The 72089-nt window shown below is 37.2% G+C and overlaps 1 long non-coding RNA gene across 1 annotated transcript; it reads right to left on the bottom strand.

The window, feature by feature from the left end:
- Window positions 1-23261: 23261 nt before the first annotated feature.
- On the bottom strand, window positions 23262-55052 carry LOC103884624. Its single transcript, XR_002522197.2, has 5 exons — window positions 53482-55052; window positions 45186-45220; window positions 43445-43529; window positions 24868-24999; window positions 23262-24758 (listed from the first exon to the last, which is right to left on the bottom strand). It is a non-coding gene; the product is annotated as an uncharacterized LOC103884624 (long non-coding RNA).
- Between the last annotated feature and the right edge of the window lie 17037 nt (window positions 55053-72089).

Here is a 72089-nt window from a genome sequence, read left to right as displayed (position 1 = left end):
GCTGGGATTACAGGTATATGCCACCAAACCCAGCTCACTAATTATCTTGACTCAGGATTTTTAGAGGATGGCAGCTGGCTATTGCTTTGAAGGCGACTGAAATTTTACCTCTCCTTGTAGTAACAAATAAAGGTATCTTTTTCTCCCAAAGTGAAGGCCCTATATTATCATGTAGGAACTAAATATCATGGGAGAGCACATGTACACCTGTATCAGAAGGATTTATGTACAACCTCTGATAAATCCAGTTTCCAGGAACTTGCTACTTGCTCAGTTCAGTTTCTTGTATATCAGTAAGTTCCCTTACCAAAAATGAACAGAATTAATTTTGTAATTCTTTTTAAATTTCTTTTTTTTTCTTTTCTTTTTTTTGGAGAAGGAGTCTCACTCTGTCACCTAGCACGTGTATTCTGTTTGAGAGACATTTCTTTGGAAGGAATAAAGAAAAAAAATAGCTTTATTGAGGTATAACTAACATGTAATACACAGTAAATATCTAATGTGTACAATTTGATAAGGATTTTGTTTTTGTTTTTGTTTTGAGACAGAGTCTCACTCTGTTGCCCAGGCTGGAATGCAGAGGCATGATACTGGCTCACTGCAACCTCCACCTCCTGGTTTCAGCCTCTCAAGTAACTAGGATTACAGGTGTGTGCCACCATGCCCAGCTAATTTTTGTATTTTTAGTGATCCCACTCCCTGAGATCACACCACTCTCAGCCTTAAATTTCAACTTATATTTTAGATATAGCAAGTACATTGGCAGGTTTGTTACATGAGAATATTTTGTGATGCTGAGAAGTATGAATCCCACCACCCAGGCATGAGCCTCGTACCCAATAGGTAGTTTGTTTGTTTGTTTCTTGTTTTTTTGAGAAAAAGTCTCACTCTGGTAACCCAGGCTGGAGTGCAGTGGCAAGATTTCAGCTCACTGCAACCTTCACCTCCCAGGTTCAAGTGATTCTCATGCCTCAGCCTCCCGAGTAGCTAGGATTATAGGTACCCACCACCACACTCGGCTAATTTTTGTATTTTTAGTAGAGACAGGGTTTCACCATGTTGGCCAGGCTGGTCTCAAACTCCTGACCTCAGGTGATCCACCTGCCTCGGCCTCCCAAAGTGCTGGGATTACAGGCATGAGGCAACGCACCCAGCCCCAAGAGTTAGTTTTCAACCCACACCTCTGTCTGTTTCTCGCCACTGTAGTAGTTCATAGTAACTGTTATTCCCATATTTAAAGTTACTCTTTTTAACAGACACTTATCACATATCTTTCACATGATATAACAATATTCAAGGAATTAGAACATAATGAAATGACGTAACTCTCATAATAAAATGACTTAATTCTCATACCCCTCTCATAACAATTCAATCATTGTTCATTATTATGAAGCCATTTGGAGATGTTATATTGGCTCCAGTCATCACTGTGATCATCAACTATCAAGGTGTTGGCAAAGTATAGGAGTTGCAACTAATAGTGACTTACAGCAACTGAATGCTGGATGTCAGAAGTTTTTATGAGTAAGCTTTTCCCTTTTTATTTCAAGAGAACACAGCGAGAAACCCTGTAACATATATTCCTTCAAAATGAAGCTGATGTCTTCCCCAGGAACAAAAAATATTCTCAAACAATATGGCCCACTGGGGTCCAATGCCACAGGGAAAAGGGCAAAACATAGCAGATTTGTTCCCATGCAGTTATTTGCTACTAGGTAAGTACAAAATCAGTATCACTTTTCTAGTTCCCTATCATTACTAAAAGAACATTTATCTTTTGTATCTTTGAGTTTGCTATAACCTTCCTGTGTGACTACTTTCCAGTTCTCTTAATACTTTTAATTCACATAGTTGAATTATATATTCTCCTGTAAAATTTTACCTGGAATTCAGGTAATTACTTTCCATGATTCATTCATCACCAATTTTTCATTATTTTACTTAACCTATTCTTCAAAACTGAATGTTAAAATTACTTTTTAGTTTCAATCTATTTGAAACACTACATTATCCTTTCATTTTTTCCTGTCTTAAAGAGAACAGGCAGTTGGTCATGTTGGGTCATGCCTGTAATTCCAGCACTTTAGGAGGCCGAAATGGGAGGATTGCTTGAATCCAGGAGTTCTAGACCAGCCTGGGTGACACAGTGAGACCTAGTCTCTACAAAACAATTTAAAAAATAGCTGGGTGTTGTAGTGCACACCTATAGTCCCAGTTACTTGGGAATGCTGAGGTGTAAGAATTGTTTGAACCCAGGAGGATAAGGCTGCAGTGAGCCATAATTGCACAACTGCACTCCAGCTTGGGTGACAGAATGAAACTCCCATCTCAAAAAAAAAAAAAAGTCCTTTCCGAACTGGGATAAATCTTAATCTTTCTGCATGGCAGCTTCTGTACACCAGTCATCCATATCTAATAATCATTTTAATCAAAAACCATTGGTGATATTCTCCCAGCCAAGCCTCATGATCTCCAGAGTCCCTTAGATCTACTTCCTATGGCTATTCCCCAGCAAGAAGGCCCATCACTTGGCTGGTAATCTCTCTGTCCCAAATCAATCACAATTCTCATCTCGGGATAAACTGACAGACCCCCAAGAAGACAAATTGGCCGTCAGAAGTAGAATCTAGAGCTCCCATCAAGACAATGACACTGATAAATTCCTGCAGGGGTAGTTTTAAATGTCTGTCATTTAAATTAATACAAATATTGCAGTAAAGATTTGCATTGGGAGAGGCTATCAAAGGCAAAATAAGAATAATTGGTTTGAAAGGAGGAGTTGGGTGTGTTTGTCTGTTTGAGCACCCAAAACCCCCTTGTGTAGCCCTTGCAGAAAGTCCATCATATCACTCATGTAAAGCAGTCAACCAACACATCTGTTTTTGTTGTTGTTGTTGTTGTTTTTGAGACAGAGTCTCGCTCTGTCGCCCAGGCTGGAGTGCAGTGGCGCGATCTCCGCTCACCACAACCTCCGCCTCCCTAGTAGCTGGGATTACAGATGCATGCCACCACACCCGGCTAAGTTTTGTATTTTGAGTAGAGGCTGTTTGGCCAGGGTGGTCTTGAATTCCTGACCTCGTGATCCACCCGCTTCGGCCTCCCAAGGTGCTGGGATTACAAGCATGAGCCACCGTGCCTGGCTGCTTCCATCTTAAGACAAACATTCATAGGAGAGAATTTCTTGACTCTTATTTAAAACTCAGACTAAAAGTGTCACTGTTACCTTTCTTGTATTTTTTTTCTTCAAATAAAACACATCTCTGTTTAAAAGTAAGAGCTTTCTTCCTACTAAAGGTATTAGGAATATCCAGAAGTAAGTTAGAGGAATAAAGCGATTATGTGTTGCTTATCTCAATCTTGAATGCAGGCATGGAGGGCCTAACACAATCTCCTTGGCTCCCTTGATTTGGTGTCTTGGACAGAGTGTCTCAAAGTCTGACAATGTTTGGTTTCCATCCCAACCATGGGAGAAGCACCCTAAAATGGATGTGCTTTTCTTCTTGCCTTAGATCTACAGGGCTTCTCTGGTTCCTATGCTTTTTAATGTCCTTCAGTTCTGAGTCCACAGGTGGCCAATAAATTTTGCTTTTTACTATTTGCCAGAGACTGTTCTTATTGCAACTAAAGAGGTTAAACTTACAAAAGAAGGAAATTTGAATGCAGAATAGTCCTTACTAGTTGCCTAAAATCACTCTAATATAAGAGTTAAGAAAAAATTATTTAGGCATAGTGAGGGCAAGGAAGTCTTCAGTAAGGTTTTCCTTTTAATGAAAAGCAGCTCCAAAACCATTTTATTTTCTAACAAAAAGCAGCTGTAAAATTGAGCTGCAAACATAGACAAGCAAGCTAGAAGCCCACACGGATGAATGCCGGCACCTGTGCCAATAGGAAAAGGCTATCTGAGACTAGACATGTTCAAAATAGCGGCTCCATATTCCCTTCTCTTTGCCAAATCACGTGTACTGTAAGGAGAAGAGGACATGGCACTAGCCAGGCAAAGACCCCATTGTATAATCAGATTAGGGTGGGACAACCAGCTTCCTCCAGTGCTACATAAACATCACAACTTGTCCAACCAATCTGTGGGCCCTGTGTAAATCAGACACCACCTCTTCGAGCCTGTCTATAAAATCCAGTGCACTCCACTGTGGGCCAGAAGTCCCATTCTGGCATCTGCCCTCTCTCTCAAAACAAAGCTGTTCTCCTTTCTCTTTCTTTTGCCTATTAAATCTCTGCGCCTAAATCCACTTACTGTGTCTTCATCCTTGATTCCTTTGGTGTGAGATGATGAACCCTGCGTATTTACCCCAGACAACAATACCACTTCAAGTCCATGTTGGCAAGTGCCTGTGTCATCTTTGCAGCAGGCAACTTCAAATTTTGGAGAAAGAACAAGCATGGATCATGTATTTCATTTCCAGTTCAAAATTCTCTCCCTTGCTCATAGCCTGAATTCTCCTTGGTGTTAATTTATTTCTAGCCTATGACCCTACCAACATGGACACTGAACTACATGAAGTTAATTAGAATTTTTTTTCATTTTAATTGGATTGAGAATTAGTTCATCAGAAAAATCACTGCCTCTTCATGGTTATATCCCAAATGTCCTACAGTAATATTAATAAAATATTTTAAGAAGAACAGTGACCAGAAGTCAAACAGGAATCACAACTATCATGTGAAAAAGCTGAAGGAAATTTGTTTGTTTATATGTTTGATTGTTTTAAGCAAAAGAAAATTTAAGAATCCATAATGGTTATCTTCAAATATGTAAAATGTTATCAGCTAGAAGGGTCAAAATTAGAGTAAAAGGTAAATATTGTAAGGTGCCATATTTAGTTCAGTGTGAGAAATGCTCTTCAACTACAATTTTCTTGAAAGAGAACTAGCCACAGAGCAAGGCAAAAAGTTTTCTATCCCTGGAAACATTTAAGAAGAGGCATAAGAGACATTTGTAAGGAAAGCTAGAGAATTCCGCTATTTCTATGTGCCTCAAACTAAAATTTCAGTTGCTCTGTTTCACATTCACAAAATAATGCTATCTAATAGCTATTAAAACTAAAATATATTTCATGCAGGATAATCATGTATAAAAAGCAACAAAGGAACTCCTGAAAATTACCCCCAAATGTTGTGTACTTTAGCTTTTGATTTCCCTTCGAGAACTGTACTGCTTGGATTCATGCCTTGCATGTTAAATGTAATTTATTTTTTCACATATGATTTCACATTGCCATTTTTGAACAGGAAAATAAAAAAGTCATCTAGGACAAACCCATAGCAGATGCATTTACTTATACTTTGGGTTGGCAAATCCAAATGGCCTCATCTCAGACAAAGAGGAACAGTTTATTGGCTGAAGTTTTCATATTAATCTGAACCAAATTTCTCTACCATCATGTCCATTATAGAAGATTTTGGTTCTTCATTTACAGTACTTAAGAAGGGTGGTAAACGATTATTTATGCAGTGGTTGATAAAGTAATAATATGATTTTCTGCATTCCATGGGCAGTAAAAGAACAGTTTAAAATTGTTTTATAACAGCAGTTTAATTTGTTACGGTGTTGTAATATTTTTCTAACCATACCTCCAAAGGCGCTGGATGTGATCTATGCATAGCATCGATGCTAACTGTATAGAGCACATAACTACAGCAAAGGAGACATGGATTGGCAGCAGCAAACAGCCACTATTAATGGTATTTTTCAGTCCTAATTTTTCTCTCTCCTTGTCTCTTTCCACCAATTTTGACTTTTTTTTAACATTTACCCATTTATTATAAAGGATTTGACAAAGGATACAGATGAAGAGATGCATATAGTGAGGTATAGGGGGAGGAGCATGGAGTTTACATGCCCTCCCTGGGCACGCCACCCTCCTGGGCACACCACCCTCCTGGGCACACCACCCTCCTGGGCACACCACCCTCCAGGAACCTCCATGTGTTCAGCTATCTGGAATCCCTTGAACTCAGTCCTCTTGGGTTCTTACGGAAGCATTCCTTCCTCCAGAGTGAGAGGTGGGACCCTCTCACCAGAAGGTCTCAAGGCCCACTGGATTAGAGTCTTGCCTTGAGGCAGGTGAAAGGTGGGCAAGAGAGAGATGCTGTTTCCTCAGTCCTGGCCCTGAGGCCTAACACACCTGACACAATAACAGAGGACTGTAACAAAGACTATGGGAGTTATGAGCCAGGAACTGTGGATGAAAACCAATACATTATCAGAACACCATAGGACAGCCCCTTCTTTCCAACCATGGATCCCTTACAGCATAAGAATATGCATAATTATTAACAATTAGTCCAGTCCATCATATTGTATGAATGTCTCCCAGGGTGAGACTACTCAGGTTTGCAGGTTTTCTTTCAATCTTATCAGGTTCCAAAAGCAGGCATGATCTCAGCAAATATATAGCTTTACCCTTTCAGGGATCAAAAATAATTGAGCTTTTCCTCCAAGACTCTTTTGAGTTGTTAACGTAATATTGAAGTTCCCTCAATTCATAACCCACTTATTCATGTCATTACTCTCAGTTACTGTTTCTCCATCTCTCCATTAATGCCCAAACATTTTTACCTTTGGAAGGGACATTAGAATCACCACTGTGTGGGTCTATATTGGAGGTAGCAATACCAGTCCAGCAAGTGGCTCCTCCTCCATCCACCCCATTCAGATAGGGAAAGGTTACATAGTGAGCTCTGTTTACCATGAGACAACATAGCTGTATTCACTGTTAGCCCGCATTCTGCTAGATGGCGTAAAGACACAACCCATCCCCATCGGGCCTTTAGGAATTTCAATATAAGCTTTAAAACAGTTACAGTTTATTGCTTAGAAATTTTTCCTGCTGCCAGCACTTAAAATCCGCAGCCTTGGTCCTAGGACTACTGCATTAGGTAGAGGATAAAGGGGAAAAAATGGGGGAAGAAAGAAAAAATATGTAGTTTTTATACCAGTGCACTGCTCCCTTGGTAAGAATTCCATAATCATACTAGCAACCTCCCCATTTCCTCCCCCCCCAGATCAACCAGAAAACTCAGAAAAATCTAGTGGGACACTAGCCCCACTGATGTTTAGTGTGAGCACACACTTGTGAAGGCGTAAGCCAGATCTTCATGCTTTCATCTCCCCCTCGTTTAGGTGACCAGTGTTTCAATTTCCTGTTCTGTTTCTCTACCAAACTACTACTCTAAGGAGGACCTCTCTCTGCCCCTTGTTGGACATTATGGGCTGTACAATGTGTCCCTTGCTCTGAGGAAAGGATGGTCATCCATCTAAGTTCACGCAGTATCTTCTGTTCTCATTTTGTTGTTTGTTTGTTTGTTTGTTTTTTATGGTTCTTGGCATTTTCATCTTTCACCAAGTAAGCAAAGCCCACTCCAGAATCAGTGCCTATTCATGTCAAGACTCAAGTCGTTCTCCCCGAGGGCTACCAGCATCAGTCTCACTTGCCAACTGTGTTCACGGCCTTCCCAGCAGGAAGCTACCTCACGGCCATGGGTAGCCTCTGTCTCTCTTACTGACAAACAAAACAGTCTTTACTGGCATTTTGTGCCTGAGAGGGTACAAAAGGAACATGTCTGGACTCAGCCCATACCTGTAATGCTGCAGTACCCCCACACCCACCCATTTCATGGACCCAGGTGGACACCTCAAGGAAGCACATCAGCATATCTCCTTGCAATTTTCACATTTTTATAACTAAAAATACTCCCAAAATTGACTCACCATTAAGAAAATACCCTTGACATAATACCTACATGTATCAAATACATCTCTTATTATGCATGGATTGTCAAACTTTACAAAGGAATAAACGGAACTAAACCCATTACAAATATGCCAGAAAAATTTGTGTCCATGTTGCCTCCATGAAGTGTCATATCCACAAATGATTTAGGGAACTTAACTCATTAACTTAAATAATTAGAAATTAATTGACATGGGGCGATGAAAGTAACCAAAGAATGCCATGTCATCCTAAATTACATTAAGGCAATTCAGAATCAATATTCAGTGTTCCAACAGCATGATACCAACCAGTAATTTAACTATTATTTATAAAATTAAACATTGAGACCAACATACAGCTGTCAATCATTTGCCTTTATGCGGACTGCTCACTTAAGTCATCTGCTCACCTGAAAATACACAAAATGTATGTTTAGTAAGAAATCCTTCACTAACTTATCCTTAAGTTTTTAAAAATATATTGTTATAATGTCCATATGCCTTTAAAACAATTATTTTCAAATAACTTGATGAAGAATCAGATGACAAAGTTAGTAATTTAGCCTACTGAGTTCTTCACTACCTTTCAAGATTAACAAATTCTGAATACACAGAAAAGAACAGGAAGAAAAAAGGAATTCTCTATTGCATTGTAAATAAATGACACAGACTTATTCTCTTCTTCCAGATTTAAAACTCAAAGCCCAAACTGTCTTGACAGAGAAAGAACGTAAGAAAGAAATTGAGCAGACCTTGCTAAGACTATTAGAAACCCAAGCAGGCACCCTGCAACCTGTCCTAAACTGAAAATAAATAGGGAGCATTCCCTGTCAGACTGCCTCTGGCATGCTATGTTCAATGTTCTTTTTTTTTTTTTTTTGAGACAGAGTCTCGCTCTATCGCCCAGGCTGGAGTTCAGTGGCGCGATCTCGGCTCACTGCAAACTCCACCCTCTGGGTTCACGCCATTCTCCTGCTTCAGCCTGCCGAGTAGCTGGGACTACAAGTGCCCTCCACCACGCCTGGCTAATTTTTTTTTTTTTTTTTTTTTGTATTTTTTTTTGTATTTTTAGTACAGTCGGGGTTTCACCGTGTTAGCCAAGATGGGCTCTATCTCCTGACCTCGTGATCCGCCCACCTCGGCCTCCCAAAGTGCTGGGATTACAGGCGTGAGCCACTGCGCCCCGGACCCCAGTGTTCAATTCTTAAATGTTGTTCAGCATTTAAGGACATCAACAAAAGAAATATAGGAATATATTCACAGGTAAGTGGTCAGGTGGAAAGTCATGTAAAGCTATGTCAAGAGAACAGTTGAAGGAAGTAAGACTTTAGTTCGGAGTAAGAAGAATCAGCCGAACAGGGAGGAGTCATGGTAAGTGTTTTCAATGCTGGAGGCTTTTCATGGGTAAGAAGGTTTAGAATTTTTAGTATGTTAAGAAGCTACAGGAATACAAATTTATCCCAATAAAATAAAAACATTTTAAAATTCAAAGATGTTTTAAAATTACACTGCCTACCACTGAGACTATTAAACTACTTTCACCGGAACTATTTGTGTAAGCTAGAAAATTACTTGCCACAGATGTTACAGCAGGAATTCAAGCAGCGGTTGATGGATACCTGAGCTGTATGAGTTTCACGGTACTTTTTAAATATTAAGATTCTGAATTCTAAAATAGAAATGCTATACTCTCAATGGTTTCACCATTTTCCTAAAAAGAGATCCTCATTATTCCTTTAGAGTATCTGTTATAAGTATGGTAGAAAATAGGACTCAGAGTCAGAAGTCACAGAAAATTGAAAGATAAAAGGGTGAAGGTGTTTTATAAAGATCAGCACACACAGAGAGAAACCAAAAAACCAAAAAATCACTTCCAGGCCTAAACTAGAATTAACAAAAGCTTTAAATGAAAGCATAAAGAATTAACATACCAAATCTCAAATGTAAATGTTTTGTTTATAAAACACAAATGTGTGGTTGGCTAACTCAAGGATGCGTTAAAGTAGACATAACTAGACAGATAACCAAAGACAGTGTTACGAAAGCAGACCAAGAGTTTTTCCAAATTTCCTATCAAATGAGCCCTGGGAATTTTCTTTATTGTTTGTTTTTCACAATGAAAATAAATATTATAATAAATACAATAGGAACATTTTCATTGAAGAAACACATGGCAGTTTTAAAACATTCCTCCAAATTTCTTGATATTCCTCCCCTTCAAAGGTGTGTTTGATGTTCCCTCCTCTCAAATCTGGACTCTGTGGCTGACTGACCAATAGAATACATCAGAAGTAATAGTGCCAGTTTCCACACCCAGGCTTTAACAAAATTGGCAGTTTCCACTTCCTGACTGTTGGAACACTTTCTCGGAACCCAGCCACCAATTCTGTAAGGAAGCTGAAGTGCTCGACAAAGAGGCCCATATGGAAAGGAACTAAGGTGCTCGGCCTTTGGCCCCAGCTGAGCTCCCTGCCAACAACCAAAGCCAACTTGGAGCCATGGAGTGAGTCATCTTAGAAATGTCCCTCCAGTCCCTTGTCAAGCCACCCAACTGACACTCTGGAGAAAACAAGAGCCTTTCCCACTGCAGGATTAAGAGTTAAATAAATAATAGTTGTTTTTTAAGCAACTAAATTTTGGGATAGGTTATTATGCAACAACAGATAACCAGAATCAAAATGACAACTGGCACTGGCCCATATGCATCTTACTTAGAAATTTTCTCTCCTTAAACATCTACTGCTCTCTGCTACTTAGACCACTGATTTTGCAAGTCTTGTATCTTTGTCTATTGGACCTCTTTTCCTGGATTTTACTGATACAGAGTATAATAAAAGGCATATTTTCAAAAGATATAAATGAATTTGTTATAAGTTTGATTTGAAAATTTTATAGCACTCTGAAATCATTATAGATATTGAAGAATTAATCACAAAATGAATACAGGAATCATCATATCTAGGAGCTAGGGCAGTTGCAGAGAATTTATCTCCTCACACAAAGTCATCCAGAGTTTTCCTTGCTCTATACCAGAAGAATATTTGAACTACAAAAGATTATAGATAGATAGATAGATAGATAGATAGATAGATAGATAGATAGATGATAGATGATAGATGATTGATTGATCATATGGTCCATCCCATGATATTTAAATATATATATCAAACAATAAATGAGCCATAGAGATGGGTCTCAAATTTAGGTATCATGACTGTCCTCTAAGTGTGTTTTCACAACACACAAATGCTTTTAAAAAAACAAACAAAATAAAAATTAATATAAAGGTAAAATCTATAAAAGTTTATTTAGAGCTATAATAATAGTCCCCAAGAATTCATGTATTTCCTATGGTTAATTGCTCTTGGCTAGGCACTATGAATGATTATACAGACTCTGCTCCACCGAAGTTCATATTGTAAAGTACATATACCTTAAACAATTACAGAACTATGATGGGGAAGAGTGAGCCAAAGAAAGAAAAGGGTCAGAATAGTGTCACATGTGTCAAGAAAGTCTTCAAGTGCATGTAGACTACATTAAGGAGATTATGTCATTAAAGCTACAGGACTGCAGTGGGAAGCAGGCAGAATCCATAATGGATATACATTTGCTGGAGCATTAAATAGAATATTCTTGAATGCCTTATTGAAGTATTCAAATTTGCTGCAACAAACAGGGAGTTTCTGTAGTGATTTAAAATTTTGCAGCCTCTTCTATCATAATTGATTTCATGAAAATATCACCCTTTAACAAATCTAAGCTTTTGAGCATGCTGTTCCTTCTGCATGGAATAAGCTGTCTACATTTTTTGCCTTCTTAAACTCCTACTCATCCTTTAAGATTCAGCTCAAAGGACTGTAAAAGCTCCTTAATAAAGTCTTCTGTAACCCTAGGTTCTATATATTTTTCTAGAAACTCTTTTTCCTATACTTTTTTAGGATTCACCAGGTTATATGGTATAATTCATTTACTTACTGCTCCCTTCTTACTCTCTGTGTAAGAGTTCTTTAAGGTAATGTTCCCTTTCTTACTCCTAAAACAATGTCTGACACATGTCAGATGCATAGTAAATGCTTGTAGAATAAATGAATAAATTAAAATGAAATGTGTGATTAATACATGTGAAATTATATTATACATGTGAAATTTCTATTATTCTCAGAATTGATAGCCAAAATGTATGTAACATGTGAGAGGAAAGTAATCCAATGAAACTACCTTCAAGCCACTCAAAATGCTAAATAATTACAATCAAAATGTTAAATAACTATATCCTTCTTCAAGGAAACTTTATTACTCCTTATGATCTTGGCATTTGCCAAAAATGTCATCAAATATGCAGTAAAATTATCACAGTATTATTTCTCCCAAAGTCACAAAATCCCCTGAACCCAAACACTAGAAAAAGTATTGATGTGCTTTGGCTGTGTCCCCACTCAAATCTCATCTTGAATTGTGTTTCCCTTAATCCCCACATGTGATAGGAGGGACCTGGTGGGAGGTAATTTAATCATAGCAGTGGTTACCCCCATGCTGCTGTTCTGGTGATAGTGAGAGAGTTCTCCTGAGATCTGATGATTTTATAAGAGGCTTCTCCCTCTTTGCTTGGCATTTCTCCTTCCTGCCATCATCTGAAGAAGGATGTGTTTGCTTCTCCTTCTGCCATGATCGTAAGTTTCCTGAGGCCTCCCCAGCCATGCAGAACTGTAAGTCAATTAAACCTCTTTCCTTTATAAATTACCCAGTCTCAGGCAGTTCTTTATAGCAGCAATAGAGCAGACTAATACAGGTATAAACTACAATTAAAGTATGGAAATTAGCATTTTAGAATAATACCTAGGTGTATTTAGTGCGAGTTGAATACTTTTCATTATATCTTGCTGTAAAGAGGTAAATTATAGTTATTAGTGTCAGCACCATGCCACATCTTAACAATCTGCTTCCATTCTAATGCCAAATGATAAGGAAGACGGCTCAAGAATCCATGGACCCACAAGCCACATTCAGCTTCAAACATGTCAGACCATAGGGGGCTCATTCAGAAATCATAAGCAACGCTGACTCAAGAAACAAAAGTAAAGAATCACTTTATATGACATTTTACCAGAACAAAGGGAAGAGTCTTGAAGCTACCCACATAAAATATCTGAGACAGAATTTCAACCCATGATGGACTTCTGAAGACTTTTGTAAATTTGTATATGGACCTACAAGGATTTTCTTTGGTCAGTGTGTGTCTTCTATTAAACTCTGTAGATCTCATTACAATAAAAAAAGGAAAAAGTCCAAACCTCACATTGTTAAGAGACAGAAAATTCTCCCAGAACAGTGCTTTTTGGGTTAGAAATCTGTTATAAATAAGCATTCCCTTGAATTTGTATTTTGCAGTAAGTTTCCATAAAATGTGTGAGATAAAAATAATAGTTCTTTCATAAGCTAAATAGCAGGAAAATCTAACAGTATATTAGTTCATCCTCACATTGCTATAAGGAACCACCCAAGACTGGGTAATTTATGAAGAAAAGAGGTTTAATTGACTCACAGTTATATGGGCTGTACAGGAAGCATGACTGAGAGGCCTCAGGAAACTTACAATCATGCTGGAAGGCAAAGTGGAAGCAGGCACATCTTCACATGGTAGAGCAGGCGAGAGAGAGTGAAGGGGAAATTCCACACACTTTTAAACAACCAAACTCACTATCATGAGAATAACAAAGGGGAAGTCACCACCATGATTCAATCACCTCCCATCAGGCCTTTCCTCCAGCACTGAGGATTACAATTCAACATGAGATTTGAGTGGGTACACAGAGCCAAGCCATATCAAATAGTCCATTCATCTATTTACTCAATAGTTAAATATATAAGTATACATTAGGCAATAAATATTGATTCAAATCTAATTTGTGCTTTATCCCTTATGAATGATCAATTATTATTCAATAGGGTAAGTGCTATAACATGATCTTATGATCTCGGTATTTGTCAAAAATTTCAAAATTTGAGTAATGCATGAAAAGGAAATGCATAAAAAGAGCAACTAACCACGCAGAAATAGGAAAGCTCTAATGGAAATAATATTTCATCTTGAAGAATTTGAAGCCACTCAAGATAGCAGAAATAATATGTGCCAAAAAGCTGAAGTGCAAAACAGAGGAATCTATTCAACAAATAATAGTAACTCAATATGGCTAAAGGCTAGGAATGAGGGAGAGGAGTGGCAGAAAAACACTAGAAAGATAAGAAGCAGGGTTAAGCGTTGAGTTTAGGGGTTTACACACTGCAAAGAAATTTAAATTTTATCCTCTGGGCAATAAAAACCCACGAAAATTTGGGGAATTTGGAGGGAGGAATAACATTATAAAATTTATGTTACAGAAAAATAACTCTGAAATTAGGATGAACAGTGGGGTGAAAGGAGTAAGTTTAGAAACAGGAAGGTCAGGTAGGAGACTGTAGACAAAAATGATAAAAATATAACTAGGCATAAGACAAACACTAGGGACCAGATATTAGAGAGAATCCCAAAGTAGAATCAACAGAATTTGGTGATGTGGGGGGTGAGGCAGAGAAGACTCTAAAATAACTCCAGGAATTTCAGCTTAAGGACTATATTAATGATGGTGACATTAATGGGGAATTCAAGAAATTGAGCCGGTTTGGGGGAGAAGAGATAACAGTGGGTTCAGTTTTACTTATGTTAGCTTTGCTGTCAACTCTGGGCATCCAAAAGTAAGGGTCTGAAGCGCAGAATAAATGTATTGACTGTAATTACTGTCCAGATTTGGGAGCCAGCACAGAAATCAGGAAGTGAATGAAATTGTGTGCAGGGTGAGAAAGAAGTCATGGAAAATTGAGAAAGGCAGGCTAGAAAACCATGAGAAAAAAAATGAGCAGTGTACTTGGGGGCAAGGAACAATAAAGTTTCATAATGGAATTGTCTGCTGCAGGGTAATCTGGAAGTCTGAATGGAGAATTTATAGTGTAGGTTGATGAGAAATACACTTATGGGAGGAGTTGAGTGGCCCCCAGAGGGATAGGAATACCACATCATTAAAAGAGATCAGAGTCACAGAGTTTGATTTAAGGATAATGAATTGGTAATTTTCAACAGGGGTGCCAAGACAACTCAGTGAGGAAAGAGCAGTCTTTTCAACACATCTTACATGGGCAACAGGATATATACATGCAAAATAATTAAGTTGAATCCCTCCCTTCCACCATACACAAAAATTAACTCAAAATGTATCACAGACCTAAATGTAAGAGCTAAACTAATAGTCTTTATGACTCCATGTTAGGAAGAGCCTTCTGTTATAACGTCAAAAGCACAAGCAACAAAAGACAAAGTAGATCCGTTGGACTTCATTAAAAATTTAAAATTTTTTGTGCTTAAAGGATTCTATCAAGAAAGTGGAAAGGCAACACATAGATGAGAGAAAATATTTGCAAATCTTCTATCTGATAGGAGATTTATATCTAGATTATATAAAGAACTCTTATAAGTCAATAATAAAAAGATATACTCCCCATCTGAGAATTAAGCAGATTCTGAACACACATTTCTCCAAAGGAGATATAGAAATGACCAATAAACACATGAAAAGTTGCTCAACATCATTAGCCATCAGGGAAATGCACATCAAAACCACAATGAGATACCACTTCACACCCACTCAGATGGCTATAATAAAAATGAGTGACAATAACAAGTGTTGATGAGGTGAGGATGCATAGAAAGTGAAATCCTTATACATTGCTAGTGAAAATGTAAAATCATGCAGCCACTTTGTAAAACAATCTGGCAGTTCTTCATAATGTTAAACCTAGAGTTAACCCAGCAATTCTACTCCTAGGTAAATACCCAAAGAAATTTAAAATATGCATGCACTGTTATCACTTATAAGTGGTAGCTAAATGATGAGAACACATGGACACATCGGGGAAAACACACACTGGGTCCTGTCAGAGGGTGGAGGGTGAGAGGAGGTAGAGGATCAGGAAGAATAGTTAATGGATGCTGGGCTTAATACCTGGGTGAAAAGATGATCTGTGCAGCAAACCACCATGGCACATGTTTACCTATGGAACAAATCTACACATCCTGCACATGTACCCTTGAACTTAAAAGCTGAAATTTTTTAAATGCATGCACACAAAAACCTGTACACAAGTGTTTACAGCAACATTTTTCATAAAAACCAAAAAGTAAAAACAACCAAAACGTTCATCGAATCATGAATGGATAAATGAAACATGGCATATACACACAATGGAATGTTACTCAACAATAAAAAGGAATGACATACCGATACTTGCTACGATACAGATGAAACTTGAAAACATTAAGTGAAAAAAGTCAGTCACAAAGAACACAAACTGTATGATTCCATTTACATGAAATGCCCAAAACAGGAAAATCCACAGAGACAAAAAAACAGATTGGTGGTTGCCTAAGGCTAGGAGTTGAGGAAAAATGGAACGTGATAGCTAATGAGTACAGGCTTTCATTTGGGGGTGCTGAAATGTTCTCAACTTTATTGTAGTGATAGATGAATAACTCTGTGAATATACAAAAAGTCACTGAATGGTATGTTTTAAATGGGTGAAATGTATGGTATCTGAATTATATCTGAATAAACTGTTATTTAAAAAAATAATAATGATTTAGGATCTTTCCCAGATTCAGCTCCAAGGATTCATTCCCAGTTTCATAATTTTTATAAATATTTGTAAACTTAAATAATGAAGCAACACTGATGTTAGTAACTTACACAGGGAACTAAAACAAGCTGCTAACAACAACAGTTACCAGCATCAACAGTTACCCCAATGCCACTGATGTCTGACACTGGGGAACATCAGCAGACTGAAGGAGAGGCCTCTTTGGTAAGCAGCAAGAGTGGTTATATCTTCCTCCAGTGACTGTGACATAAATTCCTGTTTCTGAGCTGTAGCAGGAAAGGAGGAAAATGGCAGAAACCACAGGTAGCCAAGAATTGGTCAATGGAGCACATGGGAAGCACTTCTCCCAGAATGATGGTGATGGAATTATAGATGTTCTTGGATTCCTTAAGAGTGGGTGGAATTACTAATTTGAGACTGTCACTCTAACATTATTTTAACCCTCACATCACTCTTAAGCCAAACTGCGCTGGATCCACACAGCATACAGAGAGGGCAAGTAGGATGAGAATAAGAGACACTTTAGATTCAGAAATTTCACCATTGCCCCCTCCTGCACCTAGGAAGAAATGGGTGTTTAATGTATTTTGCTCATGACTGCAGTATGCGTGTATTTTTTCCTTCTCTGTGTTTTCTAAACTTTCGCTAAAAGGATTCATTAAATCATCTTGTTCAGATGGCTTGGGATTGTATTTCTGTTGCTTACCCTGTGCTGCTAGGTTCTATAGTATTTCTATAATAATGTAACAAGAATAGTGCTGCACTGTGATCTATCATATAGAGCTATATGAATGAAAACTTTTGATCCATTTTTTAAAAAAAATGTATCCTGTTTGCAAAGACACAGTAAAGTTGCATCTTATAGACTATAGGCAGTAAAGCTAACAATAAACCTTATTTAACATATACACTCAAACAAAAGAATTTGATAACTATACCAAGAGCACTTTTAAAAGAGTGATGAGGACAGAGCCACTAATTCTATAGGTTGAATATGGGGTAAGTGAGTAGAGGTAACAATTACAGACTGCTTTTCTCAGCAAGTTTGGCAGTACCCTCCTCACTACTGTTAAGTCCTCCTATCCAATCCTCATTTCCTTACTGACTTTACAGTAAAGAGGTTGCCAAGCGTTTGGAGTTTTGTCCCATTCTTTTTTTTTACTACTATTAAAATCTTTTATTTTTTAGAGTACTTTTAAGTTCACAGCAAAATTGAGAGGAAGGTACAGAGATATCCCATATACTCCCACCCTCACACATGCTTCCCCCATTATCAACATCCCTCACCAGAGTGGTACATTTGTTACAATCAATGGACCTACATTGACACATCATTCTTACACAAAGTTTGTAGTTTACATTGGACTCACTCTCGGTGGTGTAGATTCTATGGAAAAAATGTATAATGGCATGTTATCCACCATTATATTATTATACAGAGTATTTTTGTTGCTCTAAAAACCCTCTGTACTTCACTTATCTGTTACTGAAACACCAGAGTATTGATCTAGGTTCTGCTGCTTACCAAACAGAAGGCCGATGATTGAGACAATCATTATTGCCAAGGAAGAAGGCATTAGTCAGTTGCTGTGGCAGAGGAGATAGGAGATGAGTCTCAAATCTATCTCCCTGACCAACTAAACTAGAAGTTTATATGGCAGGGAAGAAATGTAAAAATGTGTAAGAAAACAGGAACAACGAAGGGCCAATGAAACAACCATGATTAATGAGGGGTCCAGCATCTATCTCATTGTCTGGATGTAGTGATCTGGTGAGGTTTGAGTTCTATAATGAGGGTCCTGGGGGTTCTTTCTTAAAGAAGGAACTCAGATAAAACAGATGTAAGTTTCAAGCTTTAAGACCAGAAGGGTCCATTTCTATGTTTAAAAAAAAAAAAATGTGCCGGGCACAGTGGCTCATGCCTGTAATCCCAGCATTTTGGGAGGCTGAGGCAGGTGGATCACCTGAGGTCAGGAGTTCGAGACCAGCCTGGCCAACATGGCAAAACCCTAAGTTTTGTACTAAAAATACAAAACTTAACCGGGCGTGGTGGCACCTGTAATCCCAGCTATTTGGGAGACTGAGGCAGGAGAATCGGTTGAACCTGGGAGGCAGAGGTTGCAGTGAACTGAGATTGCACCACCAAACTCTAGCCTGGGAGAAAAGAGTGAAACTCTGTCTCAAAAAAAGTAAAAAATAAAAAAATAAAAAAAGCTATCTGTGGGATTTTTGGATTGGTTTCATATCCCTCACTTCCCCTAAACTCTGGCAACCTCTGGCAACCACTGATCTTTCTTAATGTCACCATAGTTTTGCTTTTTCCAGAATGTCATATAATTGGAATTATATAATATGCAGCCTTTTCAGATTGGCTTCTTTCACTTAGTAATATGCATTTAAGTTTCCTTCATGTATTTTCATAACTTTCTAGTTCTTTAACACTGAATAATATTCCATTGTCTGGATGTACAACATTTATTTATCCATTCACCTACTGGAGAACATCCTGGTTGCTTTCAAGTTTTGGCAATTATAAACAATGCTGCTATAAACATCTGTGTTTAGGTTTTTATGTAGACATAAGTTTTCAGTTCATTTGGGTAAATACCAAGAAGCATGATAGCTGGATTATATGATAAGAGTATGTTTAGTTTTGTAAGACATTGCCAAACTGTCTTCCAAAGTGGCTGTACCATTTTGCAGTACCACCAGCAATGAATGAGAATTCCTGTTGCTCCACATCCTTGCCAGCACTTTTCATTGTCAGTTTTCTGAATTTTGGCCATTCTAATATGTTTGTGGTAATATCTCATGGTTGTTCTAATTTGTATTTCCCTGATGACATATGATGTACAGCATCTTTTCACATGCTTGCTTATTTGCCATCTGTGTATCTTCTTTGGTGAGTTTTCAAAATCTTTGACCCACTTTTTAATCATGTTGTTTTCTGTTGAGTTTTTAGAGTTCTTTATATTATTTGGATAACAGTACTTTGTCAGATATGTCTTATGCAAATATTTTTCCTAGTCTGTAATTTGTCTTTCCATTCTCTTGACAATGTCTTTCACACAGCAGAAATATTTACTTTTAATGAAATCCAGTTTATCAGTTCTTTTTTTAATGGACTGTGCCTTTGTTGTCATATCTAAAAAGTCAACATCAAACCCAAGATCATCTGGATTTCCTCCTATGTTATCTTCCAGCAGTTTTATAGTTTTGCATTTTATATTCACATCTATGATCCATTTTTAATTAATTTTTGTAAAGGATATAAGGTCTGTGTCAAGATTCTTTTTGTTTTGTTTTTATTTTTTGCACACCGATGTCCATTTGTTTGTTCTAACACCATTTATTTAAAAGACTATATTTTTCTCCAGATGCCAACTGTTTTCATTTAAAATATGTTCACATTATGACTAGAATTTTCAACTGTCATTCTAATTCCATTCAAAAACTGACACACTGTTACAGTCCTCAAAATTAGTAAGCTAAATAACAAACAGGAATAAAGATAAATATTATTTTTAAGATAGATAAATCCTGCGTATTCAAACATTTTACATCTCTTTTACTCTCTTCAGTCCCATACTTATGTATATGTGTTTAATACTCATGTATGTATCACTTATCTACCTGTTTTGAAGAGTTTTCTACCTTTCTTAGGTCATATTTTTATTCCTTTTCACCATTCCTCTCTTCTATTTTCTACCCCAATGACAGGTATGGAATATAGTTACCTTGACTGACCAAGTTTTATAAATAATCAGGATAGAACTTTGCCTTATTTGGCATTATTCAATCTCTTGCTCTAATGAAAAGGACCCCTTAGCTTGAGAACTCTGCCTCTATCTCTCCAGTCAGGATTAAGTAATATTCATTTTTATCATAACTTCACTATTAGATAATTATTCCTCCCATAGGCATATTGTATCTAATAGTAAAGTTATGATAAAAATAATGTGTACTACGTAGAATGCTGATTTTCAAAATTCCTTTGACACAGTTCTACACCAAAAGATACATTTATATTAATTTTGAGTAAAGGATGGTGAGGACTGATTTGTCATGGATAGGAAACTAAATTACAGACAAGTAACAGGAATACCAAGGGTTACTTTTTGTAGTTGGGATATATACAGAGCTGAAATTCTAAACATGGTCTGCAAGAATAAATCCTGGAATTAGTCTTATGTTATAAATTACCCCAACAGAGTGTACACAAAGGAATCTCTACGATTTCAAATGATACTGAGATACTCTGAAACCTATAGGAATAAGAAGCCAAATCAAAACAATTTTAAAGGATGGCACACCCTAAGGTAAAAGTTTCAGTCCCAGAAAAGAACACAGAAGCAAACCCAATATTTCTCTTTATAAAAAAGGACATCACCAGCATTTTCCTCCAGGGATTGTTTGTGCTTCTCATTGCTTTAACTAACAACAATATTTATAACAAGCTGGAAAAAATATATTTAAGTTAGGGTTCAAATCACTAAAAACAAAGAAGGAATAAATGGGCATCAGAGCCACAAATCAATGTCTTACACATGCATAACCAAAAAATCCACTGAGCAAAACAAACCAAGCCATCCTCAGAAACACTGACTCACTAACCTAAGAAAACACAAACACTGGTAAGAAGGAAGACTGAAAATATGAATTCTCATTTTGTCTTTCCTCTTGCCTCAAAATAATTTGCATGGAAAGAATCAACAAAAGGCCCTGAATCAAAATAAAGTAGACTAAAAAGATGAGTTTTCAAATGGTTAGTTCTATACCAGAGAACTCAATGAGGAATAATAAAAAAAATTAATAATGAATTTGGACACTTTCATGATTTGAAAGTTGGTCTGGGCAAGGGAATGGGAGTCATTATAAAAGCATTTTTGCTAAGAGTTCAACTTTTTGCAGCAAGCTTGGTGGCCAAGTTTGGCGACATGACATTAGTATCATAAAATTGTAGAGTACTTGGAAAGCAGTATATTACACTGGAGATCACTACACTGGTTTGGCAGGTCTGGATACTTTTATTAGGAAACATTTCCATTGCAACAGCAAATACAACATTAAAGAGACCAGATCCAATTTTCAGGATGTTTATGATCAATAATTTCCTGTGACAGGAACTTGGGAGCCATGTCTCTGGGTGCAATGTGTATCCAGATATGTGAAATAAAAGTACATAAACTACTTCTGCAGACTGAGTGCCTATCTGTATGCACAGCACCAGCTCTGTAGAGTTGTAAAACAGCAGTGTGGAAGGACAAAGTCAAAAGCTCACTAGGCCAAATGGTAGTGATGAGCACATCAATTTATCATATTTGCTCACTGAATTTCTTCTAAATGATGGAAAAAAGAAAGGGAGAATAGGCAATAAAATACTGGGTATGTCATGTAATCAATCTATTTTTTCAGAATATCCTTATATACATATACATATACATACACATATTGTGTGTTTGTGTGTGTGTGTATCTAGATAGAGGAAGAGAGAAGGAGAGAGAGAGAAAATGCACGAAATAGACACACCCAACAACTGTACATGAAACATTTTCACATATACCTGTCTGTTATGGCCAAGGAGAGAGAGTGAGACACACAGTATATGTCTGAAGGCCATCACTAAGTATGCTAGATGGCATATTGTGGAATAAAGATGACTTTATAAATCTAATTAATAACAAGTGAAAGTCCTAACATTGATTAATTGATTTATTTGGTATTAGTAATTATAAGAGAAACTTTGGATATTATAATGGTTTATCGTGGAGAAAAGTAATGGTCTAGGCAAATATTTTATGGCTAAGACCTCGAAAGCACAGGCAACAAAAACAAAAATAAACAAATGGGACTAAATTAAACTAAAAGCTTCTGCACAGCAAAGGAAACCATCAACAGAGTGAAGAGCCAACCTGTAGAATGGGAAAAAAAAATGAAAATTATTCATCCAACAAGGACCAATATCCGGAATATTCAAGGAACTCAACTCAACAGCAAATAAATAAATAAATAAAAATAATCCCATTAAAAAGTGAGAAAGGATCTGAATAGATATTTCACAAAAGTGACATGCAAATGACCAACATCACTAATCATCAAATAAATGCAAACCTAAACCACAATGAGATATCGTCTCACCCCAGCTAGAATGGCTATTATCAAAATGACAAAAAACAAAATAGCAAATGCTGGCAAAGATGCAGAGAAAAGAAAACACTTAAACACTGTTGGTGGGAATGTAAATTAATACAATCATTATGGAAAATAGTATGACAGTTTCTCAAAAAATTAAAGAGAACCACTATATGACTCAGGAATCCCACTACTGGGAATATATCCAAAGAAAATTAAATCAGAATATGAAAGGGATAGCTGCACCTGCATGTTTATTGCAGCACTATTTACAATAGCCAAGTATGAAATCAACCTAAGCATCCAACAACAAATGAACAAAATAATTTGTTGTATATATACACAATAGAATGTTACTTGGCCATTAAAAAGAATAAGGCTGGGCGCGGTGCTCATGTCTGTAATCCCAGCACTTTGGGAGGCCAAGGTGGGCAGATCATGAGGTCAGGAGATCGAGACCATCCTGGCTAACACGGTGAAACCCCACCTCTATTAAAATACAAAAAAAATTAGCTGGGCATGGTGGCGGGCACCTGTAGTCCCAGCTACTTGGGAGACTGATGCAGGAGAACGGCATTAACCCCGGAGGCAGAGCTTGCAGTGAGCTGAGATCAAGCCACTGCACTCCAGCCTGGGTGACAGAATGAGAGTCCATCTCAAAAAAAAAAAAGAAAAAGTAAAAGAAAGAATAAAATTTTGAGGTTACTAGGTTAAGTGAACTAAGTCAGCCACACAAAGACAAATGTCACAGTTCTCACTCATATATGGTAACTAAAAATGTTGATCTCATGGAGATACTGTACAGAATGATAGATACTAGGGCCTGGGAGGGATATGATGGGGTGCGAGTGAGGGAGCTATGAAGAGTGGTTGGTTAATAGGTATAAACATACAGTTCAATAGAAGGAATACGTTCTAGTGTTCAACAGCGCGGTAGGATACTGTAGTTAACAATAATTTATTGTATATTTCAAAATAACTAGAAGAGTTGAAATGCTCCCAACACAACTGATAAATGTCTGAGATAACATCCTAAATACCCTAATTTGTTCATTATACATTGCATGCGTGTATCAAAATATCACATGGACCCCATAAACATATATTATTATGTATCAATAAAAAAACTTCTGACAAATAGAATAAAGGAAAGAAATAAAAAGTCTATCTGAGGCATCTACAACTATCCAATTAGCCTTCCTAATTTTAGAGATTACCATGTGAGTTCACGCCTAAACAGAGGTTTAGAGGCTTAGCTTCCCAGCACATATACTTCTACTACTTAGTTAACAGATGGAGTCAGTATGTCAAATCTGTGACTTTAAATTCATTTCTATGTCAATAGAATATATTGCCTGAAATAGAGGGTTGTATTATGTTGAGGCAAAAGCAGAATGGCAAGGAAGAAAGTTCAACCTGGATACAAGTCTTTCAGTAAGACAAGTAGAATAAAGGAAAAAATGAGATTGAACCAGAAAATTGTGTCTCATATGTGGAATGATACTTCTTTGTTTTCCTGAAACTATCTTTATGGTACCCTGACAGAATAAACTGGTTCCAATTTCTATGAACTAATAAAATAAATAAGTGTGGCTCCAGGAAACATAAATGAATGAAGCTACTATATAAAGTGCAAAGTAAAAGGAAGAACTTTTATGGGGAAACATGAATATGCTAAATTTTTCACAATTGCATATGTACAGTTATATCTCTATAGAAAGACACGAGTTATTATATTTAACTTCTTGTTACTTTTCAGTGTAAAGGAAAGAGTTACAGATCAAGGACTCTCCTCTTCAGCAAAAATACAGTAGACCCTGGATTATGGAAAGTGATTTGACAATCTGCATGTCTATGCAGCCTTACAGGCAGAGAATGTATCAGAGTTAGTCAAGATGCTTTGACTCATTACTTCAGATTGCAGTTCAATACGTTGAACCAATAAATACATTTTAAGATATATGTGAGTTTTGGAAATTACATTTTGATTGCTCAAAGAGGCAAGTGAATTTTTCACACTTGTTTACTTTGCCTGAATTAGATTACAGTGTATTAACATCATCGTTACAGATGTTAGTAAGTGGTACTCATACTGCTTGTAGGTTTTTACCAGAACTTCCTCAAATAGTTGTGTTTATGGAATCTGGCAGGTTGGCATATGTTGCTTTCCATCCCTCTTCTAGTCCTAGCATGCTGAAAAGATCTGAAATATAAAAACCAAATACTGTTTGCACACAATTATATTAATTCAGTGTTTGTACTAGATATAAAGCTGGTGAACACTTTTCTCATCATGCAACCAAATATCTGACCTTGTCAGTGTCAGCCCCAGTTTAGGACTAGCATACAGTGGTGTCTTTTCTTCCTACTTCCTCAGTTCTGGTGGTCACACCCTGATGGTCGAACTTCTGAACTACAAAATCCATGCCATGGTCAAAATCAGCCTGAGATAAAACAGACCCACCTTGTTTAATACAGAATACTCTGAAGATCCCATGAAAGGTGGAGGAGAAGGTAGAGGAGAGAGGGTAACATTTGCTTTTTACCACCATCTCTAAGGCTTTCAATGACGTTTTATTTTTAGGTAAATATTACATACAATGAAATGCTCAAAATCAGCCCAAGAAAGTTCCCAGGGAACCATTCCAGGCAATCCCCATATGCCCACAGGCAACCATTGTTCTGATTTCTAATACCATATGTTAGTTAGTTCTCCCTGTTCATAATCTTCATGTAACTGGGATCATACGGTACTAAATCTTTTGTGTTTGACTTCTTTGCTTCAAACAGTGTTTTAAGCCTCATCCCTGTAGTTGCATCCATAGTTTGTTCTTTTTGTCTATCCTAGTTGACATTCCTCATGTACTTAGTATTCTGCAGTTGTTGAGTGTAAAGAAAACACCTCGGGGCGGGGGGTGGGGGGGAGCGGAGCAAGATGGCCGAATAAGAGCAGCTCCAGTATCCAACTCCCAGCGCCAGCAACACAGAAGACCGGTGATTTCGGCATTTTCAACTGAGGTACTGGGTTCATCTCACTGGGGAGTGCCGGACAATCGGTACTGGTCAGCTGCTGCAGCCCAACCAGCAAGAGCTGAAGCAGGGCGAGGCATTGCCTCACCTGGGAAGCGCAAGGGGGAAGGGAATCCCTTTTCCTAGCCAGGGGAACTGAGACACACAACACCTGGAGAATCGGGTAACTCCCACCCCAATATTGCGCTTTGAGCAAACAGGCACACCAGGAGATCATATCCCACACCTGGCCGGGAGGGTCCCACACCCACGGAGCCTCCCTCATTGCTATCACAGCAGTCTGTGATCTACCGGCAAGGAAGCAGCGAGGCTGGGGGAGGGGCGCCCGCCATTGCTGAGGCTTAAGTAGGTAAACAAAGCTGCTGGGAAGCTCCAACTGGGTGGAGCTCACAGCAGCTCAAGGAAACCTGCCTGTCTCTGTAGACTCCACCTCTGGGGGCAGGGCACAGTAAACAATAACAAAGCAGCAGACACCTCTGCAGACGCAAACGACTCTGTCTGACAGCTTTGAAGAGAGCAGTGGATCTCCCAACACGGAGGTTGAGATCTGAGAAGGGACAGACTCCCTGCTCAAGCGGGTCCCTGACCCCTGAGTAGCCTAACTGGGAGACATCCCCCACTAGGGGCAGACCAACACCCCACACCTCACAGAGTGGACTACACCCCTGAGAGGAAGCTTCCAAAGCAAGAATCAGACAGGTACACTCGCTGTTCAGAAATATTCTATCTTCTGCAGCCTCTGCTGCTGATACCCAGGCAAACAGGGTCTGGAGTGGACCTCAAGCAATCTCCAACAGACCTACAGCTGAGGGTCCTGACTGTTAGAAGGAAAACTATCAAACAGGAAGGACACCTACACCAAAACCCCATCAGTACATCACCATCATCAAAGACCAGAGGCAGATAAAACCACAAAGATGGGGAAAAAGCAGGGCAGAAAAGTTGGAAATTCAAAAAGTAAGAGCGCATCTCCCCCGGCAAAGGAGCGCAGCTCATCGCCAGCAACGGATCAAAGCTGGACGGAGAATGACTTTGACGAGATGAGAGAAGAAGGCTTCAGTCCATCAAATTTCTCAGAGCTAAAGGAGGAATTATGTACCCAGCGCAAAGAAACTAAAAATCTTGAAAAAAAAGTGGAAGAATTGATGGCTAGAGTAATTAATGCAGAGAAGGTCCTAAACGAAATGAAAGAGATGAAAACCATGACACGAGAAATACGTGACAAATGCACAAGCTTCAGTAACCGACTCGATCAACTGGAAGAAAGAGTATCAGCAATTGAGGATCAAATGAATGAAATGAAGCGAGAAGAGAAACCAAAAGGAAAAAGAAGAAAAAGAAATGAACAAAGCCTGCAAGAAGTATGGGATTATGTAAAAAGACCAAATCTACGTCTGATTGGGGTGCCTGAAAGCGAGGGGGAAAATGGAACCAAGTTGGAAAACACTCTTCAGGATATCATCCAGGAGAACTTCCCCAACCTAGTAGGGCAGGCCAACATTCAAATCCAGGAAATACAGAGAACGCCACAAAGATACTCCTCGAGAAGAGCAACTCCAAGACACATAATTGCCAGATTCACCAAAGTTGAAATGAAGGAAAAAATCTTAAGGGCAGCCAGAGAGAAAGGTCGGGTTACCCACAAAGGGAAGCCCATCAGACTCACAGCAGATCTCTCGGCAGAAACTCTCCAAGCCAGAAGAGAGTGGGGGCCAATATTCAACATTCTTAAAGAAAAGAATTTTAAACCCAGAATTTCATATCCAGCCAAACTAAGTTTCATAAGTGAAGGAGAAATAAAATCCTTTACAGATAAGCAAATGCTTAGAGATTTTGTCACCACTAGGCCTGCCTTACAAGAGACCCTGAAGGAAGCACTCAACATGGAAAGGAACAACCGGTACCAGCCATTGCAAAAACATGCCAAAATGTAAAGACCATCGAGGCTAGGAAGAAACTGCATCAACTAACGAGCAAAATAACCAGTTAATATCATAATGGCAGGATCAAGTTCACACATACCAATATTAACCTTAAATGTAAATGGACTAAATGCTCCAATTAAAAGACACAGACTGGCAAACTGGATAAAGAGTCAAGACCCATCAGTCTGCTGTATTCAGGAGACCCATCTCACACGCAGAGACATACATAGGCTCAAAATAAAGGGATGGAGGAAGATTTACCAAGCAAATGGAGAACAAAAAAAAGCAGGGGTTGCAATCCTAGTCTCTGATAAAACAGACTTTAAACCATCAAAGATCAAAAGAGACAAAGAAGGCCATTACATAATGGTAAAGGGATCAATTCAACAGGAAGAGCTAACTATCCTAAATATATATGCACCCAATACAGGAGCACCCAGATTCATAAAGCAAGTCCTTAGAGACTTACAAAGAGACTTAGACTCCCATACAATAATAATGGGAGACTTCAACACTCCACTGTCAACATTAGACAGATCAACAAGACAGAAAGTTAACAAGGATATCCAGGAATTGAACTCATCTCTGCAGCAAGCAGACCTAATAGACATCTATAGAACTCTCCACCCCAAATCAACAGAATATACATTCTTCTCAGCACCACATCGTATTTACTCCAAAATTGACCACGTAATTGGAAGTAAAGCACTCCTCAGCAAATGTACAAGAACAGAAATTATAACAAACGGTCTCTCAGACCACAGTGCAATCAAACTAGAACTCAGGACTAAGAAACTCAATCAAAACCGCTCAACTACATGGAAACTGAACAACCTGCTCCTGAATGACTACTGGGTACATCACGAAATGAAGGCAGAAATAAAGATGTTCTTTGAAACCAGTGAGAACAAAGATACAACATACCAGAATCTCTGGGACACATTTAAAGCAGTGTGTAGAGGGAAATTTATAGCACTAAATGCCCACAAGAGAAAGCAGGAAAGATCTAAAATTGACACTCTAACATCGCAATTAAAAGAACTAGAGGAGCAAGAGCAAACACATTCGAAAGCTAGCAGAAGGCAAGAAATAACTAAGATCAGAGCAGAACTGAAGGAGATAGAGACACAAAAAACCCTCCAAAAAATCAATGAATCCAGGAGTTGGTTTTTTGAAAAGATCAACAAAATTGATAGACCACTAGCAAGACTAATACAGAAGAAAAGAGAGAAGAATCAAATCGACGCAATTAAAAATGATAAAGGGGATATCACCACCGACCCCACAGAAATACAAACTACCATCAGAGAATACTATAAACACCTCTACGCAAATAAACTGGAAAACCTAGAAGAAATGGATAATTTCCTGGACACTTACACTCTTCCAAGACTAAACCAGGAAGAAGTTGAATCCCTGAATAGACCAATAGTAGGCTCTGAAATTGAGGCAATAATTAATAGCCTACCAACCAAAAAAAGTCCAGGACCAGATGGATTCACAGCTGAATTCTACCAGAGGTATAAGGAGGAGTTGGTACCATTCCTTCTGAAACTATTCCAATCAATAGAAAAAGAGGGAATCCTCCCTTACTCATTTTATGAGGCCAACATCATCCTGATACCAAAGCCTGGCAGAGATACAACAAAAAAAGAGAATTTTAGACCAATATCCCTGATGAACATCGATGCAAAAATCCTCAATAAAATACTGGCAAACCGGATTCAGCAACACATCAAAAAGCTTATCCACCATGATCAAGTGGGCTTCATCCCTGGGATGCAAGGCTGGTTCAACATTCGCAAATCAATAAACATAATCCAGCATATAAACAGAACCAAAAACAAGAACCACATGATTATCTCAATAGATGCAGAAAAGGCTTTGGACAAAATTCAACAGCCCTTCATGCTAAAAACGCTCAATAAATTCGGTATTAATGGAACGTATCTCAAAATAATAAGAGCTATTTATGACAAACCCACAGCCAATATCATACTGAATGGGCAAAAACTGGAAAAATTCCCTTTGAAAACTGGCACAAGACAGGGATGCCCTCTCTCACCACTCCTATTCAATATAGTGTTGGAAGTTCTGGCTAGGGCAATCAGGCAAGAGAAAGAAATCAAGGGTATTCAGTTAGGAAAAGAAGAAGTCAAATTGTCCCTGTTTGCAGATGACATGATTGTATATTTAGAAAACCCCATTGTCTCGGCCCAAAATCTCCTTAAGCTGATAAGCAACTTTAGCAAAGTCTCAGGATACAAAATTAATGTGCAAAAATCACAAGCATTCTTATACACCAGTAACGGACAAACAGAGAGCCAAATCATGAATGAACTTCCATTCACAATTGCTTCAAAGAGAATAAAATACCTAGGAATCCAACTTACAAGGGATGTAAAGGACCTCTTCAAGGACAACTACAAACCACTGCTCAGTGAAATAAAAGAGGACACAAACAAATGGAAGAACATACCATGCTCATGGATAGGAAGAATCAATATCGTGAAAATGGCCATACTGCCCAAGGTAATTTATAGATTCAATGCCATCCCCATCAAGCTACCAATGAGTTTCTTCACAGAATTGGAAAAAACTGCTTTAAAGTTCATATGGAACCAAAAAAGAGCCCGCATCTCCAAGACAATCCTAAGTCAAAAGAACAAAGCTGGAGGCATCACGCTACCTGACTTCAAACTATACTACAAGGCTACAGTAACCAAAACAACATGGTACTGGTACCAAAACAGAGATATAGACCAATGGAACAGAACAGAGTCCTCCGAAATAATACCACACATCTACAGCCATCTGATCTTTGACAAACCTGAGAGAAACAAGAAATGGGGAAAGGATTCCCTATTTAATAAATGGTGCTGGGAAAATTGGCTAGCCATAAGTAGAAAGCTGAAACTGGATCCTTTCCTTACTCCTTATACGAAAATTAATTCAAGATGGATTAGAGACTTAAATGTTAGACCTAACACCATAAAAATCCTAGAGAAAAACCTAGGTAGTACCATTCAGGACATAGGCATGGGCAAAGACTTCATGTCTAAAACACCAAAAGCAACGGCAGCAAAAGCCAAAATTGACAAATGGGATCTCATTAAACTAAAGAGCTTCTGCACAGCAAAAGAAACTACCATCAGAGTGAACAGGCAACCTACAGAATGGGAGAAAATTTTTGCAATCTACTCATCTGACAAAGGGCTAATATCCAGAACCTACAAAGAACTCAAACAAATTTACAAGAAAAAAACAAACAACCCCATCAAAAAGTGGGCAAAGGATATGAATAGACATTTCTCAAAAGAAGACATTCATACAGCCAACAGACACATGAAAAAATGCTCATCATCACTGGCCATCAGAGAAATGCAAATCAAAACCACAATGAGATACCATCTCACACCAGTTAGAATGGCGATCATTCAAAAGTCAGGAAACAACAGGTGCTGGAGAGGATGTGGAGAAATAGGAACACTTTTACACTGTTGGTGGGATTGTAAACTAGTTCAACCATTATGGAAAACAGTATGGCGATTCCTCAAGGATCTAGAACTAGATGTACCATATGACCCAGCCATCCCATTACTGGGGATATACCCAAAGGATTATAAATTATGCTGCTATAAAGACACATGCACACGTATGTTTATTGCGGCACTATTCACAATAGCAAAGACTTGGAATCAACCCAAATGTCCATCAGTGACAGACTGGATTAAGAAAACGTGGCACATATACACCATGGAATACTATGCAGCCATAAAAAAGGATGAGTTTGTGTCCTTTGTAGGGACATGGATGCAGCTGGAATCCATCATTCTTAGCAAACTATCACAAGAACAGAAAACCAAACACCGCGTGTTCTCACTCACTTAGGTGAGGGAACTGAACAATGAATCACTTGGACTCAGGAAGGGAACACCACCACACACGGGGCCTATCATGGGAGGGGAGGAAGAGTGCGTGGGAGTTAGCACAGTGTAAATAGCCGAGTTGAGGGTGCAGCACACCAGCAAGGCACAAGTATACATATGTAATAAACCTGCACGTTATGCACATGTACCCTACAACTTACAGTATAATAATAATAAATAAATTTAAAAAAAAAAAAAAAAAAGGAAACACCTAGGGAGAAATGAATGGAGAGAAAAGGGACGGGAAGAGAAGGAAGAGAAGAGACTGAAATTCTAATATTAAAGAGGTAGACAGGAGGATGGAGTTTGCAAGGAGCAGTCAGAGACATAGGAATAATATAAGAATTTTAAAGAATAATCGGTGTAGTAGTATGCTATTGATAGATCAATAAAGGTAAGGATTGAAAAGTACCTATGTTATTTGAAGTATCTATGTTATTAAAGTATCTATGTTATTAAAGGTAAGGATTGAAAAGTATGTTATTAAAGTATCTATGTTATTAAAGGTAAGGATTGAAAAGTATCTATGTTATTTGAAGTATCTATGTTATTCTAGATACTAGAAACCTTGATGTGAGCAATTTAAATGGTCAGATAAAGGTGAAAGTCAATCTCTGATCCATGTAATAGCAAATGAGACAATAAGTTTAGATTACCTTCTCAATAAGCTAGAATATTAAAAAGAGGCAATAGCAAAATGGAAAACAGGTTTTAGAGAGAAGTATATTATATAAAAGGGTGAGTGTATAGTAAAGGGGTGGGACCCTAAGCTCTCAGGTTTATGGAACAAGACCACAGAAGAGCTAGGAGCCTCCACTGGAAAGAAGGAGAAAGGAATACAACTGATATTTGTTGATTTTTGGCTGGGTTCTGAGCACTCTGCTTTGTACCTAAATATATTATCTTATGTAATCATTCCCATCAGATAGACAGTATGCTCACTTTTCACATGAGGACACTTACACTATAATAATTCAATGACCATGACCCTCAACTAGTAAGTACCAGGGCCATGATTCAAATTCTGTCTGCATGATGTCAAAATACATGGTCTACACTGCATTACCCCTTCCTCTAAAGCAGGAGAAAAGTATAAAGACAGATGTATGTGAACATGTGATTTTTAGGAAGAAAGGAGGAGTGGTGACATTGGCACTGTGAACCTCTGATAATCACAATGTTCTCTGAGAAACCTATCAAAAGGGGTTGGAGTAGTGGTGGAATGGGGACTCATGAAAGCTGGAATAGTGCCTGTAGTTTTCCAAGTTCAGACCAGAGGACAAAGCAGTTTAGAATGTGGCTAAGAGAAATGGGGAATTTGTATTGACTCTAAACCTCATCATTTCAAAATGTTTTCCTCTAGTATTCAGAAACTCAAATTTGGGGGCTAAAAAGGTGAAATATCATGTACCAAAATACCTCAATAAAATTTGAAAATAAATCACCTGTTGGAGACAGAGATAATGCTTGAAGGCAGGTTGCTGTAGACAAAGGAAGAGCTGGTGACCCAGGCATGAAATATTATTTGAGCAACATTCAGTAAGTAAGTCAGAGGCATGGCTGGTAATTCAGAGCTACTGGAGAGTGAAGAGCTAAATGAGGAACAGAGGGTAATTAGTGTGAGATTCTCCCAGTGGTTTCCCTCTTTTTACCAGCAAAAGAAGGAACTTGCATATTGCCAGGAGAGCTGAGTAACTGACCCATTAGAAAGCGGCCTCCTGACCATTTTGCCAGGGTGAAGGAAGCAGCTAAGAGGGTGAGACTCCTTCAAGGTTGAGGGATCTTGGGATATACCTAGAGGAAAAACAAATGAGTAAAAGGAAGGCGTAGGATTCACGCCCGTAATCCCAGCACTTTGGGAGGCCAAGGCGGGTGGATCACTTGAGTCCAGCCTGGCCAACGTGGCGAAACCCCATCTCTACTAAAAATACAACAATTAGCCAGGTGGTGTGCATCTGTAGTCCCAGCTACTTGGGAGGCTGAGGCATGAGAATCACTTGAACCCAAGAGGCAGAGGTCACAGTGAGCCAAGATCATACCACTGTACTCTTGCCTTGGTGACAGAGTGAGACTCTGTCTCGAATACATACATATATACTGTATGTATGTATATTCAGCAGAAATGAACATGACATTTGCTAGTATTGCAAATAGCATATATGAGCTTTAAGGGAAGATTCATAGTCTTTCATTCTAAGATTCTCCTACAGGCAACTTTCCCCAGTGTCTGGTCTGTTTCAATAGTGACTTTCTGTTTATAAATAAAATTCTAAATTGAATGTCAAAAAAAAAAATTCAAAAATAACTTTTTTAAAAAAGGAAGAAGAAATGTTGGAAAAAATCAGAGTTGGCAATTCAGGCAAATTGGGAAGGAGAGAATACAGACCATAAGGTCGTGAAAAACTGAAGAAGTTTATGAGTGTGGTTCTATATCAAAGTTCCTAAACTTTCCTCAGAGCTTTGTTGATTTTCTTAATACCATATTCCTACTCTTTCAGAGTACCTGGCCTGTGGGGATCTTCAGATCCCTAATATTTAAAGGGTATCCCAGTTTCCCCTTCCATGTCCAGTTTCTTTTCTCAAAATTGCTTAAGACAGAAGTCCAAAGGATAAGTCAGAACTCAATAGAAATAAAATAGACAATAGGAGCATTGCTGGGAGTAGGGAGTATGGTTAGTCTTTGACAAGACAGAATGAAAGATGTTGACAGGCCTATGAGAAGATGTAATTGAAGGTGTATCACACAACAAATTTAAATAGATAAACATGTGCCCCAGGGCCTAGGTTAAATATAAAGAAGAGACCATAATAGCTATATGCAAAAGGGTTGCTAGTAATGGAGTACCTACATAGATCAAAGGAAGATCAATTATGTGGGGAAGATTAAAATATATACTTACCAATCTCTGCAGCTTGAAACTTTGTGCTTAAATATAGCTCTACTTTCACCAAATTACAAACTATATCAAATACTATCATAAGTGCATTAGACTCTATCAAACTTGGTACTAAAATTGTGCACTCTTTCAAATATCAGAGTGGTTATAAAGCAGGAAATCTTGCTTTAAATGGGAAGATCAATAACCAATTTGTGTTGCAAGCAAGATATAGACAGAAAAGGTACTGTAACCACAATCAATTTGACACTCCCCAATAATTACAAATTAGGAAAAAGGGGCCAGATCCCACGCAGATAAATGCAGATGCACCACACATGTCAAAACCCAACAGGCTGAAAAGTCTTCGCTATATTAATTTATAGCTATGTTAATATGAAGAGGAAAGTGATTGGACTGGAACAGTGGCAGCCCTAAGATTTTTATATACAATGGGCTTAAAATAATCCAGAATATTGAAGTGGAGTGTATATAACAAATACTCTGTATTTAGATGATATGTTTATATGAGTTGGCTTGTTGGGCAAGGGCTAATAGAATTCAGAAAAGTTAAAGCCCTTTTCCTAACACCATTTGATACAACCACAAAACTAAAACTAGTATTAACAGAATACTGTTTTCCAATATACGTAATAATTTTTAACTTTTAATCATCAACATTCACTTTCCCTTCTGAATAAAACAAAGATTTCAAGCCTGAAGCCCCAAATACTTACTGGCTACATCACTATGCTGAGATGGGATGTAGAGGATGCTTACATTATTGAGTATTAAATAGTTCATTGCCTCAATGCTTGAAAGGCACATTAAAGCTACAAACAATATGGGCCAATCTACACAACTGGCTAATTATCAAGCCTCCAGGGAAAGAAGTTCCCACTTAGAGCCCCATGATAATGTCTAAGCAACACTATTAGAAATAATACTTTATTTTGTAATCCCCAAGTTTAACAGCAAACACTGTTTTACTGTGATGTTGTCTGAAACCTATTAACTGCCAATGACACCACCAGGATTAATTTCTTAGTAGCACCGCATTAAGAAACAATTGTATCCAGTGTTTCCCTAACATCTTGTTATTCCATATGACTCAAGGAAGAGCAATAGTAACATATGAAACCTTTATAGTATATGAAATTCAAAGGCCCACATCATCAGTGGTAGTTGCCAAGGCCCACATGAGTTAAAGTTCTTGGGACTAGCACTGACTCAAAGACACTAAACAGCCCTGAAGACTGGTGTGAGTGCCAGCCCCCAAGATGCCTCCAATGTACTGACCTCCTGGTAGTCACACCAGTGTGTAGTCCCTACCACATTTACTCATGGCTAGCCTAAGTAACCAATAGAATACCTACAGAAGTACAGGTGTAATACTTCCAAATCCAGGTCATAAAAGATATTAGGATTTCTGCTTTGGCCTCTCTTAGAACACTAACTCTGTGGGAAGCCAGTGTCCATGTCATGGAAACACTCAAGCAGTCCTGTGACAAGACCTTGGTGGGAAGGAATTGAGGTCTCCCACCAACAAACAAAACATACTTAAAAGCTGGGTGAGTGAATCACCTCAACAGCAGATTCTTAAGCTCCAGTCAAATCTTCAAATGGCAACAGCCTGGGCTGGCATCTCAACTGCTACCTCATGAAAGACATCTGAGCTATAACTACCCAGCTAAACATTCCCAAATTCCTGAAGTGGAGAAATGGTGAGAGAAGGGGAAAAATGCTTATTATCATCTTAAGGCATTTTGTTTTATAATAATTTGTGACATAGTAATAGATCACAAGTACAAGTGAGTTCTGTCCTTTTCATTTTGACATCCTAGAGTGTGACATCCTTAGGTAATCCTCTTCTGTGTTTCACCAATATCCCAGGCTTATGTCTGTTTTGTCATTTATCATCCTTTATTGTAAATGTTTCCTTATCTGCCCCCTCTAGATTAAAGGCACTTTGAAGGTAAGCACTGTGTTTCCTCAGAGCATTGCAGGGGTACAATAAATGTTTGGTGAAAGTATTTATTATCTACAACATGCTAGTTTTGTGGGGCTGAGTATGTAAAGGTAGTGAACAACACATGGTAGCACATTAGCTATTAAATGTCAAGGAAGACATAAATGTTGACAAACCAGTGAGACCAAGTAAAACCAAACACTTCAAGCTGATCACAAGTTTCAGGAGCAGTCTCACAACAGCAGTAGCCTTTCCAGAGATCAATTACAGATACTAATCCAAGGACAACTTCAGTTCCAATCCAAGGGAAAGTGCCTATCACTTAAAAAATAGGCTCAAAATAAAGGTTACTATAATGAACACTTATTGGGCAAATGAAATAAGTTGATCTTAGATGGTTTGGGGGGAACCACCTCAGATTGCAGTCACTGTTGAAGCATAGCATTCTAAAATGAAGAACAATATATAAAATGGTTATTATTCACATGGAATAGAAAGTTTATTAAAAACAACAATCACTCAGAAGGGCGGCTGCTTACTTTAGCAGGTATACCAATAGTGTCTGTCTATTGAACCACCATATCCCCAAAACCAAGTAAAGCACTGGTGCAGAGTAGGTGCAGAGTCAGGTTTTGTAGAAGGACTCAAAGAATCTGAAAATGTTTTCAGTTTCCTTCACTAAGCTTTTTGAATGTGATTGGAGAGAAATTATATCCAGGCTTCCAGAACAATTACTAGGTTAATTCCATGAGTAGTGCAGTGTCAGACCTGGACCACAGGATTGTGGCTGACACATTCTGATCACAGTCCTGTCTGAATATTCATTCTAATAACAACCTAATATTACACCTTCTACAATCATACCTTGGTTTGGGAATCTAAGAGATCTCTGATTTCCAAAAGGCAAAAGCAAATTTTACACCTCTCGAAAATGACCCTGTTTCCAAAGGGCTACATGCAATCCTCAGACCAGTAAAGAAAGGGTTAGAGATAGCACTTTAGTGTCTGATTCTAGGCATCCAGGCCTGACATGTGTGACACTGTGAAGCCCAGTGCCACCTCAGGGCTTTCCCCGGTCCTTCTCCCAGAATCAGATATGCCTAAAGCAGGATGTCCATGAAGGGAGACATTTTAAATGAAAATTGCATTTTATTTAACTATCTCTTAATCCTTCATTGGGAATAAAAGCTGTAAAATCACCACATGCTCATCATTGTTTAAGCCATTTTGAAGAATCAAAGATTCTTTTTGGCTTTAATTGCCAGGCCACTGAGGAACCTCCTTCATTTCTCTCTGCAGCACCTATTCTCTACAAAAACGAATGTTTTGCCATCATTCAGAGCTGCTGCAATGGTTGAGAATCATAAAGACTGAACACGCTCACTTAACCCCCAAATCCATGATAATTTTATTGTGCCAAATTCTAGTTCTATGTAATGCTCTCAAAATTTCCCCTGAGGATTGTATAAAATAAGAATCAAGTCTGATACTCTGTCTCAAACACAGAAACTTTCATCTAAGGATTTCAAAGCATTTTATAACTGAGGTTAAGTGAGTTACTGAAGACTATCCAACAAATCAGCAGATTAGGCCCAAATTACCTAACTCTAAATTCTACCTTTTTTAAAAGCATAATACTCTGAGACTTGATATGTCAGTGCTAGAGGAACTGTATGCTGTACTCATAGGTGAGATATTCATTCTTATCCATTCTTATTAATAGAATGACCACATACAATCTAACCTCTCCACCAGAAGTAAACGAATGAAAATATTTTTTTCTTTTAGGAAAAAAAAGGCAACAGGATTAGTCTAAACCTACTGCATAGCAAATACCATCTCAAACAAAATTGACAGGAACATGTTAAAGTAGAAAAATAAATTCTTTATGTGAAACCAGATCTAAGTAGACTTACCTCCTTTCATACTGAGAGTTTCTATATTTGAGTTCATTGATACTCGTAAGTAGGGCTGTCTGGTGCTCTCAGTTTGATATACAGCTGGCTTGATAGCTGCCTTGACATAAAGCTAAACGATTTTATTTTAAATTGCTATCAATAAAACCTGGAGCAAGGTATTAAACATATGAAATTTCACTCATTACATATAATTTTCTCCAAAATAATAACTTTTAGCATGAATTATATTTCCTCTTTGAAAATGCAAAGTTGTCACTAATCCAGATGGGTAACTCTTCCAAATTTTAGATTGCAGTTTTTAAAACTTATTTTCTAACAGAGTAATATACAGCCAGCTGGTTCCAAAGAGCTGGATCATCTGGTGAAACATGTATTTTAAAGAAAAGATTGCAACTCTGAACATCTTGGACAAAAAATAAAAAAGTATTCTGTCCATCCCTGGGATTTGAGCTTTCAAATCAACCTCTCCAAAAGGAATTCAGTACATGCATCAATCAAAATGTCAAGACAAAATTATAACAATAGGCAAGACAACCCTAGAATAAGATGAATGCTCGCAATTTCTAAGCCCTGCAATTTCTTGAATTCACCAACAGTTTCACACTCAGTCAACAACCTATACAATCAATTTTTTAAAAATAGAGAGCAGGCCGGGTGCAGTGGCTCACACCTGTAATCCCAGCACTTTGGGAAGCCGAGACGGGTGGATCATCTAAGGTCAGGAGTTCGAGACCAGCCTGGCCAACATGGCAAAACCCCGACTCTACCAAAAATACAAAAAATAAACTGGGTGTGGTGGCGGGCACCTGTAATCCCAGCAACTTGGCAGGCTGAGGCAGGAGAATCACTTGAACCCGGGAGGCGGAGGTTGCAGTGAGCCGAGATCACACCATTGCATTCTAGCCTGGGCAACAAGAGCAAAACTCTGTCTCAAAAAAAAAAAAAAAAAAAGAGAGAGAGAGAGCATATATTCAAATAATATAAATGGATTTTTGTCATCCAGATACTCCTCAGTAGATAGAACAAACATATGTTCTATACATGCATCTGTGATATAATTCTTATTGACAGTAAATACAGCAAAGTCTCAGATAGTTCTGAGAATTTGGTGCCAATTCCAATGGGAATATAAAAATTGTGTTAGTGCTAATGTTACTTATATCTATGATGTGCCATGTTAAATTAGCAATAGCTAATGTGTTTGGTTCCCAAATGTTCACATAAAAAGTAATGGTTTAAAAACATATAGGCAAAATTGAAATGAAAAGGCTAATAATTTAAAAAGTGATGGTATCTTGACAGATTATTGCAACCAGATCTTACAAAGTTTATGGAGGCACCCAAGAATTCAAGAGAAATGTATAGTTTTCAACTAGAACGACTCAAGTCATTGAATCTTTACAGAACAGGCTACCCATGCTACAATGAGTTCATGAAACTAAAACCAACTTATCCACTGAAGTACCTTTTCGATAATAGAAATAAAAGCAATTAAAACAGAAATTCGGTGAGACAATATTTTTCATCCAAAACAAATATTCCAGTTTTATATTTGTTTCAATTAGCTTTTATTTGTATACCAAATAATCCCAAAACTTAATGACTTAAAATAACAATTATGTTTATCTCCTATAAGTCTGTGAATTGACTGAGCAGATTTTCTGGTCCTCACCAACTTGGCTGGGACTGAATAATCTAGTATGGTCCCATTCACATGTCTGAGGGTTGGCAGGCATGTTGGTCTAGAGAAACCTGAGCTAGGACAGATCATACGTGTTCCATATGTTCTCTCATCCTCTAGTACAGCAGTGTCCAATCTTTGGGCTTCCCAGAGTCACACTGGAAGAAGAATTGTATTGGGTCACACACATAAAATATACTAACGATAGCTGATGAGTTTTTTAAAATCGCAAAAGAATCTCATAATGTATTCAAAAAGTTTACAAATTTGTGTTGGGCCTCATTCAAAGCTGTCCTGGGCTGCATGTGGCCCACAGGCCGTGGGTTGGACAAGCTTGCTCTAGTAGGACATTCAGAGTTTCTTTACACGGAAGTCTCAGGGTTCCAAAGAATAGTAAGATAGGGTAAGCTCCAACATACAAGTGTTCATCACACTGGCCTCTGCCAGTTTCCAATTAACCACAGTAAGTCACATTGTCAAATTCAGTTGCAAGGGTAAACAAAATTGACTCTATCATTGGGAGATGGTTAATGGGTACAAAAAAAAACAGAAAGAATAAGACCTACTATTTGATAGCACAACAGGGTGACTATAGTCAATAATAACTTAATTGTATATTTTAAAATAACTAAAAGAGCATAATTAGATTGTTTGTAAGACAAATAAATTCTTGAGGCGATGAATATCCCATTCTCCATGATGTGATTATTTCACATTGCATGCCCATATCAAAACATCTCATGCACCTCATAAATATATACCTACTATGTACCCCAAAAAATAAAAATAAAATAATGCTTAAGAAATAGACTCCATCATTGATATTTTTTCCAACTAACCATAGTATCATCAACTTTCAGGTAAAGATCAAATAGCCTTGTTTACAGTTTGAGATATAGGGAACTCTTTCTTATGCCAGTGATAATGTTGCTTCTCTACTTCTGAATTGATGCTATAAGTTCTCTTCCTGTTTTATAGTCTTTGTTTATTTTCTTTCTCTCCCAGCCTTTCCTTGAAGGTAGACAAGTAAAGAAAGCAGTTAATCCGGTAACAGAAAATATCAAGATAAATGTGAGAGAAGAGATGACTATTATGTATTCCTTAATATCTCAAGCCAAGAAAAAATATCCAGAAATTTTTAATTTGCTTTATGTCCCATGGATGTGACTTAAGCATGGCTCTAGACTTCAGGAAAAAAAAATGATAGTGGTAGTTAAAATTAATAAGACAGAGGCAATTTGAGATCTAGAGTGGGTGATTTATTTTTATCTCAAGTAATGGAAAAATGAGGTTTTTCTCAATATTGCAAAAAAAAAAAGGTAAGTTATCCTTAGTATGGAAAACTAAGGTAGTTTAATTTCTTATAATACTATTTAGAGGCAATAATTCAAGAGCTAATGCCAAACATAATTCAGCTTGCTTTGCTAACATTATTAAAGCAATGAAAATCTAGTTTTTAGAAACAGCAATAATATAATGGCAGCCATTTTTTCACACAATCTGATCAAGAACACTTCATCAGGTGTAAGTGACAAGAAAGAGTTTCATTACCATCTTAATGGCAATTAAATAACCACTGACATCATTGGTAGGAAATGTCTTTCATCACCATTTCAGATTTCTTGAAATAGCAGGAAACGTGATTTTGTTATTGTAGTGTTATGCAGTTGGGGGGTATAATGGTCCCATAAAAGTAAAAACAGAGCAAGAGTTTTAATGACAATCACCATCACTTTCTTGTTTAAGACAAAGTGAACTATATGCATTTGATTGAAACCCCAACTAGACTTATAAGGCATCTTTTTCTTGTCAGTGAAATCATTTTTACTCCATTATAGAATTGGTTATTCCAACCTAATAATATAGGCAGTGAGCTGTGGGATTTAAAGTAGAGCTATGCATGTGGAAGTCAGAATAATCCAAAGATTTTTCCACTGTATCTTAAGATATCACATTTCTTACTTTTGCCTTTAAACCCACTCCTGACCATTTTTCTTTTATTTGGTCAATACATAATAGAATCTTCACGAAATGTTTTTACCTTAAAAACTCGAAATGCAAAATAACATATAATTTTGTGATATTTCATTTAACTCAGTAATTGTTTCCATATTTTTTGGCTCTCTCTGGCCAGTGTCAAACTGTTTTGATTATTAGCTGATGAAAATGAGAACTTTTCCCTCTGTACACTGCTATTCAGCTTTCATTTAACAGCAGTTATTTCCTCTGATATCACAGCTTGCAAGCACTGCTTAACCATTTAATTCATGTGCTTCAGATTTCTGACTTTACTGCAAAGTAATCCTGTATGGAAGTCTATCTGTACTCCCAGAAGAAATTTTATCCACTGGCAGCGATGGTGTCCTTCAGAATTTAAAGAAAAAGAGACCACCATGATTGCAAAAATATTATGGTGCTCTCATTCTCTTGAAAATATAAAAATTCACAGACAAAAGAGTGGACACCATACTGCAGTTACTCCTCTTAAATTATGGCAGAGTAAAACATTTTTGCCAGGCTTAAAAAAAATCTCCTTACCCAAAGAATCAAGTAAGTTAAATATGACCAGAAATATTTTATACTTTTGTTTGTATATTTATTGATATTTGGTTTTGTTCCAAAGTCTATAGTAATAAGCACATAAAATTTTATGGTATCTCAAGTAGACTTCAGCCTCCTTAGCAAGGTTTAGCAAAGTTAGGAATTTTTCAAACTTCTACAAAAATTAGATTCAGACTACAACTGACAAAGGTTCCTGGTACAAGAAGGATTATGGCCCAGAAGATACCTCAGATCTCATCTGGATCTAAATTTGACTCTCAAGTGGCCTATGGCAGAACCACCACTGGATGTGTTTACTCTTAGCAATTAACCTTCTACTCCCTTTCCTTCTCCCCTCACCTCAAGAGCTAATAGCATTTAAAGTCAATTTTAAATGAGTACTCAAAGGAAATTACTACAACAATCCCACCTTCTTAATTAAGTCTCCTCACTCACACATACACACACACTTGACCGAGAGCTGAGGCCACTGTAGTTTACTCTTAGAAAGCTTCATCCCTGTCATCCAAAACCAACTGCACGCAGGCATGGTTGGCCAGTTTATGCCTGCACTGGCCTTAATCTGTAAGAGACTACTGAGCATCTTGGCTGCTTCCAAAGTGACTTCAGAGTTTTTGCCAGATCAGTATTCCTGGATTTTTCCTCAAAGTAGACCTAGATTTCTGGAGTCAGTCTTGCCACCCACCTGAATTTCAGGGCATCCTTTGACCTAGGAATATCCCCAGACCAAAGCAGTCATCCAAGGCCCATGGCAGTCAAAACTCTGCTACTCACACATATTAATAGCTTGCAAGAAATCACAAATATTAGGAAAAATTCAATGGAGCATCCACCTCAGAGGCACATTCCATGAACAGAGAAAAAGGAAGAGGTTGATAGAAGAAAATTAAAGGTTCTTATTTTTACTCTAATACTAAAACCACCTACTTGTACAGTTTCTAGGTGTCAAGGTACAATGTCAGTTTGATGTACATTGAATGCTTTAATTCTATTTTTACCTCTGTGCTGAATGAATTCCACTGTATCTTCTTACAACGGAGAAATATGGTAGAATGGAATCATAAGAGGTTTATCCCTTTCCATCTATCTTATTTCCAGTAACGGGGGGGATATAAATATCATTATGGAGAAAAAAATGGGAGACAAAAAGGAAAACAATTTTTTATGTAAAGAGTAAAGAAGACACTAAAACATTGAATGACCCCTAAAAAGACTTGTCTGTAAGTAAAATCTACCAAGTCTGAGAAAATCAAGTTTACATTGTCATTTCAAATCCGAAAATTTTTAATGATTTTTAAATGAGGGCATCTTCATTCTTTCCTGATGTTTATGTGTACTCTGAAAGAGAAGTTAAATATTGTGATCTTTCAATGTTGTTTTGCTAGTGTTTTGGTCCAAAGAGTTCAATTTACTGAATTTGCCCTGAAAAGTATGTGTTATCCCCACTTTCCTGAGTATAATTTGGTGTGTGTGAGGAACTGGAAGGGATTATAAGAAAACCACAAGACATAGTTCTCTTCTGGCTATTATTATTATTTGGCAACAGAACTTGCGCCTGAAAGGTTTATTTCCGAAAATTTCAAAATACATCTCATGTGCGCTATGTAATTATCATATTATATGTTATACTTTTTACCTCTTTGAGGGAAATTTGCTCTTCTAGTTTGGTTCCCAGATGACATAATTCCCTATGTCTATTTTACATGTGTGTGTGTGTGTGTGTGTGTGTGTGTGTGTGTTTATAAACACATCTTAAAGCATATACATAATACATGTGACTGTCCTCCAGACAAGTCTTCAGCTGGCTCTCAGTTAGAACAAGTCAAAAATCATATTGCTTGGCCCTCAGCAGGTTTGCTGTTCATGTCCAAACTTCTGTCTTTAATATTCACATAATCTTTAGCCAGTTTCTTGCAGCTTATCTTCTTGGGCCACGTGGCAACACTACCACCTAGTGGAGATTGCCTATCCTTTGGTGCGCATATCATGAAACCTTAGCCAGAGTCCCCACTTGTGATTGGGCTAAGTGGCCTTCTCCAAGAACTTCATTCCCAAAAATATTCCCTCCTATGGCAAATGCCAACCAACAAACTTCCATCTGTTAAGAAACTCCAACATTAGATTCATTTTTTGGAAAATTAGCTGTCAAAGATGATAGCATTGTTTCCCATAGATTGCTATTTTAAATACACCTAACACCCAGGAAGGAAAGGAAAACACTTTCTAAAATTTTCTCAAATTTATAGTTTTTTTCTTGACTTAATTACTAACTGAAAAAGGCATTTAAATGTAAAAGTGTAGTTGTGCTCAGAATAACTCAGCAGAACCAAAATATTACAGTGATTACTCCCGAAGAATATAGATGAAAGTGAAAGGGGAGGGCATGGCATGGTGTTTTTTTTAGTTTTTCAGATTTTCTGTATTGAGCAAGTACTTTTGAAATTAGATAAATAAATACTAATCTTTTTTTATACACTAGCGAAGCAAAATGAATCATAAGAAGCAATTTTTAAGATGGTAAGGTGCAATACCCTTTTATTACAGATGAGGAAGCCAAGGCTCAGAGAATTTAACTGACTAAGGTAACTGTGATAGTTAATTTTATGTGTCAACTTGACTGGGCCACAGGATGCCCAGATAGCTGGTTAAACATTATATTTCTGGATGTGTCTGTATGGGTGTTTCTGAAAGAGATTAGCATTTAAATCAGTAGACTGAGTAAAGCAGATCAGCTCTTACCAGTATTGGCAGGTATCATCCAATACATTGAGGGCCTGAAATAGAACAAAAAGGCAGAGGAACGTTAAACTACTTAAGCTGGAACATCCGTCTTCTTCTGCCCCCTATGCTCCTGGTTCTCAGGCCTTTGAACCCATACTGGAATCTACCCCATTGGCTCTCAGGCTCTCAGACCTTCAAGCTACATCACCAGCTTTCTGAGATCTTCAACTTTCAGACAGCAAATTATGGGATTTATCAAACTTGATAACTGTATGAGTCAAAACGTTATAATAAATAAATACAGTCAGCCCGCACATGTACCTGCAGGTTCTGCATCCATGGATTCAACCAATCACAGACCAAAAGTACTTTTTAAAAACAATTTTTAAAATACAACAATAAAAGATACAAACTTACAAACAATACAGTTTAACAACTATTCACATAGCATTTGCATTGTATTAGGTATTGTAAGTAATCTAGGGATAATTTAAAGTATATGGGAGGATGTGCATAGGTGGTAAATGGCAAACACTTTGCTATTTTATATAAGGGACTTGAGTATTCATGAATTTTGGTATCTGTGGGGGGTCCTGGAACCAATCTCCCCAGGATATCAAGGAACAACTGTATCTTTAACTGGATGGATGCATAGAGATAGATCGATCGATCTATCATATTGGTTCTGCCTCTCTAGGGAACTCTAATACAGTACCACAACTATCCACTGGCATAATTGCAGCTCTGTGGCTTCAGTTCCGTACCTATTCCACTATATCACGATGCCTCTTCTCCATCACCTCTCTTGCTGGATTTCTTATATATCCTCTTTCCAGTGTTTAAACCACTCTTATCGTGATTTTCCTGTGAACAATTTAAGCTCAGGTATTTTTCTATGAAAGTGGAATAATAGTGCTAGGAGCAATGAATGTCTTCTGTGACGACGTGCTACATAAGTGACAAGAACAGAGTATGATCCTATTGTGCATAAAATAGTGTACTGGATTTAATTATCTCAGTTCATGAAAATACCCCAAATAAGCTGATAATACTGGAATACTAAATTTTTCAGTTTCTTATTAAAATATTCCCAAATCATGTAAAATAAGTATGATGTATAAAATAAAATACCCAAAGCTCTAACAGTAGCCCCAAACATCTTCCTGAGATATTGAAAAATTAGCCATTCTACCCTGACACTAATTTGGTAAAGTCCCTAAGAGGTTCTCTTTTGTTTCTTAGACTCCCTCTTGGCCTATTTGCAAATAAGCAGTAAACAACCTTTTAAAACTGTTGACCAAGTAAACATAGTGATCATTTCTATTCATTTTCAGTTCACACACACAGACACACTCCAATCTAGCTTTTCTCAGTATTCCTTGCTAACATTTGTTGAGCACCTGCTACATTCTAGGTGCTCTGTAAACATCTCTAATTCTCACAATAAATGTACAAGATAGCTGTTGTTACCCCTTGCTTTAGAGGTTAAGAGAATGGAGCTCTAAGACCCAGGAGTCCAAGTAACTCACACAGTCACTTACATTTCTGCCCTCAGCAAGGTTAAATATTTATGCCTATAATTGCACTAAAGTGCTTTGTATGCTAAGAGCTAGGTTATATCTAGGATCTTGTTTACGATTATTTAGGTCACCAAACCATTTCTGTGGGCCATGTCGCCCACATTACAGACACCTTCCTCTGCAGACAAAAGTACATAGACATGAAATTAATTAACTACTCCCTCTTTAAGAAGTTGAGTCTACTCAAGGATGCAGCAGGAGGGCTGTATGAAAGACTCCTTGGAAAGAGAAAACACTTAACCTAGTTCTCTCCTAGAATTTCCTAAGGGGGAGGTAAACCACCCAGTCTCCCAGAACATTAAAACTCCAGTTAAAAATGAGCCAATCTTTCAATCAGCTCCACTGGGCTCTCTGGCAGGAGGCAGAGAAAGCTTGGACAGTCACAGTCTGTTGTGAGACAACAGAATTTTCTTCCACAGTGCTATTATTTTGGCACCTTTCACAAGCAATAAATCTTTTAAAACTTAACAAGTAATTGTTGAGAGATTTAAACTAAAGCAGCTATAGTTGCAAAGCTTTTAATGTGTCACTGGAGTAAACCATCATGTTCACTGTTCTGAACAGGAATGTAGAGGGTTATTTTTTTTTTTACCACCTGCTATATATCTGGCACTGTGCTAAAAGCTATAAGGAATACACACACACACACATACATACACACGTATCCAAATTTCTGTCCTCAAGAAATTTAATGTGAGAATTAAGAGGCACGATATTTATAAATAATAAATACAATTTTTAAATGAAGCTTTTCTGGCTTATTAACAAGAACAGATTTAGAACTAGGGCATTCCAAAATTGTCAAATCTTAATGTAAAGTTATAGAAGCTTGTATGGGTTGCAGTTCCACGAAAAAAAAAAAAAACGGAATTCTCCCCCAGATAGTTCAAGTGAAGAAAGGCTTCTAAAGGGACATAGGACAGGGTGTGGGAGGGATTGAGCTAAAAGTGAGAGATGGTAAGACACCCAGAGACCACCCATGGGAAGCATTACCACTCCTAGGGCTGAAAGGGGACAGGGAGGAAAGAGTATTTAAGAAGCCCAGTGACAGCTGGAGCTGCAGAAAGGGCTGCCCACCAGGAGCTGAATCACAGAGGACCACATCTATTGCAAGAGAAACAGCTACACAGAAGCAGGGAAGAAGCAAGGAAAAAAGAATCACGTCTCTTTTGCCTTCTATCCACCATGACCTTCCAGTCCTCGTAGGGCTGAATCCATCTGCAGGTCACCTGAAAAGGGGGCTGAGGTAATGCTGTTCGCAGTCAGCAGCCATCTTCCCGGACACAAGGTGAGAGAGGGAGGAAGAACAAATGCAGAGTACTAGCATCCATGCCAATGAATTTTTATAATTATTATAAATAACAAATAGCACACAAAAAGAATTTACTATGCCAGACACTGGTCTAAGTGTTTTACATACATTAAATCATTTAATCCTCACAATGAGGAGGATGATTATGAGTTAGGACTATTATGCTCAATGCAGAAGAGGAAACTGAGGCACAGAAAGGTTAAGTATTTTGTCCTAAGTTGCACAGGTAGTAAGTAGTAGAATACAGTTGTAATCTTGGTGATCTGGCTCCAAACTTCATGGCCTTAAACATCATGTCCCACAGCCTATCCTAAACCTAAAACCCCCCACTCCGCAAAACGGCTATTCTGCAGCAGCATCTCTGAATAATAAATCAACAAAGTAAAATCAAATTTGCTGCTTCAAGATCTCCCTAAATAACTTTTTTAATGAACACAGCAATGGTATGGACACTCCTCTACATACAAACAAAGAAAATTAGCTATCAATTTGATTGTGCCTTTAATTCTCATAGATTCCAGAATTCTTGGAAGAGTAGTGGGAAAATAATCAGAAAACACTCCATTGCAAAAGAGGAAATCAGTGGTGGAGTGGAAAAAGACATAATTTAAAGCCCAAAGAGACAGGTATTTTCACAAAGAGCAACTACTGCCATTGCTTCGCCTCTGGTTCAAGCTGAATGTGGAGAAATGTTGATGTTCTTGAACTAGTAAAATTGTAAAGCTCCTCAGAGACTTATTTCTTGGAGGCAGGAGAAAACTGATTAGCCATTTAACCTGAAGTAGGTACAGAACACAAGTTTAAAAGGAGCCAGGCATAAAGAAGGACTTATTCAAACAAGCCTGCAATAGTCACCAGATTGTTGTTGCAACTCATCACATCCTTCCTGGAAAATATGGAAGAAAGACTAAGCTTTCCCTGGCCCATCATAAATCACTCAGGAGCTACCACTCCCAGGCTAAATCTTCCGGTCCTCTCTCCTTTTTTCCCCTCATATTTTTTCCTCTCTTATATTTCAGATCTCAGTTAAGGAGCATGAAAAGAGAATGAGAGTAAAAGTAAACCATTTTTGCTCCGATTTTGCCTAAATATATGAAAAAATGTTGCACTATGGATCCCCCTGCTTCTGCTCAAAATTTCTACATCATAAATTTGTATTTGACAAGTGTCCACCAGAAGGGTATATAATTTTGGCTTTGTACTGAAAGAGAGCAGGTGGTCACCCAAAAAGATACAAGTTTTCAGATTGATCAAAAGACTCTTTTGTCCAGAGCATTTCTCCCATTATCCTATACCAAGACCTCAAATTTCTGGAAGATTTATTTCTTTGAACTATCAATTTAAAATATTAGCATAAATGCATATGCTTAACACATCTCAAAGCATGTTTGGAAGCATTGTCTACTTGATCTGCATAACGCATCTATGATTCACGGAACTTGCTTATTTCTATTTATGACACCACCATTGCTTATGAGGCCTTTGTAAATTTGAAAATTAAATGAACGAAAAAGTACACCATAGATGGGGGCAAAATGAATAACTTTACAGTGGAGAAATCTGACAAACCCTACAGATGATCAAGGCCATCAGTAAGAGGATAAGGCATGTTTATAGTCTGCACTCTTAATATGATGTGGTGAAAATGGCACTTTGCCTCTGTGGTCCTCCTCCCAAAAATCATAACCCCAATCTAATCATGAGAAAATCAGGCAAATCACAAATGAGAGACGTTCTACAAAACAGCTGATCACCACTTTTCAAAATGTCAAGGTCATCAAAAACAAAGAAAGTCTGAGAAACTGTCACAGCCAAGAGAAGCCTAAGAAAGCATGGCAACTAAATGTAATGAAGTATCCTGGATGGAATCCTGGAACTGAAAAAAGACAGCAGGTGAGAAATATGAAAATGAGAATAAAGTATGGACTTTAGTTAACAATAGTGCATGAATAGTGCATCTTATAGTGCAACTATAAGATGTCAATAAGGGGGAAAGTGAGTATAGAATATGTAGGAACTCTCTGTAGTATCTTCACAATTTTTCTGTAATTATAAACCTGTTCTAAAAAAATAATTTCATTAAAAATAAAATAAGGTAATATACAAAAGGTATTTTGTAAACCATGGCATATTGTTATGGTGATGATGGTGGTAATAATTAGAGCTGCATTTTGGAGACAATCTGGTGGTAGCTGAAATGAATTGGTGCTATATTCACAAAGAAGTTTTTTTGGCTCTAATGTCTACTGCAATATTCAAGGTCTCAGTTTTTGAAAATTATAAATTTTCAGATATATAACCTCTGAAAGTGTTTCCACTTATAATCTGATGAATTTCAGAAATTATTCAGTAGTTCCTTAATCACTCTGCAAGTTATTTTGCAGTACTCTTCATGTGCCAGGTACTATCTCAAGTAAGGAAACAAAAAGAAACTAGCATTTATTAATGGATCATAGTATAGCAAGAACTTTACCTACATTACTTCATGCCATCCTCACAGAAACCTAGAAAATCTTCTATTGTTGCCTGAGTGTGGGGCATTCACTCCCATAGCATCCACTTCTTACTCCTATCCTGGAACTTATCACACAGGGGAGCACTTGCCTCCTGTGAGATATTACCTGCCAGCCATATCCCTGCTAAACTGTGAAGTCTTTGAGTACAAGGATTTGTTCAGTGTTGTCACTCCAACATAATAAAGCATAATACCTGTCCATAATTGGTGGAGCGAATGAATGAAATTTAGTCAAGACTCTCATTTGCAAGTGATAGAAAATTAAAGCACAAAAGAAAATTTATCAGCTCAGGTACCCAAAAAGAATAAGGAAAACTTCTGGTGCTCTGAATTCATGTGGTATTTCTTCTGCCTGAATAACAGTATAGTCTATTAGTAAACTATGTTTACTAATTCAGCTTTTATTAGCATTACAGCTAATACTTTGATCTCTATCTGCCTAACTCTTATTGGTATCATTCAGTTGGTTCCAAACATGAAGTGGGGAAAAATGAAAGCCGTTCGTCATCCTCTAAAAAATACAGGAGTACTGGGTCACAGGTATGACAGAATTCAGGAGTTCAGATCCTGCCAGAAGAAATCAGATTGTCCATCTCTCCATTCCACTCCTCTGTGCATGACTTCACTCTTCGGTTGTCTTTCTTCAATGTGACAGTGCCTGCTGGTTCCAGGCTTCTCACTCCTCAAGCTTAGCAAGTAGGGAAAGTGAGCTGCTGCTTCTCAATTCTTCAAACAAAAAGATTCCTCATAATGTAGAAACAAAGTTGGAAAGAATGGTTTCAGATGCTGGCAAGGCTCCCTGTGCTTTTCCCAGCATCTGTCTCAGTGACAGTCTCAGCCATGGGGCCAAGTGATCCCAGAGGAGAGGGCCCAATTGCCCCAATCTCTGCCTGGCTGTCCAGGTGCTACAGTTCTTATCTATGGAGCAGCGGAGTAATTGGAGACAGCACAGGGTTATCAGGAAAAGGCCTCCTAGAAAATCTCCATGTGCTCACATGTGGGGTGAAGAGGAGCCAGATCTTTTCCAGTACAGCCGAGAGTGGTACAGATGTGGTATCAAAGATATGTTCATTGCGGCCCTATTCTGTATTTTTCTTGCATATGTGACTGTGGTAAGAGTGACTACCACTCTGCTATCCAATCCTCCAAAATCCATCTTTCCAACAGCATATACCAAAATGCAATGAGGGAAGGAGTAGCAAGTGCTCCCAGGTACCAAATCACAGAGTCCAACTGTCAAAAAGGCTTGTACTCTAGTTAATACTTTGGCTGAGTTGTGGATACCGAAGTGATTAAAAGACAGGAAAAGAAGGAAAGAGGGAAGGAGGGAGGGAGGAAGGTGAGGAGGGAGGGAAGAAGGCTGAGAGAAAGGGAGAGAGGGAAATAAATAAAGGGTCAGGAGAGCAACAAAAATGATCTGTGTTGTATATAACTCTATGGTAAAATCATTTCCTCAACAGGTTATGAGCAAAATGAAAGCTAATGATAGTGACAGATTTTTCAAATAAGTAATGCTTTAAAAACCTCTCTTTAGTATATCACCAGTGAATTAGGAGCAAAGACAAAAGGTTTCTTACTTTTACCTATCCTCATAGCTTGAATCTCTTCTCCAGAAAATCTTGAAGATTCTCTATGAAGAATAAAATCATCTATTTATGAAATCTTATTAAATGCTGCTTTCACAATGAATGAATGAAATAAAAAACAGAGAGAGAGACCAAGGAAGAGAGGAACACAGGAAGGAAGAGGGAGGTGGGGAAGCAGGGAGAAAGGAATAAAGAAAGTATAGAGGGAGAAGAGGAAGAAAAAAAGCATAAAGCAACCTAAAGCCCTTGAACATGAATGTATTAATGACTTTTATCAATGTCTCCATATCTTCATGAGGAGATTCAGCTAAGTTATAAAATCCAGATCCATTTACCAACTGATGTTCTGTGATACTGCTTATAAGTACAAAAGATACACTCCTCAGCAGAGTTGTAACCCATTTTACCAGACTACACTGTAAATGAGCCTTCTTTCCTCCTAGGCTTCCCAGAAAGGGTGTAATGGCAAGTCCAGCCACTATAATTGTTCCACAAATCTCTTCAAGGAGATTTGAGAAGACCCAAAAGCCCACAAAGCTTATTCAGTTATATAAAGAATGCACAAAGGAGTTTTATTTTCAATACCAGTTTCTTAATTTTTTATTATATTCCTCAGGACAAAGCAGTCTTTGTACCTTTGGATATCCCTAAATGTTTATATCCCAAAGTACACAGAGGTGTGAAAAATATGACTCATGTTCTTGATAAATTCATATTATAAGACATAGCCTTGAAAATGAAAAGCTAATGAAATCCTTCTTTCCTCTAAATTTTCTTTCATGTCAAAGGGTTAGTCTTGCTTATTCAACAACTTAGATCTCAGCACTTGAAAAATAATGAGTCTATCCAAGTGGTATCAACAGCTAAGGTTTTAGAAACATGAAAAGAAAGTCTTTAGAAAAATAACTCAAGGTTAGCAGTTAGAGAATAGTTTACAGTTTTACTAGTCCAGAAATAAATTACTGCAAACTAAGTAACTGATATAACATACTCATTTGCTAACTCCCCCATAGCCTACCAGAAAAGTTTTAAAATGAAGACTTTAAATAAAAAAAAAATGAAGATTTTAAAAAGTTCTAAAATGAGGAGTTTAAAATAATATAAACTGCCTTGCTCACTCTTAGAACACACTAAAATCTCAAGTATTTACCCTATGAAACTGTCAAGAATGTAACAATTTTTTTAAAAATTCATCTTTTCTAAGAAAAGTATAAGAATTATACCTATATTTTAGGCCAACAATAAATCCAAGCTACAGATTACTCATTGAATAGAACATAAATTTTTTTAATAAGCTTATTATTTGTTCTTTCTTTCCCACCTTTTTCAGGTTAGTGAAAGCAAACCTCTGATAGGCCACCGAAGAATTTAGCTAGCAAATAACTTTGCATATCAGTCATACCCCATTCCATTCTGGAAAAGATTGAGAATTCTCTTTGTGTTTAGTTTGCACATGGAATGTTACGAGGTTGTGAGTAAAACTAGGAAGGCCACAAAATTTACCTGCCCCAGTGCCCGCCCTTAGGCTCTGTGTCATCACAGACTATCTCTTCTGCTCTATGACATCTTAGTCTGTATTAAGGCAAAAATAATAAGTAACAGGTAGTGAGTGCTTACTCTGTGCCAGACACTGTTTAAAGCACTGACAGGAATTAACTCAAATAATATTCATAACAATTTTTCCTTCCCTTGGAAGAAAAAAAGCAAAACCAACTGAGAATATGGGAAAATGAAAACAGTCTGATTTGTTTGGATGGCTAAATTATGAATTAATGTTTTCTTTCATTTTGATTGTCATTAATGTTATTACTATATTCACATAGTAAATACCTATGTGAAGTTTCTTTGAAACCTCTTCCAAATGCTATTTTTCACCTGGAAAACAAGGATAATAATAATTTTTTTTTTCCTCATAGGGCTTCTGCATTAGTTTTACATACTGCAAAAATCTTTCCAAAATGCCACTTGTGTTCATATAATATTCAACTGCTTATTGGATCTCATCAGACTTCTTAGCTGGTCATGGAAGTCCTCTTTTTTATCTTATTGCTTTACATATAACCCTCCACCCCAATTGAACCCACGGCCACACCTAAGTCATTCCCAGCTCCCTATCTTAACTCACTTTCTCCCTCCAACCTCCTTGCAAATGTCCTCATCACTCCTCTCTGCTAATCATGTCTTCCCCATCCTTCATCATCTCATTCACATTTTCTTCCCTCTTTTTATGTGTTCCCCATACTACATTGCATTAACTAACATGCACTGAGTGTCTATGATGCACTTGGCACCTTTGGGTGTTATTTAATCCTTTCAGCAATCCTAGAGACAGTTAATAGTATCCCTATTAGACACATGAGGATTAGAGAGACTATGATTTATGCAGGGTGGCAGAGCCAGGGCTCACATTCAGTTCTCCTAATCTGTCCTGCACTTAAGAGCTTCCTCCACATAAACGAATGCTTAAATTTTTATTTTCTGGTAATGTTCTCTAATTGTTTAATATGTATGAAGTCTGTCTGATCTCCTATGTTCTTTGAGGTCCAAATCTCATGCATTGCACACCATAAGCTTAGTTAATACTGATAACTTGAATTGGAAAAAGTGATGTGAAGTTCCAACAAAAAGTTACTCTTTAAATATTAAATCATCTCCCAAATCTTAAAAGAACTGTGAACTACCAGATGTCTCAGACAGCCTGGTTGAGGCATCATGAAAGCAACATCATAGAGAAACACTCACTGGATGTTTGAAGATGTTGAAAAAACTCTTTAGGGAATTGGATCTTTGACAGAATGAAGTAGAACTATCAGAGGAAGATCCAAACCCTGCAAAACATAATGCATACAGACATTTAACTTCCAAAGAGTTTATGTCTTAGGAAGAAGTGGTAAAGATAAATAGGGTGTTTCCTTCTATCACTTTCATGTTCCAAAGCATTTCCTTTTTTTTTTTTTTTTTTTTTTTTAACCCTAGAGGTCCATGTCAGCTGAAGCAAAGTTTTAGAAGACAACTAAATTGGGCTGTTTCACTACCACTAAGTAAATTCTGACATAATTCTTTGTCCTCCATCCAGAGACCATTATTCAAATACAAGGAGATGGAACAATGCCTGGTCATATCTCATCAATTATTCACCCAACTCTACTCTGGAACCACAAAGGAATATCTAGTCAGGTACCCTAGACTGCCATCTCTGTCCCTCACACACCAGGCACGGCAACTGTACTACAGAACTTTCAGCCCTACTGGTGCCCAAGGGATGGAGCTATAGTCCAAGAAGCCCATAGTCACAGAGCTATCAGGAGAAAGCAAATCCTTGATACCTATGAGTTTCAATACTAGCCTGCCACTTACTATACAGATGGGCCCCAACTTACGATGTTTCTACTTTACTATGGTGTAAAAGCCATATGCCTTCAGTAGAAAGTGATGCCATACTCTCTCACACTGCTGGGCAGTGGCAGCAAGTCACAGCTCCCAGTCAGCCATCACAAGGGTAAACAACCTCTACAGGGTTCTGTGCTGCCAGATGACTTTGCCCAACTGTAGGCTGTTAGTGTTCTGAGCACATTTAAGGTAGGCTAGGCCAAGTTATCAAGTTCACTGGCTTAGGTATATAAATGAATTTTTGTCTTGCTGTATTTTCAATCTAGGAAGGGTTTATTCAGACATAACCCCATTATAAGTGGAGGAGCATCTTCACCTCCAAAAGAAAACTCCTACCAACACCTTCTCAAGCAGTCTCACTGGCAACCTTTACATAGTAATAATTTCCATCACCATGGCCCTTGCTGCTTCTTAACAATTAGTCCTTTGGAAACAGAACAAACTAGCAGCTAAAAGCTTCTAGCTCCTCAGTGCAGTCCTGCATATGAGTTTCTTTGTGACTTTTATTCAGAGCATGAGGTAGCTGGAGCGCAGCTGAACTCATCCTTCAACAGCCTCGCTCATCTGGTTTCAGGGACCAGAGACAACATCCCAGCTGCCAGTTCCATGCCCAGTGACAGGGTGAAGGATCTTTTCCACAGAAAGGCAAAGTTAATAAACATTCTGGATCACAGGCTTCTTATTCTCTCTTCCCTCCTCCCCTCTGCAGTGCCAAGGGACCTCCCTCAGTTTTTTAATGCCTTCTGTCACCAAACAATTAAGCCCATTGCCAGGCACCCGCACCTAGTGCCCAGTTTGTAGAAAATACATATGTAACTAGACTGGGGCCAGCAGAGCGTGATCTCTTACTGAGATGAAATTTGTCCACTAGCACACTCACATTCTCAAAAATTGGTTTAAATACTTCTAAAAAAATTAATAAAGCATTATTACCTACTCAAGTTTCCAGGCGCATTTACACAAAACACCCGATCAGCCAAGAATGTATTTGCTTTTGGTTTTTCTTTTAAAGAAATTCCTAGGCTATCATATAAAAGCCTCCAAAATATAAGTGTATATAACATACACATATAAAATATTTCTACATTATATATTTATATATTGTTATATATAAATACATAACCTCAAATATTTTTAAATGTATATTTATGTATCTAGCTATGTATTATTTATATTTTCAATTTTATGTATTATTTATATTTATAAATTTATATATGAATAAGTATTAAAAATTATATAATATATACACATGTTTTAGGAATGCAGATATTTTATATAAAATATATTAACATAAACATATGTAACACAAATACTTCAAATAACATATTTATATAAAATGGATTTTATATATAAATATGAATGTTTCCTATAATACAAATTAAAATACAAATACAAATAAATGTATGTGTGTATATATATATGCCCTTACCCCAAATAAGACCCAAGAGTATCTTTCAAGTCCTATACTGAAATTTCTTCCACTCCTTATTTTCTTTTTTGTATTTGTTTATGTTATGAACAGGGAATGTCGTGGCAATTACAGAATCACATCTAATGAAGTCTGGCTCTGCTATTGGTTCAAATGAAAACTTCAACAGTTCCACAACTTTGAGGTGTCCTCACAGTTTACAAACAGCTCTCTCATTTTCAAGAGGAAGATAAGGGGATTATAAGTAAAAGTTTCATTCCAAAATATTGACTAAAATGCCAACTTATTATTATAGATTTCACAGGTCAATATAACTAATCTGAACTAGATACTAAACCTGAAGAGAGAAAGTGTTTCAATGGAGGTAAAACAATGACAGCATTTATTTCCAAATACAGAAATAATTATCATGACATAATGTAGTCTCAAGGCTTGGAAAACAGGAGCTCATCGGTTGCAAAATGTACCTAACTCACAAGGAATGTATGAGGAAGCCTTCAATGCAGAGTCCCTCTTGGTTTATCTTGTATTAATTTACTTTGCAGTCAACTAATTTCATGAAAGCGTTTGAGGCAGAATTCCTTTCTAAACTATAAAAGACTGCTAGTGAGAGGTGGTGAAACAGGATTAATTGGACTGCTGCTTTTCCTGCCTTCCCCAGACCAGGCTTCTACACCACCAGGGCAGGGCTGTCCTCCCACATTCCCCAGATTCAGAAAAATAAATAAATAAACATTTCACTATCTGGCACTATGTCTGACTTTTAAAGACATTCCATCAAACGTTAAAGATAAATAATTGTATGGTTTATGTAGACAACTTGCATTGTTTACAGCAATTACAAAGGAAGAAAGGCAGAGAAAGAGGAAATATTTTCTTCTGGCATTTCAAAGCAGCTTCTGACATAACAAGTTATTGCATTTTAAGAATATAAACTGCCTCAGTAAATTCTATTCCCCTCAGGAACTGCCAAAATTGCATTCTGCAAACACTAAAAAGAACAGTAACACTGCTGCCAGATACAAAGGTATCTATCGGCCAAAGAGTTAAGAGAATGATAGAGCTCTGTAATAAATTTCCTTTTCATTCCAAGTACATTGTAAATGACCTTAGCAGCTCAGATAGATGAATTTAGCACCTTGTTCCTTAAAAACAATTTGTGAATTTACTAAAAATGTTTACTATCAATGCTACAGCACTTTTCTCAAACATTTTGTACCATAGAATTTTTGTTTCATCACATACCTACTAATATTTTGTCAAATACTAACATTCCCAGAGCATTGTTTGGGAATCACTTACACAGCATTTAATAATGTATTATCCAACAATATGGATAATAAAAATATACATACATGCTAACTTTAGAGAGGATAAAAATATGGATAGATACATTAGAACATGTTCCTTAAACACTACACTCAATAGTTCTGGCTCCTACTTTCACAATACCTCTCATCCATTCGGATTCATTTTCTCTACTTTCTATTTCCCTCATTTTAGTTCTCAAAAAAAAATGACTATTTGAACCAATCTGTACTCAATTTGTATTTATAGATAAAAGAAAACCCAAATATAAGAACTATATTGTGACAATCTAAATAATAAAACAAACAATATATTATTAAAACGACAATAAACATATGACTTAAATCAAGATGTTTCTCTTTTCAGAAACATTACAGTTTTAGATAAGTATGATAGAGAAAAGCTACAGTATGTGTAAAATAATTAAAAGGAAACAAAGAAACTGATGCTAGTAGTTGACTAAGGAAAAGTCTAGAGGATGTTTGTTACCACATATGCTTTGTTAACGTTTGAATTTTTTATCATGTGTATATATTGCTTTTTCAGAAAATAAAAATATATACTAAATTAAAATTTTTAAACAATAATCATATCTAGAATCCACATAGCCAACACAAGAATAAGGTGGGCTTATCTTGTGTCATCTACCTCACACACAGATTTCATACTTAATTGTAAGACTAGACATGACAATTATTTGTTAAAGTTTTACGGTTGACCAAAAAAAAAAAAAAATCAGGATCCCTGGAGAAAAAACAAATGAAATAGTTATCCAAAACAAACAAACAAACAAAAAAGCTGATGCTGTGTTGGAGTTGGTTTAAACATCTGACTTTTTATTCAACATCAGTAAATCCTCAGTGGTATGTGGACTGAAATAAATACCTAAGAAATTAAAATTATTGGATCCATAGTGGGTGGCTAAAAAACAAGCATTTCAAACTATAAAAGACTTGGAAGAAGAAACATTAAGCTTTCTGGGCATTTATACAGTGACACAAACAGAAAATCCTCAGAGAAACAGACTTAAAACTTGATTCAGACATAAAACAAAGCTTTAGAGGAAAATTATTATATGAATATTGAAAATATAATCCATAAGAAGAAAAACCTTATGTATTAAGGCATTCATTGCAGTTTTAAGATGGGAAAAAGTGGAAATAGCCTAAATGTGTATTAGTAGAGGAAGTGTCCAAAGTTATAAAACATCCCTTCAATGATTATCATGAATTTTCATCACAAAAACTGTAACAACATGGAAATTATGTTTATCTAATGCTACGTGGTGAAATCAGAATATACAATTACATATATGCCATCATCAGAAATATGTTTGTGCCATATTTGTGGTAATTGACTGCTTCAGCATCAAGAGCTTAGAAAGAAACAAGCTAAAGGCCAGGACTCCTAATGTTTTAACATACAGACACACACATACACACTCACACACATACACACACACACACACCCCTACCACCCCATCAGAGAACCTGTCCTTTCTTGGGGTTTCAGCATAGGAATGGACACATATTTCTGTCGCATGAAAAACCTCCCAAAATACTGTCCCCTTCCTCAACCTTGAAGAAACTCTCCAAAATAATCCATATTTTTCCAGGATTAGAATATTTCTGTCTATCTCATGTCCTCCCTGCCAGTGTGTAAGGAGCGATATTAGGAATCAGATAGTAAGTTGGGAAGGAGAATAAATTTAGTTGAGGAAATTCTTTTCATATGTTCATTCATCCAACAAAAATGACCTTAGTGCCCAATATATTCCAAATATGGAGAATATAGCGGTAAACAAAAGAAACACAGTTGTTCTCATCTGGGGCAATTAATGATGAGTTTCTCTTTTGGACACACTGAATTTGAGTTACTTCCAGGATTACCTAGTAGAGATGCTTGGAGACAGACAGAAATATGGCTTTCAAAAAAAGTTCAGGCAAGACTCTCCACTGGCTTAGCTTTGGACACTAAGCACAGACAAATTGAAGAATGAGGACTTGGAGGGGTTGAGTGAGTGTTTCACTGAAAATACAGTGCAAGCTTGGTGGAATAGGCAATAAACAAGACATCAATTCCACAAATTTTGGAGACTTCAGAGGTGGAAGTTTCCTGGCAATGAATGAGGAGGTCTAGAGTATAACTGAAGTGGATCAGAGCTAAGATGCAGTAGAGATAGGAGTCACAGACCTCAAAGAGAGCCAGGACCATTAAGTTGGAGGAGTGGAAAAAGATCATTTTCATTAAAGTTTTTTCAGTATATGAGCAATTTAAACCAACACAATAGAGCTTAGGATACACTTTAATGATATTTGCACAGATAGTTATTCTGAAGCAAAAGGAAAATTTAAAGGAGGTTGACATACCTCCAGAGACCTAAGGTAGAATAGAATTCTCATGAGTATAAACAATAAAATGGATTGGAGATGAGCTCAAAAAGAAGAAAAATGTTAAATTGTAAAAGCTAAGTATATGACTCATAAAAATATATTTGGGGGAGAAGTGGGGAAAATGATTTAAAAAATACAACTTCAAAGAGCATTGGAAAACTTGGGGAATTGGAGATGAGGAAAACACAAGAGAACAAATAACCATGTTCAACATGGCTCAAGAAACAATGTCAAGAACTTTTATTAAAATGATCAATACAATCAAGATATAAATACTTTGTAGCCACTAGTGACCTAATCCTCCCTTCTCCCATTCATGTTGCAACCGTAAACAATAAACTACAGATCTGGAGCCTATGAAATAATCAAATTAAAAGAACCCTTTTTGGAGGTAACATTGGATAATACTGCTTCATCCACAAAAAAAAAATGCAGCAATAAATGAGCCATTCAAAAGAATAAAGATCTCCAAATTCTCTACATTGATAGAGAAAATGTTCGGTTAATGTTGCTATGGTATTTAGAGTAGCATAATTGGGCAGGAGGTGCTTTTCAGATGTTTTTAATAGTATTTCAACATTTCTTCTCTGACATCAGTTTTTATAATTATGAAACTCCAAAGCCTGTCAGAGCATTTAGTAATTATGTAATTTATTAACTTGGGAGGGCTGAGGAAGGGTAGTTTAGTGTTTCATTTCAAAAACAATTTTCAAGAGCTACAACTGGTTGAATCTGGTGAAGTTTTCCATATTTTCATGAGGATAAAATGCTTCTAAGGCCTACAAACAAAATGTATTTTTATTAAAATTACTAATGTTTAGTGAAAAGTTCAAAGGCTGGGAAAGAAGCACTAAAACTAATTTTTAAAGCAACAGTTCAATTCACTTGGTTACTGGAAAAGTCATTTTCAGAATTAACCTTCAGGGCTATCCAACAGCTGGGAAAGCAGCTTATTTTATTATGTAGTTAATAAATGTCATCCACTCTTCTTAGAAGAGTCAAATTATGTTACCCTTAAAGACTGAAAATGAATCTATAAAAGCAGACAAGATGTACAATAGATTTAACACAAAATATGTATAATATTAAAAGATACTTCTCAACTAAATGCAATGTATGGTCCTCAATTGGCCCATGGGTCCAGAAAAATAATACATAAAAGGCTATAAAAAAACAGTTTTGTTATAATTGATGAAATCTGAATACAGAATCTATATTAAATTAATATTATTGATTTAAAGTTAAGTTTCTTGGGTGTAATAATGTTTTCATATTTAGGTAGAATATTCTTGTCCCTTAAACATTCATGCTGATGTATTAGGGGTGAAATGTCATGATGTGTGCAACTAATTTTCAAACGTTTTTATTAAGTGTGAATGTCCATGTATGTGTGTATGGGTATATACACAGAGATAAAGCAAAAGCTTCAAAGCATTAAAAAATAGGAAATCTAGATACAGTGTATATAAGCATTCACTGCACTATTATTTCAACTTTTCAGTATGTTTTAAATTTTTATAAACAAAAAGCTAGGAAGGTGGTCAAGGTATCTCAACTGGACATTATTAGAAATTAGAATCTCTACAGAAAGCCAAAGCAGAACTAGGTAGCAAAACATCACCACAAAAACAAACTTACTTAACATGTAAATACACATGATACACTGTATCAGATGTTATAACAACATCAAAAATCTAACACAGTCACAGGCTTCCAAGAACATACAATCGAAGGCCAACACTGCCAACAAACATAAAGAGCACTTAAACAGAAAAAAGAACACCTACATAAACTTGAACAACAAAGTAAGCATAAGTTCTAATGATCACCACTTTTCTGACCACAGAAGGAAAAGCTGTACAGATTTGGCAAAGCTCATACCATACTTTAAGGTTCTATGTACATCGGACCACGTCCCTCGGGCTCACAGAGATATAGCAAGTTTAACCAGTGTCACCCTTTCTTCCAAGAAATTAGAGTGGCCATTTAAGAGGGACTTGATTTTATGAGGAAAAGAAGCTTATGTCTGTTCACAAGGCTAGCTTAGAAATTATATCAGAGTATTTTGTGTTAAATTACAAATTTGCCCTAACCCCTGCTTTCTTCCCTGAATCAATTTAAGAATTCTTTCTTAAAAGCATTTTCTGATTGCCCTGCTAAGTTAGATGTCTTTCCGTGTCCTGTCCTCGTATGTATGTCATGGCATTATTATCACTGATTTTTTTTGTTGTTGTTCACACTGACCTAGCACTTGCTAGGTGCTTGAGATACAAGAAGGAATAAAACAATATGCCATCAACAAGTTTATAGCCTGGTAGTAGAGCACCCATGCAAAGAAATAATGACGTATATCATCTACTCTCATGCCATCCACCGAGTTGTTCAGCTCACAAACCTTGAATTCCTCTTTTCTCTCTTTTCTTCGCTGACATCTAGGCCATTGGCAAGTTGATTCTACTACCAAACGTAACCTGAATACACCCATTTCTCGTCATTTCCACTATTACACAGATTCAGATACTGCCTACTCTCACCTGAATAGCTCCCGTGAAACACAATTGGCCTCGCATACGTGGCCTTTCCCTCTTGACTTCCTACAGTTTGTTTTCCACACAGGAACAAGAGTGATCTTTTAAAGTATAAAACAGATCATGTCAATCTCCTGTTTAAAGCCTTCCAATGGTTTCTATTTGGAATAAAATCCAAATTATTTACCATGGCTACCTACTAGGTTCTATATAATCTGGACCTATCTGTTTCTCTGGCCTCATCCTCTAATTTGCTTCTTACATAGTACACTTCAGTCACACTGGCCTTCTTTCTATTCCTCAAATATACCAATGTGTTTCCCCTTACAATTTTGCACTAGTGGTTTCCCTCTGACTGGAATGCTATGGATATTTGCATCACTGGCTCATTATTATTAATATCACGCACATCTTGATTAAAATTTTATTTCTCAGCAAGTTCGTTTCCTACCACCCAATCTAAAATTGCCACCTGACCACTTTCCTCATATCACCCTACTTTAACTTTATTATAACACTGATAACTACTTGATATTTTCTTATTTAAGTTTTTACTGGCTGCCTCCCTCTTCTAAACCAAGCTTTCCCGGGAGGATTTACTACTGACCTTGCAAAAATAAGAAGAGAATACTGTGAGCAACTATATGCCAACAAATTAATAATTTACATGAAATAAACAAATCCCTAAAAAGACAAAAACTTAGTAGTTTTTGTCTTAGTAAAAAATCTTTTGTCTTACTGAAGAAAAAATTTAAAATGGATAAACTGATAACTAGTAAGGAGACTGAATTAATAGTTTTAAACCTTCCCATAAAGAAAAGTCCAGGGCCAGTTGGTTTCACCGATGAAAGTTAAAAAGTTTCTAGCAAACTGTATTTTAAAAATGAATACAAATTTTTTAAACACTCTTTCAAAAAATAATGAGGAGAAAGCAGTTCCAATTCTTTCTATGAGGCCAGCATTACTATGAGAGCAAACCCAATACAATTAAAAGAAAAAAAATTCAATACAAGAAAAAAAAGCTATAGGCTGATATCTCTTACGAATATAGATGCAAAACTTCTCAACAAAGTACAATACTAGCAAACTGGACCATTAACATACAAAAGGCATTTTATACCATGACCAATTTATAAAATAACTGTGTCAATAGGATAATGGACAAAAAACACATGATTATCTCAATCAATGCAGAAAAAAGCATTTGACAAAATTCAATACCCATTCATAATAAAAACAATGAACAAAGTAGAAACTGGGAACGTGCTAAGCCTGATAAAGGGCATCTGGGGAAAAACCCTGTATTAGTCCGTTTTCATGCTGCTGATGAAGACATACCCAAGACTGGGTAATTTATAAAGAAAAGGTGGTTTAATAGACTCACAATTCGACCTGGTTGGGAAGGCCTCACAATCATGGCAGAAGATGAAAGGCACATCTTACTTGCCAGCAGACAAGAGAGAATGAGAGCCACGCAAAAGCGGAAACCCCTTAAAAAATCATCACATCTCGTGAGACTTATTCACTACACTGAGAACAGTATGGGAGAAACCGCCCCCATTATTCAATTATCTCCCACTGGATCCCTCCCACAACACATGGGAATTATGGGGGCTAAAATTCACGATGAGACACGGCCAAACCATTTCACCCACATACTTAATAATGAAAGATTTAATGCTTTTCCCCTAAAATTAGGAACAAGACAAGAATGGCTACTCACACTACTTCTATTTAAAACTGTATTGGAGGCGGGGATCTAGGGACTATGGCAGACAGGGGGCAGGACTAGATTGCAGCTCCAGATAGAGCAGCAGGCAGAGGCTTGTACTGTCAATTTTACCTCCAGCTCGGCTGCAAGGACAAACCAGCAATCCTGAGAGAACCCACAGATGCTCTGAAGGAAGTGGGCTGCTCCTGCAGGACCCAGGAGACACCCCAAATACTGTGAGTGCCCCAACTGCAGAAGTGAGAAAGGGAGATCCTTCTCTCCCGAACACACACCCCTGCTGGAGAAGCTGAAGGCCTGTTTGCAAGAGAAGTTCCCGACTTCACCTGGAGATGAGTCAAGTTAGAGAGCTGAGCTGAGCGAAATACAGGGTTAGATGAAGCAGCAGAAAGGCCCTGGGAGCTTGCTGGATCCCCAAGCAGCCCATTCCTGCCTGGCACCACAGGAATCCACCAGGAGGGAGGCCAGAGGAGCAGGGGAGAAAACTTCACAGGGAGAAGGACTGTGCTAGCTGAACTTTGTAATAATTTGAACAGGGAAAGAAGCCTCCTAGCCAGAACTCAGAGGACGGTGCAAATCCGGCTTGCAGACTTCACAGGTGGGGGAAGATATAAAGCCCTTTTCTTTCACAGCTGGGAGGCAGAAAGCCTCAGGCAAATTTTCAAGCCTGACTCGCCCACCACCTGGAAACAGACTCAGGGCTGCTGGGTGGGGGCACAGTGGGAGTGAGACCAGCCCTTCACTTTGTGTGGGAGCTGGGTGAGGCCTATAACTGCTGGCTTTCCCCCATTTCCCTAACAACCTGCATGACTCAACAGAGGCAGCCATAATCCTCCTAGGTACGCAACTCCAGTGACCTGGGAATCTCACCCCTTCCCCCACAGCAGTCACAGCAATACCCCCCGCCAAGGAGAGTATGAGCTCAGACACACCTAGCTCTGCCCCACCTGATAGTCCTTCCCTACCCATCCTGGTAGCAGAAGACAAAGGGCATATAATCTTGAGAATTTTAGGGCCCCACCCACCACTGGTCCCTCTCCACACTACTACAGCTGATGCTTTCTGGAAAGTGCCACATCCTGGCAGAAGGCCAACCAGCACAAAAAAGAGAGCATTAAACCACCAAAGCTAAGGACCCCCATGGAGTCTACTGCACTGTCTGCCACCTCCACCAGAACAGGTGCTGGTATCCATGGCTGAGAGACCCATAGATGGTTCACATCACAGGACTCTGTGCAGACATAGACACAGAGGGACAGACTCACTGGGTGTCTAGACTAAGAAGAGAGACAACAATCACTGCAGCTTGGCTCAGGAAGTCACATCCACAAGAAAAGGGGGGAGAATACTACATCAAAGGAACACCCCATGGGACAAAAAATCTGAACAGCAGGCTTCAACCCTAGACATTCCCTCTGACAGAGCCTACCCAAATGAGAAGGAATCAGAAAACCAACCCTAGTAATATAACAAAATGAGGCTTGTCAACACCCCCCAAAAATCACACTACTTCACCAGCAATGGATCCAAACCAAGAAAAAATCCCTGATTTACCTGAAAAAGAATTCAGTAGGTTAGTTATTAAGCTAATCAGGGAGGGACCAGAGAAAGGTGAAGCCCAATGCAAGGAAATGAAATCCAGAAAATGATACAAGAAGTGAAGGCAGAAATATTCAAGAAAATAAATAGCTTTAAAAAAAGAAATAAAAAATTCAAGAAACTTTGGACACACTTTTAGAAATGTGAAATGCTCTAGAAAGTATCAGCAATAGAATTGAAGAAGTAGAAGAAAAATCCAGAGCTTAAAGACAAGGTCTTCAAATTAACTCAATCCAACAGAGAAAAAGAAAAATGAATAAGAAAACTTGAACAAGCCTCCAAGAAGTCTGGGATTATGTTAAATGACCAAATCTAAGAATAATCATGTTCCTGAGGAAGAAGACAATTCTAAAATTGGAAAACATATTTGGGGAATAATCGAGGAAAACTTCCCCAGTATTGCTAGAGCCCTAAACATGCAAATACAAGAAGCACAAAGAATGCCTGGGAAATTTATCACAAAAAAAACTTCACCTAGTCACATTGTCATTAGGTCATCCAAAGTTAAGGCAAAGGAAAAAATCTTAAGAGCTGTGAGACAGAAGCACCAGGTAACCTATAAGGAAAACCTATCAGATTAACAGCAGATTTCTCAGCAGAAACCCTACAGGCAAGAAGGGATTGGGGCCCTATCTTCAGCCTCGTCAAACAAAACAATTATCAGCCAAGAATTTTGTATCCAGCAAAACTAAGCATCATATATGAAGGAAAGATACAGTCATTTTCAGACGAACAAATGCTGAGAGAATTCACCATTACCAAGCCACCACTACAAGAACTGCTAAAAGGAGCTCTCAATCTTGAAACTAATCCTAGAAACACATCAAAATAGAACCTGTTTAAGGCATAAATCAACAGGACCTATAAAACAAAAATACAAGTGAAAAAGCAAAACAAAAAATAAAACAAGTACACAGGCAACAAAGAGCATGATGAATGCAACAGTACCTCACGTTTCAATAATAACGTTGAATGTAAATGGCCTAAATGCCCCATTTAAAAGATACAGAACCACAGAATGGATAAGAACTCACCAACCAACTATCTGCTGTCTTCAGGAAACCCACCTAACACATAAGGACTCACATAAACTTAACGTAAAGGGGCGGAAAAAGGCATTTCATGCAAATGGACACCAAAAGTGAGCAGGGGTACCTATTCTTATATCAGACAAAACAAACTTTAAAGCAATAGTAGTTAAAAGGGACGGGGACATTATATAATGGTAAAAGTCCTTGCCCAACAGGAAAATATCACAATCCTAAACATATATGCACCTAACACTAGACATCCCAAATATATAAAATGATTACACAATTACTAATAGACCAAAGAAATGAGATAGACAACACCACAATAATGGTGGGGGACTTCAATACTCCACTGACAGCACTAGACAGGTCATCAAGACAGAAAGTCAACAAAGACACAATGGATTTAAACTATACCTTGGAACAAATGGACTTAACAGATAAATACAGAACATTTCATCCAACAACCACAAAATACACATTCTATTCAACAGCACATGGAACTTTTTCCAAGATAAACCATATGATAGGCCATAAAACAGGCCTCAATAAATCTAAGAAAATTGAAATTATATCAGGTACTCTCTCAGACCACAGTGGAATAAAACTGTAAATCAACTCCAATGAAACCTTCAAAACCATGCAAATACATGGAAATTAAATAACTTGCTTCTGAATGAGCACTGGGTCAAAAATGAAATGAAGATGAAAATTTAAAAATTATTTGAACTGAATGACAATAATGACACAACCTATCAAAACCTCTGGGATACAACTAACGTCGTGCTAAGAGGAAAGTTTATAGTCCCAAACACCTACATCAAAAAGTCTAAAAGTGCATAAACAGACAATCTAAGGTCACATCTCAAGGAACTAGAGAAACAAGAACAAAGCAAACCCAAATCCAACAGAAGAAAGAAAATAACCAAGATCAGAGCAGAATTAAATGAAACTAAAACAAACAAACAAACAAATTCAAAAGGTAAATGAAACAAAAAGCTGGTTCTTTGAAAAGATAAATAAAATTGATAGACCATAGCAAGATTAACCAAGAAAAGATGAGAGAAAATCCAAATAACCTCACTGAGAAACAAAACAGGAGATATTACAACTGACACCACTGAAATACAAAAGATCATTCAAGGCTCCTACGAACACCTTTGCACACATAAGCTAGAAAGCCTAGAAGAGATGGATAAATTCCTGGAAAAATACAACCCTCCTAGCTTAAATTGGGAAGAATTAGATACCCTGAACAGACCAATTACAGGCAGTGAGATTGAAACAATAATTTTAAAATTACCAACAAAAATAAAGTCCAGGACCAAATGGATCCACAGCAGAATTCTACCAGACATTAAAGGAAGAATTGGTACCAATCCTCTTGACACTATTTCACAAGACAGAGAAAGAAGGAACCCTCCCTAATTCATTCTATGAAGCCAGCATCACCCTAATACCAAAACCAGGAAAGGACACAACCAAAAAAGAAAACTACAGACAGATATCCTTGATGAACATAGATGCTAAAATCCTTAACAAAATGCTAGCTAACGGAATCCAACAACCTATCAAAAAGATAATCCACCATGATCAAGTGGGTTTCATACCAGAGATGCAGGGATGGTTTAACATACATAAGTCAATAAATGTGACACACCACATAAACAGAATTAAAAACAAAAGTCACATGATCATCTCAATAAATGCAGAAAAAGCATTAGACAAAATCCAGCATCCCTTTATTCATGTAACCAAATACCACCTGTACCCCAATAACTTATGGAAAAATAAAATAAAATAATAACATTTTGTTAAATAAAAATAGATAGAACTGTATTGGAGGTTCCATACATGGCAATTAGGCAAGAAGATGAAATAAAAGACATCCAGAAAGGAAAGAAAATAGCAAAACTATCTCTATACAATATACCAAGGAATCCACTAATAAGCCTATTGGAATTAAGAAGCAAGTGAAGTGATGTTGCAGGGTATAAGACCAATATACAAAAATCAGTTGTATTTCTATATGCCAGCAATGACCAATCCAAAAAAAATGAAATTAAGAATATCCTATTTACATAGCATTTAAAATGAATAAAATAAATAGGAACAAATTTAATAAAACAAGTGCAAAACAAACTCTGAAAACTACAAAATACTATTGAAAGAATTTAAGAAAATCTAAATAAGTGGAAAGACCTAAGTAAATGTTCATGGATCAGAAGACCTGATATTGTTAAGATGGTTATACTCCCCATGTTGATCTACAGATTAAACATAATCCCTATCAAAATCCCAAATGGCTTTTTGGGAGAAATTGACAAGCTGATTCTAAAGTTCATATGCAATTTCAAAGGATTCAAAACAGCCAAAGCAATCTAGAAAAGAAGAACAGAATAAGAGGACTCACATTTTCCAATTTCATCAATTAAGACAGTGTGGTGCTAGCATGAGGATGAACATATAGATCAATGAAATAGAACTGAAAGTCCAGAAATAAACCCTTATGTAAGTGTGTGTGTGTACGTGTGTGTGTGTGCGTAACTTTTTTAAAGTGTACCAAGATAATTCAGTGGGAAAAGAATGGTCTTTTCCACAAATGAGGAAGGGGACAACTGGATATCTACATGCAAAAATAAATAAATGAATAAATTTGGATCCTTTCTTCATTTCACATACACCAAAAAATAACTCAAAATGGATCACAGACCTAAAAGTAAGAGCTAAAAGTTTCTGGACCTTGGATTTAATAATGGTTTCTTAGATATGATAACCAAGAGCATAAACATCAAAAGAAAAAATAAATTGGACTTCATCAAAATGTAAACATTTTACACTAGAAAGAATACCATCCGAAAAGTGAAAAGACAATTCACAGAATGGGAGAAAATATTTGAAAATCATATGTCTGACAAGAGACTTCTATGTAGAATATATACAGAACTCTTATAGCACAAAAACAATAAAATAACACAGTTTAAGAATGGGCAAAATATTGAGAACTAAAATGCCCACTTTCACTTCTATTCAACATACTACTAGAAGTCCTAGCCAGAGGAATCAAGCAAGAGAAAGAAAGAAAAGGCATCCAGATAGGAAAAGAAGAAGTCAAACTATCTCTATTCGCTGACAATATGAGTCTATACCTAGAAAACCCTAAAGACTCAGCCAAAAGGCTCCTGGAACTGATAAATGACTTCAGTAAAGTTTCACGATAAAAAATCAATGCACAAAAATCAGGAGCATTTCTATACACCAATAACATTCAAGCTGAGAGAAAAATCAAGAATGCAATCCCATTTACAATAGCCATAAAAAATAAAATAAAATAAAATAAAATAAAATAAAATAAAATAAAATAAAATAAAATAAAATACCTAGGAAAACCTAATAGCCAAAAAGTTGAAACTGGCCTAACTGGCCATCTATTAATAAATGGATAAATAAAATGTGATATAGCCATGTAATGGAATTAAAAGAAACAAAGAAGTGATACATGTTATAACATGGATTACCTTGGAAACATTATGCTAAGTGAAAGAAGGCAGTCATAAAGATGATATATTGTATTATTCTATTCACATGAAATGTTCTGAATAGGACAATCTACAGAAACAAAGAGTAGATTAGTGGTTCCCAAGAGGTGGGGAAGCAGAGGTTGGGAGGAAATGGGGAGTGACTACTAATGGGTTTGGAGGTTCTTTCTGGGGTGATGAAAAGGTTCTAAAATGGATTGTGGTAGTGATCAAACAATTCTGTGACTATACTAAAAATCATTGAGTTGTACAAGTTAAGCGAGTGAATTGTATATGTGAATTCTGTCTTAATAAAACTGTTATATATATTTTTAAAGATCGTTTGTTGTGTGTAGATGACATGCTTTCATTATAATGAATTACAAATAGCCTTAATAGACAACTGGATCTTTTAGCTAAATACTTCCCCCAAGGAAGGCAACAAATCAACATATGTAAAACCAATAAATATTTTTGATATTTATTCACCCTAAATGTGAACTGGTTTATTTCTATATATTTATAGTTAATATATCCATGTAACAATTCACATCATTCACTTTTGTTGCATATTTTTGAAATCCATTTTTCTTGGAGAGTAATACTAGAAGTCACATTGCTCAAAGACATTCTAATGCAGTTTTATCGATAAGTTTTTTTACAGCTCAAGGAGGGTGTTTGGTATAGCTGCTTTAAAACTATTCCAGGTTACTGTGGTTATAATCAATGGCCAAGAATTTTGAAGCTTCTTTCACCCATTCAAATGTGGGTAAAAAGTTGCCCAGAACTCTTGAAGGGAATCTTGGTACTGTTCACACCTTTCTTAAGCATGTGTTCTTGTCAGGCTGCTTGATTTTATACTATACCGCCAACCCCAACTACAAGTCAGCTGACTGTTAAAACTCTGCACTTGATTAAAAATATAAAATACATATGAATCAAGCCTTTGTCAGGAAATACATTCTCTTCCTGACAAATATATATTTGTCAGGAAATTTGTTGTT

This window comes from Papio anubis, chromosome 3, assembly GCF_008728515.1.
Source record: "Papio anubis isolate 15944 chromosome 3, Panubis1.0, whole genome shotgun sequence".
In the NCBI taxonomy this organism is placed as follows: Eukaryota; Metazoa; Chordata; class Mammalia; order Primates; family Cercopithecidae; genus Papio; species Papio anubis.
This window is presented reverse-complemented; position numbering and strand designations above follow the sequence as displayed.